This window comes from Coptis chinensis, chromosome 3, assembly GCF_015680905.1.
Source record: "Coptis chinensis isolate HL-2020 chromosome 3, ASM1568090v1, whole genome shotgun sequence".
Classification (NCBI taxonomy): Eukaryota; Viridiplantae; Streptophyta; class Magnoliopsida; order Ranunculales; family Ranunculaceae; genus Coptis; species Coptis chinensis.
This window is the reverse complement of record NC_141458.1, coordinates 92,965,309-93,037,397: the sequence shown is the minus strand read 5'-3', so window position 1 is coordinate 93,037,397 and position 72,089 is coordinate 92,965,309. Positions and strand designations below refer to the sequence as shown.

The window sequence follows — 72,089 nt, the reverse complement described above, 5'->3', positions numbered from 1 at the left end:
ACGAGAACACCTTCTTTTTTTGCACTGGAACCCCCTCTCCTTTAGATCGCTTTCTTTTCTTCGTTGGCCTGCTAGGCATGACCTCATCTACGGGTGGTTTGACCATGATTCCATCAAAAACCCAAACCCATTGTTCTTTACCTCTTATTGGTTTCCACTCTTCTCGATAAGTGTCCATCATAGTTTCTTTTATGTACCAATGCAAGCAATAGTCATATATAGAGAATTTATCATCATCGATTGCCTTCATAGCATGGCTACAAGGAAAACCAACTTGTTGGAAGAAACCACAAGTACATTTCTTATTGAATAGGTCTACAGTGTCAGTACGATCTATACTTACAATAGAGTAAACATACTCAGTTGCCCTCGAAGTTGTGAAAGGACGACTAACATATCTTGAACTGACAATCATATCCTCCGCATATTTGGTCAGTTTGCTCTTAAGCTCTGAAGCCATCGGCCTATAGTCATAGAAGTGTTCGATTATGTTCAACCAAATTTCGTTCAGAAGAGATGTAACATGCATTGCTCACTCTAGCAGTATCATCTTGTTCCAGCTCTCAATGTGATTTGTATAGCAAATACCATACCTTCTCATTGGAGCAAATGCACAGGACCATGACTCTTTTGGAATCTTAACAAGTTTTGCGTACCCCTTCGGATCGCTACAGGATATGTGACTCAGGATTCTAACAAAATTAGTTTTCTCATAAGTTTTAGCTGCCCTCTTCACCCTCCCTTTTGTGTCTTCCTTACTGACATTGTTTGAGATGTGTTGTGCACAAAAGCAATGTGTAGCATTAGGAAGGGTTTTAGGCACAGCTTGAAGAATGCTTTGATGCCTATCAGACATAAGCACAAATTTCTCCTCAATCCCAACGACATGGTCTCTCAACTTTTCAAGAAACCAATCCCAATGTTCATTATTTTCTTTCGGGACTATGGCAACTGCAATTGGGAAAACGTGGCTGTCACCATCAACAGCTAGAGCGGTGAGGATAATTGACTTGTATCTACCTTTCATGAATGTCCCATCAATCATAATCAACTTATGGAGACATCTTTTATAAACACGGACAGTTACCCCATAACATAAGAAAATGCGTTCAAACCTGTGCCCAGGAGATGACGACGTCAATAGCTCGGTGTAACAATCTGGATCAACCCTTTTAAGTTCTTTGCAGTAATTTGGCAACATTTGGTATGACTGAGAGAAGCTTCCCCTTATCTACACGAAAACAAGGCAAACCAATGTAAGTTATCTGTTGCTACATATCCACTCAGTACTTGCTGATTGTTTGATGAAGTTTGATACCTTCTCCATTGCAATTTCTTTGGCTTTCCATGCAACTTTATAAGATACTTTGGTATGGTGTAAGTTCTTCACCTCCAGCTGCAACTGTCTTGGACATAATTCCACGTTGTCCTTCAGTTTCAACTTAATAACTTTGGAGACCCACTTAGCATTTGCTTGTTGATTAGTTAACAGCTTCATCTTGTGGACAAGTGTGTGTTTCTGTCAAGGTTATAATAACCCATATATCAAAAACAGTGGCGGTTTTGCATACATATATATGAAATGTACATCCAACAACCTTACATTTCATCACCACCCTTTCAGGAGCAATATTTGCACGACACAAATCAAACATGTTTGTTATTGCATACGACTTCATGTCTTTGATGAGATCATCTCGAGTAGGGTAGTGTTGTCCAACTTTAGGAAGGATAAACTTCACCTGCAAATGAGCAAGAGTAACATCCAAACCAGTACCTTCAATGGTCTTCGGACTATGGGAAGAGTCGAGATTCTGACATTCTTGATGTAAGTCTTCGGATTTCAAATCAATAAGTGAAACTACCACAGCATCAACCATTCCCTCCAAATCAAAATCAAATTGACTTTGTCGTCCTTCGCCATTCTTAGTAATTGTCATAGGTATGCCCCCCCCCCTAAAAAAAATTCTTCACCATGGTTTGGAATAGACCATCGATCACTATCATCTCTATCCAATACCTGGAGTTCACTATCATCATCATCATCCACGACTCCTTCTTGCCCTACGACACCTTCATCATCAACAGGTCCATCCAATACTATCACATCTTCTTCTTCTATTTTAACATCATGTAGTATTTCAACTTCATCTCCATCACCCACAATCTCATCAATAGTTCCATTGGTGGCAATTCTATATTCGTCAGGAACAACCACTACATCTCCATACGGATTTTGGCTATCAAAGTCATCATAATCAAGTTGATCAAGATCTCCAACACCAGTTTCACCAAAGTCCCTATTGGATTTCGCTACAATATATTAGTGAAGAATATATCAGCAACAAGACTATATGATACTTGAAATATAGAAACCACGTACCTTCAAACAAATCAGGAAGTATAGTTGCTTCTATTCTATCTGAAAAGGTTTTCGGTGAACTTCTCACTTCAGTTGGCACTTCCTCAGGCCAAAAATCTATGTTTCAACCAACACTCAGTAAGTACATATACCATTATCAGCAATATATTCCTTAAGCACATGTGGTCCAACTCTCACCTGCCATGATCTTTTTGAATGTCGACAAACTGTGAGGTTCAGCAACTTCATGAATCTCATCATGTTCCAATTGATGAACACCACTTGTCTGTTGCTCAAGGGGATTATCTGGTGAGCATAACATGGTCAAAAGAACATTCAGTTCATAACTATCAGCAAGCATATCCTTTACTATCACTAAATACAATATAAACAAATAGAATTACGAACCTATTGCTTCGTCCACAAGCTGGGGTTTGGCACAGGTTTTCGTACGAGCTAACATCTTTTCTTTCAAAAAAGTTTGTTTTTGCGAAGAAGGGCCTGTATGAATCTCTTTCCATTCATATGAAATATTTTCATTCATGGCTTCTCTCTGGGAAACACTTATAGGGATCTGTTCTTTAAACAACTGAATAGCTATTTTTTTCTTTTTCATACTCGGTGCACTAGGAGTAGATGTTGTAGCTCTTCGTGGTCCTTGAGAAGGTGGTGTTACAACACACGCTTCCTTGATAACTCAAACTCGCATAGCTTTGGTCGGGTTCTTCTTCTATCTCGTAATCATGTTGGCATAGTCAGTTTGTTCATTGATTCGACAAGGGCACTTGTTCATCAGGTACCGCAAAGAGAAACTCGGACACCTATTCGAACTTACAGTTTCCACAAGACTAATGAATCTTTCATAAGAAATGTCGACATCACACACTCTCAATTTCACCTCACCTCCGACATACTTCATCACCCCATGTTTGTCTGCTTTCATCTCACCATCATAATGAATAAGAACATCAAAGAAAGCACCTGTAAGAGTTCTCACATTGAATATAATATAAAATTTATCGCATTTAATACTGTTATACTTTTATGACAATAATATTCTATAAAAACCTTAATAACAACGAAATAATCAACATGGAAACCCGAGAACCATTGAAAGCTATAATATTTACTTGAAAATAACGATAGAACCTCAACACTACATTGAAACAAAACCCAACAAACCAAACTCTACAGCCCAACATCCAAGACGAGATAGATAAGTTTTTAAAGGGTAAGTTAAAACAAAACCTACCTTTTTTATGTGAATGTGTGATGTTCTCCTCCATTTCAAACAAGAAGGAGGAAGAAAAAACCAAGAAAATCATAAACAAAAGTGGATACTTGTCTAAACTTTTGAAGGTTGGAACAAAAGTGGATATCGAGGTTCATGTTAGGGTACTATTCCCATTTTTATGAAACGAAAATAAGTAATGGGTATAAATAATGTTGCTGATAGTAGTTATGACAATTGCTACATAGTATATCAAACTTAGCTTCGACTACTTCATTTATATTTTTATCCAAATCTGTCGGCGACACATATCATTAGGGTAATCGAACGGCTAATTCGTTGTGGTCAGTCACAATCACCAAGTACACCCAAAGATTGCGTGTACCAGGTAGGTCAGAGAGTGTAGCAATTCCATGTCGGTTTTGTCCCAAAATACAACCAAGGGCAAAATAATCAAAAAAACCTTTGAAAAGTCAAAATGTGTGAGCGTGGTCTAATTGAGAAGGAATTGACATTATCATGGTCTAATTGAAAAATTACCCCTTTTTAGCCTCCTCTATTTACAATTAGAGAATACTAGATTTTGAGGATTTATTAAATATTTTGTGTGCTGAAAAGGCTTTACAAAATGTCTCACACAAATTTTCGAATCAGAATATATTTTTATTGAAAATAAACCAAAATACGTTAATAAGCAGTGATTATGGTGCATAAGTACTTGGAAACTAAGGGATCAAATTGAGATAGCCTCTTCACTTTGTGGTTTAGGATATTAATCCATAATTTTCAAATAGAATTATCTTAAACTTGATCTAGCTTGTATAATAGTTTTCTTAGATTTATTGTGATTTAGCGGCAAATTTTCAAATCAGAATATATATTTATTGAAAATAAACTGAAATACGTTAATGAGCAGCGATTATGGTGTATAAGTACTTAGAAACTAATGGATCAAATTGAGATAACTTATTCACTTTGTAGTTTAGGTTATTAATCTGTCATTTTCAAATAGAATTATCTTAAACTCGATCTAACTTGTATAATGGTTTTCTTAGATTTATAGTGATTTAGCGGCAAATTTTCAAATCAGAATATATTTTTATTGAAAATAAACCGAAATACGTTAATGAGCAGCGATTATGGTGCATAAGTACTTGGAAACTAAGGGATCAAATTGAGATAGCCTCTTCACTTTGTGGTTTAGGATATTAATCCGTAATTTTCAAATGGAAGTATTTTAAACTCAATCTAGCTTGTATAATAGTTTTATTAGATTTATGGTGATTTAGCGGTAAATTATCACCGCTCAGCTTACGTACTAATGTGTACAAATTACTAAAACAGATTGATTGTTTCCATATCTTCAAAGAATACACTACTTTTACTTGAAAATATTTATCATATGAACGTGTCCTACGAACGGGTGCTGTTATATTAAATTATTTTAAAAAATATTAGCAACTATGCATAGCTATGAGATATTAAAATTATATTAATTACTCATTTAAATTTCTTGCACCACTCTCTATAAAAAGGAAGCATCAAACCTTGATAAAACTCATCGACTTCTTTTTATTGTTAGGTTTAACAGTAGAAGTTTGATTGAAGTTTTGTGAGAATGCCCGATGTGGTGAAGATAATATTGAAGCTACTCGAATAGCAAGGCATTCCTAATCACAATAAAAGAATTATGATAAACACTACTTAAAATGCAAAACTATATTTGTCCATATATTTATTCCCCCTACATATAATACAAATATGTTATAGGGTTATTAGTTCAATGCATTTGTATCAAGTTTCTGATTTTCCATTAATTATTCTTTGAGGTTAGTTCAATGCAGTTGCATCAAGTTTCCAATTTCCTGTTAATTATTATTTGAGGTTAGTTCAATGCAATTGCATCCACTTTATGATTTCTCGTTAGTTATTCATTAAGGTTAATTCAGTACAGTTGCATCATATCCAGTTTTCGATGTTTCGTTAATTAGTATTTGAGATTAGTTCATTGCATTTGCATCTAGGTTCCAATTTCCCATTAATTACTCTTTGAGGTTAGTTCAATATATCTGCATCCAATTTCTGATTTTCCGTTAATTATTTTTCTAGGTTAGTTCGATAGTTTAATATTTCTATACAGTTTGCATACATATAAGAGTCTGTTTTTATAAACTCACTTTCATTTTGGGTTCCTAATTACTCGTAATTACTCACGTGAGAATGCTAAAAAATGGACATTTATGCTTTGAGGTCAGTGAGATGCAGTTACATCCGACTTTCGATCTCTAGTGAACTATTTTTTGAGGTTATTTCAATGAATTTGCATCCAATTTCTGATTTCCCGTTAGTTAATCTTAGATTTTAGCTTAATGTAGTTGCATCCAGTTTTTGGTTTTCCGTTAAATATTCTTTGAGGTTAGTTCAATACAGTTGCATCCAATTTCCAATTTTATATTAATTGTTCTTTGAGGTTAATTCAATGCATTTGCATCAAGTTTTCGATTTCCAATTAATTATTTTTTGAGGTTAGTTCAATATAGTTACATCAAATTTATAATTTCCCATTAATTATACATTTAGATTAGTTCAGTGCAGTTTCATCCATTTTTCAATGTTTCGTTAATTAGTCTTTGAGATTAGTTCATTGCATTTGGATCCAGTTTCTGATTTTCCATTAATAACTCTTTAAGGTTAGTTCAATACATATATATCTAGTTTCTGATTATTTATGCTTTGAGGTTAGTTCGATGCAATTATATCCGGTTTCTGATTTCCTGTTAATTATTCTTTGAGATTATTTCAATGCATTTGCATTTAGTTTCCGATTTCCCACCAATTATTCTATGAGGTTAGTTCAATGCAGTTGCATTCGGTTTTGATTTTCTGTTAATTATTTTTTGAGTTTAGTTCAATGTATCTGCATCCAATTTTCGATTTCCCATTAATTATTATCTGAGGTTTGTTTGATGTATTTGAATACCGTTTCCGATTTCCCGTTAAATATTTTTCAAGAATTTGCATCCAATTTCTAATTTCCCGTTAGTTATTATCTGACGTTAGTTTAATGCAATTGCACCCAATTTCCAATTTCTAGTTAATTACTTTTTGAGTTTAGTTTATTGCATTTGCATAAAGTTTCCGATTTCTTGTTAATTACTCTTTGAGCTCAGTTATGTATTTGAATCCAGTTTCTGATTTCCTTTCAATTATCCAATGTGGTGTGTAATACCAACTTTTACTAATCTATTTATAGTGTCCTTGCAAACATGACATAAAAAGTAGATTATGCTTGATTTACTATGTGGGATCATCGAAGATTATCCAGTTCTCGATTTCCAATTAATTATTCTTTAAATTATGCATGACTCACTATGTGGAATCTTCAAAGATTATCTATAAACAGGTGTTGTTATATTAATTATTCTTAGAAATATTTGCAAATATGCAGAACTATTATATATTAATATTATATTGATTACTCAACCAAATTTCTTATAACGTGAAAACCTCACTTTTCATTAAAAAAAAAAGAACTCACCTTTGATAAAACCCTTCAACTTTATTTTATTGTTTAATAATAAAAATTTGATTGAAGTTTTGTGAGATTGTCTAATAAGGTGAAGTTCATATATATTGAAGCTACTTAAATAGCAAGGAATTCCCAATCATACGGAAAGAGATAAGATAAACACCATTTTAAATACAAAACTATATTTATCGAGACATTCCCACAACATATAACCCAACTATATTTTGAGGTTAGTTCAATGCATTTGCATCCAATTTCTAATTTTCCGTTATTTATATTTTGATGTTAGTTCAATGCAGTTGCATCCAATTTCTAATTCATGCTATTTATTTTTTTGAGATAAGTTCAATACAGTTGTATCCAGTTTCTGATTTCTCGTTAATTTTTTTTTTCAATTAGTTCAACACATTTGCATCTAATTTCTAATTTCCTGTTAATTGTTCTTTGAGGTCAGTTCAATGCATTTGCATCTAATTTCTGATTTTCTATTAATTATTCTGTGAGATTAGTTTAATACATTTGCATCCAGTTTCCAATTTCTTGTTTATTATTTAATAAAGTTGCATTTGCTTCTAGTTTCCGATTTTCCGTTAATTATTGTTTGAGGTTAGTTCAATGAATTTGCATCCAGTTTTCGATTTCTAGTTAATTATTTCTTGAGGTTAGTTCAATGCATTTGCATCCAGTTTATTTTTTGAGATTAGTTCAGTGCAGTTGCATCTGGTTTCCGTTTTCCCGTTAATTATTTTTTAAGATTAGTTCCACGTATTTGCATCATGTTTCCAATTTATAATTAATTTTTCTTTGAGGTTAGTTCAATGCAGTTGTATCCAGTGTCCGATTTCTTATTAATTTAATCTTTGAGGGTTAGCTCAATGCATTTGCATCCAGTTTTTGATTTTTCGACAATTATTTTTTTTTCTGTTAGTTTGATGTATTTGCATCCAAGTTTTGATTTTCCGTTAATTATTCTTTGAGGTTAGTTTAATGCAGTTGTATCCATATTCCAATTTTCTATTAATTACTTTTTAAGATTAGTTTAATGCTTGTATTTGCATCCAGTTTTCAATTTCCTGTTAAACATTATTTGAGGTTAGTTCGATGCATTTGCATCCAGTTTTCGGTTCACCATTAATTGTTTTTTGACGTTGGTTTCATTCAGTATTATATATTTTTTAAAATATTTGTCATTATTGCTTTGTCGTTATTTTTTTTTCATTTTCTATTATATATTTTGTGATGTTATTTTTTGTATAATTGTTTTTAACTATGTTTTGAGGCCGTGTTAAGGATATATTCGAAATAAGTCGGTGATTTATCATAGACACTAGAATTGTATGATTTGTAATAATGAATTAGTTTCTACAAATCACCTATTTTTTAGCAATTTTTTTTATTTGATCAAATATATAAAAATTGAAACACTAAAAGTGTTTGATTCATAATAGAAAATTATCTTTTACAAATCATCTATTTTTTAGCAATTTTTTTTATTATAAATATACTCAAACTCTTCAAAGAGATTCTATGTACGTGGGATTGTAGGCTATTAGAAAAGATTATCTTTCATATTAAAGTGCCACATAGAAGAGAAAAAACTAACTCTCATATTAGAGTGTCACATAGGAGAGAGAAAATCCTCCATTAGAGGTCTCTGTTTTAGTATATAGACAAGGTTTTAGACCTGGTTCACAGCCTATAAATTTTTGCCAGGAATTCAATGACGGATAATTATTAGCATAATCTTTTAGAATTGATTTAGCAATTGGAGTTGTATAAAATTTCATTGCGAGATGTTGATTGACTTATTAGAGTTGAGGTTGTATTATGAAACTTCTTAAGATTAAGAGCTCTTGTTGTATTATGAAACTTTTTATGATTTAAGAGTGTCCACATGGCATACCTCTCTCTCAAGAACGCGCCACATAGGAAATAGATAGTCCTGTTTTGTTTTAAGGAACACAAAATTGACTATTTGCATTGTATAAATAAAAGGAGAAAATATTAAAAAACAAGCATAAAACTAAACAGATACCATCTTTTTAATGAGAACTTGTATCCGAATCTACCAACGTTTGGTACAATTAAACTTTACGGGCTAGAACTAAAAAGATTGGTATAATTATAAAACTATCATAAAACTAAACGAACACCATCTTTTGGGCAGCTTGATCAGGCCGCTATCTTTTACTTGTGTTAATTTAGCGTCGGAAGAGTTAGTAATACTTGGCAAATCCCCAGATCGGATGTTCTCCAGACAGACGAGGCTATTGAAATGAGTAGTAGTAATATCGTCCCAGTGGAATTCACAAATTACACTTCGCACTTAGGACTCTAAGGCTGATTCTTGACAACCATGAACCTTAATATTGTCGAAGTTGGAGTTGCAAGCACAAAAGTCATGATTCATTTCATATTTATTATGGTGAAGATTAGTCCAAATCTTTTTTTCTACGTCTTCTAAAGTCCAAATGCTGTAATAATGGCAATCAAGAGAACCAAATATGAGATACAAAGATCCCCTAACACCAACTAACTGGAATCTCATTCCCACTTTCAAATTATAGTACTTTGCAACGTTTGGCATTTCTATTTCCTCTATCTTCTCACTTGCAATGTCCAATGAGAGGATTTGAGATCTATTGACATTCTTAAGACGAAAAACCCAATCCACATCCAACACGATAACGCCATGACAGTGTCAACTTCCTCCAAGATGCCTTTTTGATGCATGTACCACCTAAAGTCAAGACCAAGAGCTTCTGATAATGAGGACCCACTGCGAAGTGCACCGGAAATATCAGTAGGACCACCATCATTAATGACTTTGTAATATTCTTTCTCCCCAGAATCATCAACTTCATCTTCTTCAATATCATCTTCTGTTGGAACGAAATGTGTCATACGATTGAAATATGCCCACATTTTATTCATATAATACTCAAACAACAATCCAGAGTTTCTTATTGTATCATACACTTTAACATCTTCCTGCACAAAATCATCAACTTCTCTCTCTTCATCATCTTCTTCCTCACTAGAATCATCAACTTCCTTATCACTAGCAGTGATGTCTTCATCATCATCATGCCTCCTATACCAAGCCAGAATCTTATATTGGTGCATAGTATCGTCAAAGACTAGTCGAAAATTTTCATAAACCTTCTTTGGGGGACAAGGTATCTTGGTAGAAAAACGAGTAGCCTGGTTGATAATGTGGTATGAATCAGGATAAGTATAGGGGAATTGGAAGGGGACTGGCCGATCCAAGAAATGCGTCTCACCTCCTTAATTCAGATCTGGTTCCACTTATCCTCCTCCATTTCAACCCCCTCTTTTCAATCCTTCACTAAATAACCTCCCTCCTTTTGTTAAAATAACATAATCCTAGTCTAATTTGGGATTCTCACAGACAATTTGCTTCTTTTTCTTACATTTCCATTAAAGAGTGACATTTATCATTTTCTTGTTTTAAGGATGGAGAAAAACAGCGTTTAAAATAATCTCTCCCTCAATGAACTTCGATCTCTCTCTCAATCACTTTTGATTTTTATCTGTAATCAATTTCGATAGGTTTGGTTTAAAACTATATTTCATTTTTCTATAGGAGCTTGGTTTGTTTGAAATATTTGATTTTGAATCTATTAACTAATTTTCTTCGACTATTTTAGATCTTTTTCAATTTCATCTTATTGTTGGGCCTTAATCTCTTCAAATTAATTAAATAGACTTGATGATATCATCTCAACTTGTGGGTTTGAACAAATAGTTCCGTTTTTTTTTTTCTTCTTCTATTTTTTTTCTTCCTTCAATTTTTTAGTGTGCAAATGTATTCTCACTAGAAATTCTACTATGTAGATATATTTTTACATATGAGTTTTTCTATGTAAATTTATTTTTGCATACTCATTTTTCTATATAAATATATTTTTGCATACTCATTTTTCTGTGTAAATTTATTTTTGCATACTTTATATGCAAATTTAATTTTTCAAACTAATTTTGCTATGCAAATCTATTTTTGCATAGTAGTTTTATATGAAAGTTGTTTTTGCATAAGAATCGTACACTACAAAACTGTTTTTGCGTTACGAATTTTACGTTGTGGCTTCTTAATTCATTCGTTGAGGGAAATGCATCTAGCCCTTTTTGGTCAAGGGAAATCATCATCAATTTCTTACTCACAACCTTATTAATCTTTTTAATATAAAAACAAAAAAAAAATTATTTTGAAAAAAAAAATTGAAAGACCTTGTTTGTTTTAAAATCTAGTTTTTGAGAAATTCTGTTGTTTTTTATTTTTAGATTCACTTTAAGTCTTTCGTAAGAAGAGAATTTGCAAGTTGTCTTCCCAAAAACAAAAAGAGAATATGGGCATAATGTGTTTTACTCGCAAGGTTTTATTTCGGAGGCAATTTCATCATTTCAGACAGTTAGTATTGGGGTTTTAAAAAGAGGGGTGTTTTGTGAGTTGATGTGCTTAGCGCATTCCCAATGCAAACAATTTTGAGGGGAAATAGCAACTTGTCACTCTTATAAGTGAAAAAACAATAACCCAATACAAAGGTGATAATGAATGTAGCTTTTCACTAAATTACAATGAGGGTAGTACTACTGAGATAGTTGCTGACTTGTGATCTTCGGACGGAACCTTTTATTCCGTCTGGCATCTATTTTCGGAACCAGCGAGTTTTTTCGACTTTAAAATATGTCCAAATGAAAGGCAAACCATAGAGGACACAAGTTTAACAGCAAGGTTGGGGATGCTACAATACATCTTTTCTGTTCCACCTTCAATGCATATATCTTCACTATATTGAATGCAGTAAATCATTACCTTTTAACTGTGTATCTCTTTCCAAGTTGTCATTACTTCATATATGAAAATTTTCATGGCTAAATACAAATCAACTACAGGACAGAGAAGCTGCAGATTAAGCTAGGATATATGTATATATAATGCGAGTACAATCTGCTGGATAGTGACCAAGTCACTTGGTCACTCTCCCAGTCAAGTAACTTCACAGCCAGTTCTGCTTATCAAGAGGACCGGCATTAAAGTGAAGTGGTCTAGACTTGCTTGGGTAAACTTGCGATCCTCCTGTACCTGGAAGTTCTTTGCAGGTTGTATGTCTGCTCAGGACACACTTATGAGTAGGATACTTGACCAGTCTAATTGCAGCTTTTGGGTTTACAATAACAGAAACTCTGAACACCTGTTCTTCAGTTGCATTACTCTTCTATTGTGTTGCAGGGTGTGAAAACTAAAGCTGGGGTGAGGAAGTTTGGTCTAGTCTTCAGTTTATGAAAGGCATTACCTACTGCAGCAATGTAAGGGGAAGGACTACTACAGTCAGAAGTTAGGACTTAGGAGAGCTGCTCTATGGGCTGAGAGGAACCCCAGGATATTCAGAAACAAAAGCTAAACCCCCTCAACTGGTAAAGGACCTTAAGAGCATGAGAAGAAATACGCAGTGAATAATGGAAAAAGTGCCACACATATAAGTGTATAACAGCATTCTTGGGGATGCCAGAATACTTAACTGCTTTTCCACCATTCAAAGTATCTTTTCACTACTTTTACTAGATCGTTTTACAGATGAAGCTGTCTATGGCTAAATAAAAACCAACAAGATCACCAAGAAGCAGCAGATTAAGGATATAAATTAACACAAAAAAGTCAGACGAAATAGATAGGAACTAGCTAGGACAAGGATGGACATGACTAAGTCAATCATATGAATATACACTAAATGGATAAGCCTTCAATTTAATGTTCTGGATCCCAGAAATGCCATTAGCCTCTGAATCACTTGATATCACTTTTAAATTTGAAGGAAGTTTGAGATGGAAATAACCTTTGAATTTGGGATGACAATTTGATTCCCTAACTACCACTCAAAAATCCAATGACCTTATAGACAATCAAACTGCAACTTGGAAACTTGATCTCATTCACAACCTCTTCATCATAGATGCAGCCTCTTGCATTCTAGTACAACTTGGTCAAAACCAAACATCTAACAAACTTATAATGCTTCCTCAACAAAGTGACTTATTTACAATTAAAGCAGCATACACCTTTTCCTTCTCTGAAAACCAATCTACCAAAATGTCACCTGTAATTCCTCCCACCATATGGAACACTGTTTGAATGATTTATGCACCACATAGAATTAAAATCTACTTTTGGAAGCAATTAAGAAACATTATCCCTACAAAACAACTAGTACACTCGAGACATATTATTCCTTCTCATACTTTCCCAAGATGCAACACTCTATTGAATGTGCTGAACATGTTATTTTGTCAAGTCCTGTTATTTCACCAGTTTAGTTTGCCTCTAATTTCTCTTTGAAAACTGATCTCTGGCATCAATACCATATTAGCAACAATACCAAAAGAAATTTCATCCATACCCTCATTTATCTCTCAACCAATGCATACTTCACTCGGTTTAAGCTAAATCAGCTCACCTTTCAAAACCACAAATTTTTCTCCCAAAAAAAAACTTCTCACTCATGCTTACAGTTCTATCATTCCATATTCCACTCCTGACCACTCAACTTCATTACATATACTCCTCTTAACAACCTTCAACCTTCTAACCACTGCTAGTTCTTTTTCTTATTAAACCAGCGAGATATGGATTCTTCAAAACTAGATGGGCTAACAATCCTCACATTGCAGGTTCCAAACATATTGTCTCCTCATTCCTCAACCATAGAGTAAACTGAAGCCACAGCAATCAAAGAAGGTTTAATCGAAATAGTTTTTGAACTCTTGGGAAGCTCGTATCAAGTCAATAGTTTTTGGACATGTTCTTTCAGGTGAAATGGACAAGCAATACCAAATGCATGATTTAATCGAAATTAATAGTTTCTCTGATGACGAAGGATTATCCCGGAATATCGTGTTGTTCCTTGCACTCACAGTCTCGTAAGGCGACAAATTCCAGATCAGTGTCCCTAGGGAAGTCGTGACCAGCTTTGGCCATAACGTAAACACGTCCTCAAGCTCAAATGTGCAACTACAGTTTTTAGGTGTGACTGTCTTTCTGTAAAAGTAAATTCAAGGTATCTCATCTTCTCCATCATGGTAAAGTTCCCATATTTTGGTAGTATTAGGAGTTGAATGTCTAAGCTTCTACTTTAAGTGTCTTTCATCCAAGAGAAGTTTATCCTAATGCTAATGTGTTAGCCAAATAGAGTTGTGTCAAGCTGCTAGAGTCGTAGGCAATACAGTCCCTTTTAAATGTTCAGTCCTGGACTCCTGGCTGTCCTGCTACAAGCAGAACATGAAGATGTTCTATGAACTTTTTGTGATTACTTATCATATTTTACATCTTTATGATGAAAAATAATTGACATACTTGTATGTATAACCAATGTCATTTACCAAATAACTCAAATAAAAAGGCAAAACACAATGATATGATGACCAATTAGCATATTTTTGAAATCCCAAGAACACGTTCAGCATTATACATAAAAAATATAAAATAAGATCAAATTTACCAACTTACAGAACTGAGACATTGTTAAACCGAAGGTTTAGATTCAAGGCTGACATTATTAAGTCGCTCAAGAGACAAAATAAGTGCTTGGGTACCCAAATTTCCTTCCCCATGAGCCTGAAGTGATAAATAAAGCTGTTGAGCTAAAGCCAAACCAGGTAGAGCAAGACCCATATTTTGACACTCTTTCAAACAAATACCCAAATCCTTAACAAAATGATTCACATAAAACCCAGCCTCAAAATCCCTTCCCAAAATCCTACTTCCATACAAATCCAACGACTTGGAACCCGCCGCCCCAGTGGAAATCGCATTCAAATACAGCCCAACATCCAATCCAGCCTTGTGCGCATACACCATTCCTTCCACTAATCCCACCATTGTCGACGCAATTGTTATTTGATTCGCAAGTTTCGTGAATTGCCCCTTACCTGGTCCACCCATATAATTAACCTTCCCTAGACAACTAAACAAAGGCTCAAGTCTCCTAACCACCAATTCATTGCCACCAGCAAATATCGCGAGTGTACCCTCCTTCGCCCCACGGTCCCCACCGGACACTGGGGCGTCAACAGACGCACAATTCTTAGCGTCGGCAGCCGAGGAAATTTCGACCGCGAGTGACGGGTCACTTGTCGTCATATCGACGAGTATACCGCCCTCGCGAAGCCCGTTAAGGGCGCCCAACGGGCCGATAAGGACGGCCCGGACATCCGATGGGTACCCGACTATGGAGAAAACAACGTCCGATCGGGCTGCCACGTCGGATGGGGAATGGACAAATTGGGCGCCCATATCGATTAATGGTTGGGCTTTGGATTTGGTTCGGGTAAAGATAGTGAGTGGGTAGCCGGCTTTGATGAGATGGGAACACATGGATCGGCCCATAACTCCTGTTCCGATCCAGCCCACTCTAGTGTTTGTTGGATTCATTAAGTCGGTTGTGGTAGACATGGAGCAGCGGATTTTGTTGAAGAAGAGTTGAGTGGTGGTTTGAAGCTTTGTCTGGGTTAGTGAGCGGAGGAGTGTTATAAAAGGAGCTCTCATCTGAAAATTGGGATAACATTTTGAAATCTCGGTACTAATGTCTGACCAAAATGCCAACCATTGAAATCTCGTTCTATCTCGGAAATATATCAGAAATATATCAATCCTTGTCTACAATTTTATAATGGTTGCAAAGGGAGAAAATTATCATAAAATTATCTCCGCGGTTTCTGAATTAAAGAGTACAAAGTTTATGGAAATGACTGCTTGAATTTGTTTAAAGAGTAGTTGGATGCAGTTGCATACGTTTTTGTTATGTAAAACATATCTCTTAATTTTCTGTCACTATATGATTCATTTTGTGTACTTGGAGAAGTTGGATTTAGATTCTGTGAGAAATTTGCATTTAAATTTGATTGAAATTGAATTTTGGAGATAGTAGAAAAGATTGGAATATAGTTTTGGAAGAATTTAAATTTTAAACACCTTTATTCGTTTAAGTATTAAGAAAACAAATAATACATTTTGCGCATTAGAGATGTGTGTACCACCATATTAGTACCCTTACTAATGGATTCCATTGGAGACTTAGTCTTAATCGTAAGTTTATGTGACCAAGCTGCTCATGGACACCTGGATGGCTCACCACCTAGACGACTCACATGTTCAATTGACCACTTGGACGGCTCACGTGTTCAGTTGGACACTTGAACGGCTCATAGGTTAAGTCAGTCACGTGGACGGCTCACAGGTTAAGTTGGTCACATGGATGGCTCACAAGTTTAGTTAGACATCTGGACGGCTCACAGGTTAAGCCGGTCACCCGGATGGCTCACAGGTTCAGTTAACCACCTACGCCGGTCACAAATTCAGTTGACCAGTCTTATCCAGTGAGAGTCCTTGTGTTATAAGAACTCTTATACATCGATAAATATCACTTCTCTTTTACAAAGAACGACGGCCATGAAAACTTGATTCCATAAAACACTCTGGATACATAGGCATCCATTGACATGGTTCAGTCTCTCCTCCACCACAAGCAACACCCCTTACAATTTCATGAGTGTGTTTAGGTGATTTATTGCCCAAATATAATTGGTGCCGTCTTCCACGAATCTCTCTCAATCTTTGTCAATGGCTAATATAACAAGATCTAAAGCGAGCGAGCAAGCAAGAGCACAACCATCCGAGGGAAACAATATACCAAATGTTGAAGTTCGTTTCAATCAAGTTGCATCAAACCAACTGGCTCCACCTTTGCTACTTCAAGTACCATGACAACACACATCTAAATTTCCAAGGTCCCAGGCTCTAGTATCTTTTCCTCATAATGGTACAAATTCACCAGATGCAGATGCAGGTGTAGATCCAGAAAATATGGAGACAAGTGATGAAGACCTGACCCTAGAGGCACTGCGTCACAAGCTCATAAGGGAAAAAGAGCATAACGCGGACTTGCAAAAGCAAATAAATGAAGGGAAGCAAGTACAAACAAATAACAATGATACTGCTTTATCCACTCCATTAAGAACAAAGATCTAGAGAAAACCGCAGTGTATTCCACTGTTTGCAAGGCAATAGCGAAAGATTCCGAACCACTGATGTTGTCCCTGAGATTCAACCAATCAATCAAGGCCAAGAAATATTTCAACAAATTTATTAAGGTGATTGACCTCTCCTGGGAAACAAACAAAAAGTTGTTGTTCTCTACACCACATTTATGTCGATGGTACAGAGAGTCATATCAATCCACAATTGGTAATCTGGTCGTGATACACAAGTTCCATAAATTCGTGCATATGTCAATTGAACGAAACATGGATGCGTGTTTTACTTTCTTTGGGGTCTAGTAAGGCGTGGATGAGAGTTTCATGCTGGACGAATCTATTTGAGGAAGTAAGCAATCTAAAGGATTGATCCAATACTCCCATCTTCCTAGTATGGTATGGTGCTTATGATATTGCACTAAATTCATTAATCTAAAGAAAGGATCCCAGATCTTGAACTCATAAATCACAATCTTGTCATTTTACTTATTGTATTATATGTACATCTAGGACCCCCTAATTAAATATTTGGAAAAGATTCTACTAACCTACACACTCATTCAAGTTACTGTTTCATCTCCTTGTGTTGGTGTACAACCCCATCTATCAATTGTATTAATACTGCAAGGATTATTAGCACTAATTTTCTTGTACATTTATTGATTTTTGTTCCTGACATATATATCATCCATGTACATCAGTAAAGCAAAATCTATATATGTCTTAACCAATGATTTTCATAACTGCATTAAGACTCTTCTAGTCATACATACATGGATTGATACTAAATCAATCATGGGTGTTTGCCACTCATTGGACTTTAGGTCTAATTCTAGATGCTTGTTTCAAAGCATCATTTTTGGCTAGATTATTCTATATATATATATATATATATATATATATATATATATATATATATATATATATATATATATATATATATATTTTTTTTTTTTTTTTTTTATTTTTTTTTCTCTTCTAACATTTTGCAGAGATCAACTCTTTTAAGGATCTCATTCTCATAGTCCCAAACTCCCATTGCATGTAAGAACAACATAAACAAAAAGAGCAATGGAATGTCTCTACATTTATTGGGCCTTAAGACATTCCCTAGTTTTCTTTCACGTGAAAGAGAAACTAGGGAATGTCTTAGGCCTAATAAGGTGCTCTCACACAAGACTCACATATGTTGTCAAAGCAATGGGAGTTTAAGACACCTATAGACATTCCATTGCTCTTTTTGTTTATGCTTGTTGCTTCCAAGAGATTCTTTTGACCTTGTGGAATTTGCTTGAGAATGAGATCCTTAAAAGAGTTGATTGTTTGATGATGGTTAAAGACCAAAAGAATCTTTTCATCGAAAAAACTCTAACGGGCGGAAACTAGATATTCAAGAATTGAGAAAATTGCTCTCACTTTGGTTCACTCTGCAAGACGCCTTAAGTTGTACTTTCAAGGATGATTGGTCAAGGTATACACTAAGTACCCTTTTCGCAAAGTACTCCGGAATGCACAAGAATCAAGTAGACTGGTTGAATGGGACAATTATTTGAGTGCATATAACATTACTTTTGAACCGCGTACTTCATAAAAAGGCCATGTTTTTGCATCTTTAATGTCGAACTTTCCAATCGATGATATGGTCACAGAAATCAATCATGATGAAGACTCATCCACTGAAAAGGCAACAGTTGGGGGCGGCGAGGTCCCACAAACATCTATTACCCTGTCATCAGACGCATAGATAGCCTACACAGACGGATCATATAACGAGTTTGAATTCAAGCTCGAGTGTCTTTTTATTACTCCTGATGATTCAGTGATTAAGCACTCAGTTCGTTTCGATTTCAAAGCATCTAACAATGTAGCGGAATATGAAGCAGTCCTTTATGCCATGCATATTGCTTTAAGATTAAAAGTTTGGAAGCTTCAAATTTTTATAGACTCTCGATTAGTGGCAAGTCAATTTGGAGGCTTTTTTGAAGCACGGGATGATAAGACGGCAGCATATCTAGACTTGATCCATAGACTTGCTCATCAATTTGATGTCATTTCAATCATTCAGAGACCTCGAAATGACATTTGACAACATGCTAACGTCTTAGCATACCTCTCTATATCTGTCGCTATTGATGGCCCAAGACAAGTCATCATTGATTTCCAACAAGATCCAAGTATTAATTTGTCAGTTGAGCAACTCACTGACATTTACATCAACACGTGCTATTTTTTCATTATTTATTCAGAGCCATCACCTTTAAGCGATCATGTTGTGACCAAAAAAAAAAGAAACTATGATGACAATGATGAATAATGTTGCTTAACTAGCTAAATTCTGATTCCTCTCAAGATATAGACATGTTTAACTAAGGGAATGAAATAGAATTAGCCTCAGGAGTTGTTCAAGGCGACCAAGATCTCAACGATTCAACAGAGAGGCCCCGCACTTTTGATTTGCCTATGCTGGTAGCACTAACCAAGGACTGGCGAACTCCATACATTGCCTTTCTGAACAATGACATATTTTCTTCAAACCCCAAACTCACTGAGACTGTCAAGCGAGACGCTTGGAAATTCTTAACGATAACATCGTCCAATGGTGATCCACAGTTGTATAAAAAGATAAATATTTTATCCCCCATGCTTAGATGCCTCACCAAAGCAGAAGACTTACTCATGTTAAAAGAAATTCATGTAAGCATTTGTGGCAATCATGCCGGTAGTTAAAATTTGGCTCATAAAGCAATGACCTAGGGATATTGGTGGCCTTGTAAGCAACTAGCTGCCAATCAAATTTCTCAAACATGTATACCTTGTCAAAAACACTACAACATAGGTGCTCTACCAGCCACCGAATTGCATCAAATTTTTTCTCCATGGTCATTTGCAATGGGGTTTGGACATTATTGGCCCCTTCCCTATCCCGTTCAAGAAGACACATTAAAGGGTGAAGACTTGAGAACTGGCATACGAACTAGCAGACGTCCTCAAACCGACCTACAGTAAAGCTTCGAGAGCTACCACTCTAACAAAAATGTAGACTTAGGGGAGGCTACAAATAACCAACGTAAAGTAGTTGTACAATCTGACATAAAACATTAGTGAATCCCAACAAACCTACACTAACCAGTAAATTAAAGACGCAATCAAAATGTTATTTTTGAAAGAAACTGAAGAAATATCGAGAAATCATAATAAAGTTTAAGTTTTATATACAACTCAAGACTGGGGGCGAGCACTTGTCGAGTACTTACGATTTGGAATTAACACCAATTAACAATAGTTGTGTCATTTATGCTTATGGCTGATAACATAACGAGTCTTGCTACTGGATGGTAAGTATATCATTTTGAAGACAACTACAAAAACCTACAATGACTCAATACTATGTACAGTTATTTCTATGATACCAGCAGAAAAAGTGCACTGACTTCAATAGTCTTCTAACTCATATCATAATTGGGGGTGACGGAGACATGTTAAGAGCTAAATTTGTTCAAACACTAGAGTATTTTTGAAAGTTGGCGTTCATGCGATGATTTTCAGGAACTAACTCTTTATAAACGACAAATAGTTAATCAAAGTCACAGAGTTTGCGTTTGCGATACCAAACTCTGTGCAATCAAAGTCTTGGTTTGCATTTGCAATACCAACTCTATGCAATCAAAGTCACAGAGTTTGCATTTGTGATACCAAACTCGATCTATGTGACCAAAGTCCTGATTTGCGTTTGCGATACCAACTCTAGGCAATCAAAGTTGCAGAGCTTGCGTTTGCGATACCAAACTCTGTGCAATCAAAGTCCTAGTTTGGGTTCACGATACCAACTCTAAGCAATCAAAGTCGCAGAGTTTGCGTTTGCGATACTAAACTCTGTGCAATCATAGTCCTGGTTTGGGTTTGCGATACTAACTCTAGGCAATCAAAGTCCCAGAGTTTGCATTTGCGATACCAAACTCTGTGCAACCAAAGTCTTGGTTTGCGTTTGTGATACGAACTCTAGGCAATCAAAGTCGCAGAGTTTGCATTTGCAATACCAAACTCTTATTTCAGTAACTTTCTTCTTTGCCAAATCGAATAAATTCCATCTGGCAAAGAGGGGGCGAAGTGTGTACCACCATATTAGTACACTTACTAATGGATTTCATTGGGGACTTAGTCTTAATCGTAAGTTTATGTGACCAAGCTGCTCATGGATACCTGGATGGCTTACATGTTCAGTTGGCCACCTAGACGACTCACATGTTCAATTGACCACCTAGACGACTCACATGTTTAGTTAGCCACCTAGACGGCTCACGTGTTCAGTTGGACACTTGGACGACTCACAGGTTAAGTTGGTCAATCACATGGACAGCTCACAAGTTTAGTTAGACATCTAGACGGCTTATAGGTTAAGTCGGTCACCCGGATGGCTCACAGGTTCAATTAAGCACCTAGGCCGGTCACATATTCAATTGACCAATCTTATCCAGTGAGAGTCCTTGTGTTATAAGAACTTTTATACATCTATAAATATCACTTCTCTTTTACAAAGAACGATGGCCATGAAGACTTGATTCCATAAAACACTCTGGATACGTAGGCATCCATTGACATGGTTCAGTCTCTCCTCCACCACAAGCAACACCCCTTACAACTTCATTAGTGTGTTTAGGTGATTTATTGCCCAAACAAGAGACATTCTAGCCTCCATTTCACAAAGGTACAAAGTCCAGTCCAGAACTCACTAGATTTATCTATTAGCCACTTCTACCAAGAAATCAAGCATAACGCACAATTTACAAATGTTTTTACGCCTCTTACTTTCATGAAAATATGAAGTAGAGTATTTGTAATTTTTCTGCGTTTGAGTGTGCATCTTGATGGAAGGCAAGCGAGTACCAACACCAGGTTCACAGTAATTGAGCTTCTGACTACTGCCAAAATCTGCAAGTTTAGAATTTTACCTGTTGAGAACCTGCCATGAGCACTAATTAAGCTTATGAACTGAGTCTGAAACTCTGAATAGAAGAAAAAGAAACAAGACCTGGTTACCACTTGCACCAAGACAATCTTTCTATTATGTGCTAAATGTGTGGGAGCATGGGGTAGTGGGTAATACTTGCTGTAAGTGGGTTGTGGTCATTATGTGTTAGTGGGTAGTTAGTAGTAATTGCAAATTAGTATGCAAGTTTTATAAATAGTTGTAACCATGGACTGAATTAGGGATGAGAAGAATATTATTGTAGTTTGTACTTGTGTGTGGATTAGGAGGTCAAAGGCTCCTCAATAAGCCTTAATATTATGTGTTTTCAATACAATCACTTCAATATTGTATCACTTTCACATAAGAGTTACCTGGCCTAGTCGCCTCACAATCCACAAGAAATAGGCATCTGAGTAGAAATTACCCATTCATTAATAGCAAGAGATGTTCCAGTCTTAGCCAATCTATTTGCAGTAAAGTTGGTTTCCCTGAAAATGAAAGTAATATAATCTTTATGTTCGGAACCTCAAGTATGCAGTTTTACCACCTTGCTTGCAATATCCATGGTACATCTCCACTATTAAAAGCCAATGCAGCAACCTTAGAGTCTGTCTCCACCCATAGGTTTAACCATCCCCTAGATACTGCAATCTCCACCCCTTCAAGAATGGCCATACACTCTGTCCAAAAGCTTGTGCCATTGCCAATGTTCTTCCACACAATAAGCTTGAAAACTACCATATTGTCTCTGTAAGAAATGCCAATTCCAGCCATTCCCGGATTACCCAATGAAGTCTCATCTGTGTTCAACTTCAATATATTTGGTTTCAGAGGAATCCAAATATATTGCTTGATACTTTGGTACTCTCCGTGCTTTAGACCTAACATACCAGAATTTAAGAACAACATCTTCAAACTAGGATCTGTAATTATAAGTACTAGCATCATGCACATTTGATGCACGTGTTAACAATACAAATTTATAGAACAGGGTAGCAAATGGAACCTTAGGAGGAGGTAGGTTTTGTATCTGTGATAGACACAATGTTTCAAAGAAATAGATTATACAAATGTACAATTGTGAAACAACAAAAAGATCAGAGTATGGTGTAAATATGCATATTAGCAAATAGGCATTTGCGGCAAACTAATGTTGGCGATTCATTGCTTTGCGACTAAGCATTCATTTCGAAGTCGATGATAATATAGCCTCTGCCTCTCTCCAACAACTTTGTTTATTTCATCAAAGGTGCTACACCCCATCAAAAAGGACATTATATTGTAATTGGAAAGTTACTTTCACAAAAATAACTTGACCTTTGTTATAGCAGCTGTTAGAGTAGTTTGATAATAAACCACGTAAGGTGGTGTTTTACTGTTTTAGAGAATTAGCTTTATTCCTAAATACTTGAAAACAATAATTGATTTTAACATAGTTGTAGCTTAGCAAGTGTTTTGAATACACTAAATTATTTATGAAGGCAACATTCTAAAAACTACTCGAAACTCTTACTGTAATACAAAAAGTTGACGAAGGCTTTTAGAGTTCTACCCAAGATCAATTCATTAAAGGTGAAACAAACAAAGAATAGGATCTAGAGAAAACAAAGTGGAGCAATTGTAAAAGTATTGTAACAACACAATGGTCTAACACTGGATACATACAACATAAAGATGTATTGTTTCTTACTTTATAGTAGAGTGGTGCTCAAGCTCCTCAAGCAATTTGTCATTGTCATCATCTTAAAGGCAAGCAACAAGCTCTATGTCTTATATATTCTCCTCGGTGGAGTCCAACATTATCAAAAATATCAACTGCATAACCGATTTGTTCATGTTGATTAACTCAATAACACGCAAAATTGTTAGGATAACAAAGTAATTAAGCAACACATACTCTTGGTTTGTCGTAGAGATACTGAAAATTACAGAAAAGAATGGGCAGTACGAAGCTTCGCTTTCTCTACTTTGTCTTGGGAGAAGCGACCTCTTTCTTAAGTGGTGGGGTGGTTGGTTGAGCTGCAATTTGTGGTTGTGCACTGATCTCTTCCCAAACTTCAATCCATGTAATTATGGAATCTGCAAGCTTCTCAAAATAATTGTCGATGGGACCTAGCTTCTCCTTCGCCTGCTTGGACTCTTGGGAGAAGTGACCTCTTTCTTAAGTGGTGGGGTGGTGGGGTGGTGGGCTGAGCTGCAGCTTGTGGTAGTGCACTAATCAATCTCTTCCCAAACTTCAACTCATATATGTAACCATGGAATCTGCAAGCTTCTCAAAATAATTTTCAATGGGACCTAGCTTATCTCAAAATAATTGTCAATGGGACCAGCTAGCTTCTCCTTCACCTGCTTGGACAATTCAATGTAGCATTTTTGTATGATTGTACATTCCTTTGGGAGTACAACAGATTGGAAAAAGGGAATGATTTCTTCTTGCCAATAGATGCCTTTGCACTCTTTCTTTAAGTTCACAAATGAGTTGCTTGCTTTCTTGTGCCAAATGTATGGCAATCCTGTCCTAACACTTAGACTGGTATGCTCACAAATAACCTGCATGCCAATCCAACCGGACATATTTAAAAGGTGAGTAGAAAAAGAAGGGTCTCTTGAGAGCAAAGAGTGGAAATTTCAACTTTGAACCAACTACCAAGTATTTGAAGGACCAAGCGAAGCAAATTCAGTATCTAACTTGAGTAACCTCAAAATGAAAGTTAGCTTTCTACGAAATGATTTTATTCTAAACCTACTGTAACGCTCGTATTTAAAATACGGATTTATTTATTTATTAATTAATTAAATAATTTATTTTTAAAAAAAAATTGGTTGGATTGGACTCGAGACATGTGGGCCTGGTTTTTGGGCCCGAGTCTGTTTTGGGCTTGGGTTTCGGACCCAAGTATATAAACACATTTTTCTAAAGAATAGGGTTTTAAAAATAATAAAAATAATGAAAATGGAGGCAGAGAGAGAAGCTGGTTTGCGGGAGAGGCGGAGCGCGACGGTTCGGACTACGGAGGATTTGTCGGGTTTTAATTCAGGTGAGTAGCTATTTGGCTATTTCACCGGATTTATAGTTTTTCGCATATCGGTATACTGTTTAATGTTTCTGTTTTTACTGTTCATTATATTGTTTTGATTCGACGTCGTGTTGTCGAGTTGTTAAAACTCGAGTGAATTCGGATTTGATATAGACTGTCGAAACTTTGTTAAAATTGGTTAAACTGTCGAAACTCTTACGGGGCTGTTAATGCCGGCTAAAGCCTCAAAGCAGTTAATCTTTCTCTGTATTGAAATACTGTGATACTGTGGTGGTATGGGAATAGTGTGGGTCGATGTTGGTGGAAGTTTGGACGGTGCTGTCGGCACAAATGGCGTCGCCCAGAGACAATAAAAAGAGAGCAAAATCCTGTTGTTTTGATTTAATTTTTGTTGTGATGTTTCGATTTGTGGTGGGTTTGTATTGTTGGAGGTGAGTGGGGGTTTGAGTGAGTGCTGTTGGGGCAGTTTGAAGCTCGGAAAATTCATCCATGGCGGCGACCAGTAACGCCCAGACGTCCTCCAGTAATTTGATTTTTATTGTTTTTGTTGTTTTGTTGTTGATTGAAGATGGATGAATGAATGTTGGGTTGTTGTGGGTTGCTTGATTGATGAATGGGGGTAGTGAGGAGGCGTGAATGTTGATGGAGAGCTTGGAGCAACCATTAATGGCGGTCCGAAATTCTTTACAGATCTAGTTTTGGGTAAATCGAGATTTAAGGATTTGAGATTTTTGGTTTTATTAAAGTGGTAGGGGTTTGTAGGAGGATTAAAATCGGTGGGTTTGATTGGGTGGTCGAGTGGAGGTCGACGGTGGTCGATCCGGTGGTGGCAATTGGAGAAGATGCATTGTTGACCGAATTGGGCCTGGGGCTTGGGCCTGGGCCAAAAGCTCTAATTTTATGTGGGCCGAAATCCAAATTTTCTGTTTGGGCCAACCTTTTATTTGTTTTGTTTGGGCTCTTTTAGTTTAAGTTGTTTTGGACCGGACCACATTAGTTATTTTTGGACCGAACCACTTAACTGTTTTGGGCCAGTTTCTAATATTGCTTGGGCCAGTCCATAAGACTTAAAATAGATCTAAATGGGTCTTCCAACTTTTAGACTTTCGGGTTCTAAGATTTGGGCTTGGCCAGTTGGGTCCGAACCATTACCTTAGCCATGAGCCATGCACTTTGACTTTAGCCATGAACCATGGCTATGACCATGAACCTGTTGAACATGGAAACGACAGTTTGACTTTGACAATGACAGTTTGACTTTGACCATGACATGTCGACTTTGACTTTGACCGTTGACATTGGACTTTGACTTTGACCGTTGACTTTGATCGTTGACCGTTGACATTGGACTTTGCCTTTGACCATGCCAGTTTGACTTTGACCATGACATGTTGACTTTGACTTTGACTTTGACTGTTGACTTTGACCTTTGACCGTTGACTGTGGAATGTTGACTTTTTCCAATTTTTCTCATATTTGATTTTATGGACTATTATAATAATAAAATGTTGTCGAACATTATATAACGTTGTTTGTCACTATCTAATTAGGTTTGACGTGAGTAGTGTGTAAAGCATATATATTGGGCTTTGATTGTGAACTGTGGACTGTTTAATTGTGCTACGTTTTATGTCATATATTATATGGACAACGGTAGTAATAAAATGCTGTGGAAGCTTGTATAAATTTGGTTGTCATTATCTAAGAAAGATTTGACATTGATGTTGTGTATTTTTGACGCGTGACGATATTGAGATGTTATGAGACATTATATTCCTAATACGTTATAATAAAAATGTATGTGATACGTTGAAGCATTGTAACATGATATAATATGCTGGGATATTAATATTAATGCAATATCTTGGAGAAATTTATATAAACGCTCCATTATTATATATGTGAGATGCTACTATGAGGTAGCATAGTATTGGTGAATATTTGCCTACGGGAGTGTGGTGTAGTGCAATAATATATTGGCACGTGAAAGAATGAAATTGGTTATGAGATATAATTAAGATATTTCTAAATATTGTGATTTAGTGCAATAAGGTATTTGACCTGCACGTGATATAATGGAATGTTTATGAGTCATAAATGTATGACACCTGAATAAATTACGTAACGAAAATCCTAGAACCTGACTACCACAACTCATGTGATCTGCCCTGTGTGGGCGTATGTGATATATAAGATGTTGAATATATAAGATGTTGTATATATAAGATGTTGATTGACCCATGTGTTGGGCAATCGTAGCCGAATAGTGGCTTGATTATTCCGTTCGCAAAATAGAACGAGACGCGCGATATTTTATGCCGAATAGTGGCATTACTTATATAATGACTTCCGTGTGAGGATTTACCTGGTGTCGCGGCATCCCGCTCGAGGGTGTTCTACGCACGAGTGGTACATTATATAAGGGGAGGCATGTGGATGTACATGTTCGGCGTTGGGTAGCGATTGTGGTAGCCAGGGAAACTAGGTAAGACATAGATACGACGTGATTTTAGGGACACACAAATAAAACTTTAAATAATATAATTATGGTAATATGTTGGTTATTTGTTTAGTTAGAACATAAGGCGCCTCGATGGAGGAACTACATGCCTTATTTATGATGCATATAGTTTGTGGTGTGGTTAGTGGGAAGTTAAAAACCTCGATGGAGGAACTACCCGCCTAGATTATTGTACTTAAGGATGTTTTATTAGTTGTTAAAAGTTAAGGCCTCGGTGGAGGAACTAAACTGCCGTATGGATTGTGTATATATATGTATATTATATGTTGTATTTTAGGACTACTCACACCAAAGATTAATTGTTTATAATCTTGACCCGATTTGCATGTTTGCTTATCGGTGTGTTCATTCAATGAACATAGTTGATAAGTTTTGACAGGTTTAGTGTTGAAGAAGGTTGGCTGCGGCTTGTGGTTTGCGTTAGCATTGCATTTCAGGATGTATTTTGTTTTCCCTTAAGGTGATATAGATTTTCAGTTTAGACAATGTTTTTGTATTTTCATTTGTAAATTTTTGTAATGGAGATGACTTTTGTTTAAGTTGAAATTTTTACTGGTTTTTAATTATCCGCGTTATTTAAACTGTTTATGGGTTTTTGGGAGTTGAGAGTGCGTCACACCTCGGAGATCGAAGAGTCGGGAACAAATAATGTTTTTCAATTCAATGAAATTCGGGTGTGTGACGATTTGCATCGAGCATTTGGTTAGCTTAGACTTAGGTGAGTCTAGGTGATTCTCGGATCGTGGTTTATGGGTAGTGTTTAAGAAGTATTATTTTCAAAACTATTTCCGCTAGTTGTTTTACTTTTACAAAGAAAAGAAAAGATATATAGAAATAAAGAGAGTCAATATTTTTCTTGATTTGTTTGTACGTGTAATGTGTATATTTATATTAGTTACTTGTGGAGTGCATATGAAATGCTTTTATTTTTTCTTATCATATAAGGAGTGGTTATATGTGTAATATGTTAATTATTAACATATTTGATCAAAATGATGTGTACTGCTATAGTGTGGTTTTGTTGTTGGTGATCATTTTCACGTGGAGTATGGATTAAGTATGATAACCTGTCTGTGAACTTTGTATTTGAGGGTTATGTTTTATTCAAGAAACAATAAGATATTTTATCTATATTGAATGAGTTGTATTATCTGGTGGCTTTGTGACGTACTGAATAAGGAACTAATTGCCTCGGTGTTGGAGGAACTATCTCGCCTCACTCGTACACTTTAATGGATGAATAGTATTTTGAAGTATAAGAGATTAATTTGTTAGATGTGATTAATTATAAATAGGGAAAAAAATAAAAATAAAAATATAATAAAATATACGTGTATTCTTTTTGAGATGTGTATACTTGCGTATACACGTGTATTTTTTTTGAGATGTGTATACTTGCGTATACACGTGTTTTCCTTTTGAGATGTGTATACTTGCGTATACACGCTTTCTTATATTATTGTATATGGATGAACTATTACCGTGTATATATGATGATAATATGATTTCACCAATAAGACATGCATGTGTAGGTTGTTTTCTTAATGCTGCGTTATTAATGATTAATTAAACTAGTCGTGATACTCGGTAGTTGTAAACCATAATTGGATTAATTGTTCTTAATTAATATATTGAACTTTGTTCATGCCGATATAAATTGTTGTTGCTGATATATTAGAAGTGAGTTTATATTATCCTAAAAATTTTAAAATTCTTGTTATACGGTAACAAGTCTTATTTTAATTGTCATTGTATATGGAGATTAATTTTTGAATCTTTTCACCGTTTAAAATAATTAGTAATAATAATAATAGCAATGAGCGTCGAGTATTTATTCTTAATTGTTTTGTTTCAGTCTATGATTTTGATAGATGAATATGAAAAATTATTATTTTTATACGTGCTATATTTGATCAAGTTGCAAGCATGAATTAGGATTCAAGGGTTGTTTTAAATTTAATATTTCTGATAGCATGACTAAAGTAAATATAAAGTTTTATTATAGTATCAATGACATGAGCGATTTTTATTTTAAGTGTATCAGGACACTAAGTTTCTTTTATGCATGATAATGAAATACTCCATAATGTTTTATGCATGGATGAACTTACCTCACATTATTAATTAATTTAGGTAGAATATTATTTTTCGTAGAGACTGCTACGTGTCAAGAAACTATATGCTAAAAAAATATGATATATTTATCTTGTATTTAAGTGACAGTAATAATTTGTTTTAATATAGACAGTTAAACTATAATAGGTTTTGTAATGGCATGAAGATATATATTCGGGTATTATTTAGAAATAATTAATACAAATGTTATCTTGCTTAAAGTTTAATCAACGTCCATTCTTGGGTATGTTCTAAGCTAATAACCAACGTTATTTGTTCGTATAGCTTTACTTCCGAATCTCGGGACAAGATTCTTTTGAGATGTGTATAGCTGTAACGCCCGTATTTAAAATACGAATTTATTTATTTATTAATTAATTAAATAATTTATTTAAAAAAAAAATTGGTTGGATTGGACTCGGGACATGTGGGCCTGGTTTTTGGGCCCGAGTCTGTTTTGGGCTTGGGTTTCGGACCCAAGTATATAAACACATTTTTCTAGAGAATAGGGTTTTAAAAATAATAAAAATAATGAAAATGGAGGCAGAGAGAGAAGTTGGTTTGCTGGAGAGCGACGGTTCGGACTACGGAGGATTCGTCGGGTTTTAAATCAGGTGAGTAGCTATTTGGCTATTTCACCGGATTTATAGTTTTTCGCATATCGGTATACTGTTTAATATTTCTGTTTTTACTGTTCATTATATTGTTTTGATTCGACGTCGTGTTGTCGAGTTGTTAAAACTCGAGTGAATTCGGATTTGATATAGACTGTCGAAACTTTGTTAAAATTGGTTAAACTGTCGAAACTCTTATGGGGCTATTAATGGCGGCTAAAGCCTCAAAGCAGTTAATCTTTCTCTGTATTGAAATACTGTGATACTGTGGTGGTATGGGAATAGTGTGGGTCGATGTTGGTGGAAGTTTGGACGGTGTCTTTGTCGGCCTGAAAAATCGCCGCCAGACAATAAAAAGAGAGCAAAATCCTGTTGTTTTGATTTAATTTTTGTTGTGATGTTTCGATTTGTGGTGGGTTTGTATTATTGGAGGTGAGTGGGGGTTTGAGTGAGTGCTGTTGGGGCAGTTTGAAGCTCGGAAAATTCATCCATGGCGGCGACCCGATGCTTGAGGCGCCCTCCAAGAATTTAATTTTTATTGTTTTGTTGTTTTTTGTTGTTGATTGAAGATGGATGAATGAATGTTGGGTTGTTGTGGGTTGGTTGATTGATGAATGGGGGTAGTGGAGGAGGCGTGAATGTTGATGGAGAGCTTGGAGCGACCATTAATGGCGGTCCAAATTCTTCTGAATCTAGTTTTGGGTAAATCGAGATTTAAGGATTTGAGATTTTTGGTTTTATTAAAGTGGTAGGGGTTTGTAGGAGGATTAAAATCGGTGGGTTTGATTGGGTGGTCGAGTGGAGGTCGACGGTGGTCGATCCGGTGGTGGCAATTGGAGAAGATGCACTGTTGACCGAATTGGGCTCAGGGGCTTGGGCCCCGCCAAAAGCTCTAATTTTATGTGGGCGAAATCCAAATTTTTTCGTTTTGGCCAACCTTTTATTTGTTTTGTTTGGGCTCTTTTAGTTTAAGTTGTTTTGGACCCGGACCACATTAGTTATTTTTGGACCGAACCACTTAACCTTTTGGGCGGTTTCTAATATTGCTTGGGCGATCCATAGGACTTAAAATAGATTTAAATGGGTCTTCCAACTTTTAGACTTTCTCGGGTTAAGATTTGGGCTTGGCGATTGGGTCCGAACCATTACCTTAGCCATGAGCCATGCACTTTGACTTTAGCCATGAACCATGGCTATGACCATGAACCTGTTGAACATGGAAACGACAGTTTGACTTTGACAATGACAGTTTGACTTTGACCATGACATGTCGACTTTGACTTTGACCGTTGACATTGGACTTTGACTTTGACCGTTGACTTTGATCGTTGACCATTGACCATTGACATTGGACTTTGCCTTTGACCATGCCAGTTTGACTTTGACCATGACATGTTGACTTTGACTTTGACTGTTGACTTTGACCTTTGACCGTTGACTGTGGAATGTTGACTTTTTCCAATTTTTCTCATATTTGATTTTATGGACTATTATAATAATAAAATGTTGTCGAACATTATATAACGTTGTTTGTCACTATCTAATTAGGTTTGACGTGAGTAGTGTGTAAAACATATATATTGGGCTTTGATTGTGAACTGTGGACTGTTTAATTGTGCTACGTTTTATGTCGTATATTATATGGACAACGGTAGTAATAAAATGCTGTGGAAGCTTGTATAAATTTGGTTGTCATTATCTAAGAAAGATTTGACATTGATGTTGTGTATTTTTGACGCGTGACGATATTGAGATGTTATGAGACATTATATTCCTAATACGTTATAATAAAAATGTATGTGATACGTTGAAGCATTGTAACATGATATAATATGCTGGGATATTAATATTAATACAATATCTTGGAGAAATTTATATAAACGATCCATTATTATATATGTGAGATGCTACTATGGGGTAGCATAGTATTGGTGAATATTTGCCTACGGGAGTGTGGTGTAGTGCAATAATGTATTGGCACGTGAAAGAATGAAATTGGTTATGAGATATAATTAAGATATTTCTAAATATTGTGGTTTAGTGCAATAAGGTATTTGACCTGCACGTGATATAGTGGAATATTTATGAGTCATAAATGTATGACACCTGAATAAATTACGTAACGAAAATCCTAGAACCTGACTACCACAACTCATGTGATCTGCCCTGTGTGGGCGTATGTGATATATAAGATGTTGAATATATAAGATGTTGTATATATAAGATGTTGATTGACCTATGTGTTGGGCAATCGTAGCCGAATAGTGGCTTGATTATTCCGTTCGCAAAATAGAACGAGACACGCGATATTTTATGCCGAATAGTGGCATTACTTATATAATGGTTTCCGTGTGAGGATTTACCTGGTGTGAGGCATCCCGCTCAGGGTGGTTACGCACGGAGTGGTACATTATATAAGGGGAGGCATGTGGATGTACATGTTAAGTTGGGTAGCGATTATGGTAGCTAGGAAACTAGGTAAGACATAGATCTGACGTGATTTTAGGGGACACAAAAGAAAACCTTAAATAATATAATTATGGTAATATGTTGGTTATTTGTTTAGTTAGAACCTAAAAGGCCTCGATGGAGGAACTACATGCCTTATTTATGATGCATATAGTTTGTGGTGTGGTTAGTGGGAAGTTAAAGGCCTCGAATGGAGGAACTACCTGCCTAGATTATTGTACTTAAGGATGTTGTATTAGTTGTTAAAAGTTAAGGCGCCTCGGTGGAGGAACTAACTGCCGTATGGATTGTGTATATATATGTATATTATATGTTGTATTTTAGGACTACTCACACCAAAGATTGTTTATAATGTCAACCGATTTGCATGTTTGCTTATCGGGTGTTCATTCAATGAACATAGTTGATAAGTTTTGACAGGTTTAGTGTTGAAGAAGGTTGGTCAGCTTGCTTGTGGTTTTAAGTTAGCATTGTATTTCAGGATGTATTTTGTTTTCCCTTAAGGTGATATAGATTTTCAGTCTAGACAATGTTTTTGTATTTTCATTTGTAAATTTTTGTAATGGAGATGACTTTTGTTTAAGTTGAAATTTTTACTGGTTTTTAATTATCCGCATTATTTAAACTGTTTATGGGTTTTTGGGAGTTGAGAGTGCGTCACACCTCGGAGATCGAAGAGTCGGGAACAAATAATATTTTTCCGAATTCTGTCGAAATTTGGGGTGTGACACCTACAGTCAACATCTGTAAAATGACACCATGACTAGCAAAATTGACATTCTTAATTATCCAACAATCAATGTACTCGATTTTAACTAGCTCAACAAAATCTAATTAAACAGAAGCAAACTATACCTTGGCACACGAGCCAACCCAAAGTACATGGCAAGGCCTATGAGCTCCCTGTTGAATCCTAAGTTCATTCCACACATTGGAAACTAAGAAGATCAATACACAATGAGGCAAACATAAAAAGTACCTTTGGGTATTGTCATGACTACATCAACATACCTGTTTGAACTAAGAAGATCAATACACAATGAGGCAAACATAAAAAGTATGTGAGCTTTGGGTTTCACAACTCATTAATCACTGCTAATTGTACTTGGTCTGATCAGTCAACAATTAAAATGAGTATTCTACAGTATTATTAATATGTGTAATCGAAAGAATATGTTTTTCATTGATAAGCAAAAAATGACCTTGACTTGATTTTGAGCTTTTCGTGACTAAAATCACTGCATTACGCAGGGAGTGTTATAAACCACTACAGAAGAAGTAAAATAACATATTCTACTGTCCGAAGAGTAACTTGAACAGTCGGTTAAAAGCAAATTCAAGATAATTTAAAGGCAAATATAATGCAGCAATAATAATTGGATTCTAGTAATAGCACATACCACATATCTCCGTGAAGAGCAACAGAAAAGCTAATAAGACACCATATTGTGCAACAATACATTTCCAGGAGTGTATTAGTAGCCCACTAAACATTATTACAAAGAATCCAACCTTGCCCTTAATATTGAGAACATTGCTATAAGAGATCGGGCTCTGCAATATTCAAGCAATGTATTTCCATTCATCAAAACAATAAACAGTGACAAAAATAAAAAAGAAATATTATATAACATAAAGAAGCATAAGGACATCTGTGTTTATTGAAGCATATTCAACGACTCAAATGAGAACTCAAAAACACTTTAATATATCATACCTACTCGAAGATTGTTTGTTGCCTCTAATCAGGATCGAAGAACAACATATTGGAGTTCATCCACCCAAAAGCTCAGCAACTAAAATCTATTAAGAAACAATCAACCAATCAATAAAAATTTGAGATGTGAAATTGAGAATGATTGGGAGATTTGAGAGAGAGAGAAAGAGATAGAGAGAAAGTGGGGCATATGAAGAGGGAGAAGAGAAGGCGAAAACAACTATTGGTTTCCTTGCAATAAAGTCGGCATTAATCAATCGGATAATAAAGTGTATTAATGGTAATAATTTAAATTCAAAATAAGAGGGAGACGACTGGTTTCCTTGCATTTAAATTCGGAATAAATGGTAATAATTTGGCAATTAATGTGAAGGCTAAGCCGCAAACAATTGAATAGTGGCGTGTAGTTGATTTCCGACTTGAATTTACACATACGTCCTTAAGGTACTATGTAATCTTAAGGGTATAAATGGTAGTAAATTTTGAAATGACCAAGTAGTCCTTCTTAAAGGCATTGAATAATTTGTTTGAATATTTTATCAAGGGTATTTAGTGATAGAAAAAAGGTTGGTTCAATTTAAACGTCCATGTTAATTATGGTGTACTCTACTAATTGAGATTTGACAAGTTACGAGTAATTTTTCACATGTGTGCGAATGTAGTACTTATGAATGGTAAGCTTTTTTCCCTCAAAATAAATCAGATTCCACTACTTCCATATACCAACTAGAGACTCGACATCCTCATATATAAGTGTGTCAGTTACAATTATTCTTTATTATTCTATTATAATCAAATTATTTAAGCGATTTTATTCATTATCAAAACCATATTCTAAAATCTTGGTATAGTTCATGAGATATCTCGAGTTGATCTATAAGTCTAGGTAAATCGTATACTCTGTATTTGAATTAAGAGTCAATTTTCATTGTTACGTTTAGTATATATTTTGTGGAGGTACAATTTAGGCATGACCTTACAATCTCAGATAATAGGGTTTATATAAGATGTTTGACTGAATTCAGGTCGGTGCTCTGAGTTGCCTATGTATCCAGTTCTTTGATGAACTGGAATCAAGTCAGATGTAGTTCATTCTGAGTGCTTGAGTTGGAGATAGAGAGAATGTGACCCCCCCTCCTTTTGAGAATGGAGAAGATGCCTCCTTTTATAGGCGTAGATCCATATTTTGTGTTGTCTTGATGATTGCTTTTACTCCTTCCGTTACGAAGTAATGATCTATCATTAATGATGTTGTTGACTAGCTTGCAGCGGTTATGTTTCCTAGGTCGTTTGGACGACCTGACCTTAGGTCGTATGCACAACCTGCTTGTAGTCTGGACGCGTGGTCCGCCCGAAGTGGTGGTTGAAGTGGAGAATCGTCATAGCCCCTTTCTTTATATCACTGTTTGTAGAATAGTGGTGTAAAGAAAGATAATAAAGGAGACTGCGTGTCTTATTTGGTTGAAAATGGAGATTGCTGCGAATTGAATTTTATGTGTTTGTAGGCTGGATGTCGCTTGTTGCTTAGAGCTTTGTTGTGAGTTGATGTGGTAGGTTGTACGTCGTAGTGCGCAAATCGTAGCTCGTAGTGCGTAGATTGTAAGTTCGTAGTGCGTAGATCATAGTTCGTAGCTCGTAGTGCGTAGTGGGCCTCTTGGTGGCCCCTTTGATCGAGTTGATGTGCTAGGTCGTAGTCGTGGATTGTAGTTCGTAGATTGGATTTAGCTGATAATTAGCCTTTGAGTGGTAATTACAGTTGAATCAAGCTTAACCCTGGCGTTGGTGTTAAGTTGATTTGCCTTTTGGGGGTGTCACTATGGTTCGTTGATAGCTAGCCTTTTGGGGGTGTCACTATGGTTGATAGCTAGCCTTTTGGGGGCGTCACTATGTTTGATAGCTAGCCTTTTAAGGGCGTCACTATGGTTGATAGCTAGCCTTTTGGGGGCGTCACTATGGTTAATAGCTAGCCTTTTGGGGGCGTCACTATGTTTGATAGCTAGCCTTTTAGGGGTGTCACTATGGTTGATTGCTAGCCTTTTTGGGGCGTTACTATGGTTGATAGCTAGCCTTTTGGGGGCGTCACTATGATTGATAGCTAGCCTTTTGGGGGCGACACTATGGTTCGTTGATAGCTAGCCTTTTAGGGATGTCACTATGGTTGATAGCTAGCCTTTTGGGGGAATCACTATGTTTGATAGCTAGCCTTTTGGGGGCGTTATTATGGTTAATAGCTAGCCTTTTGGGGGCGTCACTATAGTTAATAGCTAGCCTTTTGGGGCGTCACTATGGTTGATAGCTAGCCTTTTGGGGGCATCACTATGGTTGTTTCCCGTTGAGCATCCTTGATTGCAATCTGACATCGTAGTGCGTGGTTTGAACTTGATCCTTAGCAGGGCGTCAAGCTGATTCGTTAATAACTAGCCTTTTGGGGGCGTCACTATGGTTGATAGTTAGCCTTGAATTGGCGTAACTGTAGCTAGCCCTAGTTTTAGAGCTTGATTGGCCTATAAAAAATTTGTGCTAACACCAAAGAGTGAGTACAAACTAATGGTAGTAAGTCTGGAGGTGCATAGAGCGTGATAACTGAATTGAACATGTTTAGATGGCAATGACTAGCCCCAGTTCGGAGATGGTAGTTGTGGCTAGCCCCCAGATTGATTGGCTTGCAATAAACTGCAAGGGAGTGAGCTTCCATTTTGCAATTCGATCGACTCACTAGGTTTGTTCTGATAGTTGGAATATTGGTACTTCTTCTAGGTTGTAGACCTGCTCTAACTTGATTTGAGGATGACTTGATCTGAGGATGACCTGAGCTGAAGATGAGCTGATCTGATGATGAGTTGGCTTGAGGACGACCTAAGTTGAAGACGACCTAAGTTGAGGATGAGCTGATCTGAGGACGACCTGGCTGAGTGATGCAGGAGGATCTGAGTCAGATGATGCTGAATTGTCAGATTGCACATTGATGATACTATGGTTGTTAGTGGGAGGCTGCTTGTCCCTGACTTCTGTGGTGAATGGTGACGTCTTGTATGACTGGAGCATCTTCTAAATGATCTGGGCTGTGCTGGCTTTTTGCCTATTTTGTCCAGTCGTTGGGTGAGATCATCAAGGCATTGATTAGTGGTTGTAATGAGGGTTGTGACCGCATTGTTGTCAATGGCGTCTGGAGTCACGTTGTTGGTGTTGGAAGTGGTTTGCTCGCGCATAGCTTGGTTCTCTTGCTGGAGCATGGTGAATGATTCTTAGAGGAACTTGACTTGATCTACCAGAGCTTGTAGTTGTGCTTCCATGGTAGTTATGTTGATTTGAGGACGACCTGGCGGAGGAATTGGGATAAGTTTGGATGCGTTTTGGTATTTTGGCCATAACTTTGGTTACAGTTGTCAGAATCACGCGTGCGACCCCAATTCGGAAAGATCTCGGCGGCTTGTACACTGTCACTAGATATGATGGACGACCTGGCTAAGGATGACCTAGAGATGGACGACCTAGCTAGATGCGTTTTGGTATTTTTCCATAACTTTGGCTATAGTTGTCAGAATAACGCGTGCGGCCCCAATTCGGAAAGATCTCGGCGGTGCCTACACTGTTAGGTGGTACTTGATGGACGACCTAGCTGAGAACGACCTGAGGAGGACGACCTAGCTGAAAACGACCTGCAGAGGATGACCTGGCTGAAAACAACCTGGAGGAGGAGGACCATGCTGAGGACGACCTGGAGGAGGTCTTTGCATGAGATTTGGCTGAGGTTTTGATATAGCTCTGTGTGTTGGTGTGCATTTTTCCTAATTGATATAGGTCCATAGATTGGCATGCTATGCAATTTTTGTTTGAGATTGGTTGAACACCTTAGTTGACCTGGTAAGGAGCAACCTATAAGTTGGCTTCCTGGATCTGTATTGTCACCGATTCGCCGTAAAGGAACATGTGACATGGTGGTAGTTGCTGCCCTCGGGTTGGTACTGGATCGACTGCAAGTGATCTGTAAGTAAAAAGTATATCTTGCAACATAGAAGTGTGCACAGATTATCCGAACTTATCCAAAGATTAAAGATTAGTATAAATGAAGAATAGTTGAATGTAGACTTATCTCTTATAACGCTGACTTTTCGCTTACTGCCATTGATAGTTGAATGGAAGAATGCTGATTGTTCTTCCCTTGTGATTTTACCAAGTTTCATGGGCTTGAGAAAATGGTGTGAATGTTTTTTCTCAAGAAAACGTCCCGACAGACGGCGCCAATGTGGAGGTACAGTTTAGGCATGACTTTACAATCTCGGAGAATAGGGTTTATATAAGATGTTTGACTGAACTCAGGTTGGTGCTCTGAGTTGCCTACGTATCCAGTTCTCTGATGAACTGGAATCAAGTCAGACGTAGTTCATTCTGAGTGCTTGAGTTGGAGATGGAGAGAATGTGACCCCCCCTCCTCTTGAGAATGGAGAAGATGCCTCCTTTTATAGGCGTAGATCCATATTTTGTAATGTCTTGATGATTGCTTTTACTCCTTCCGTTACGAAGTAATGATCTGTCATTAATGATGTTGTTGACTAGCTTGTAGCAGTTACGTTTCCTAGGTCGTTTGGACGACCTGACCTTAGGTCATATGCACGACCTGCTTGTAGTCTAGACATGTGGTCTGCCACGAGTGGTTGAGAGTGGAGGGTACTGACATATTTATAACTAGAAGTAAGATAAACCTCTGATAGTTGTAAGGCAAGTCAGATCATAATTGAGATTCTGAGATATGATATGTTTGGACTCATTTTTCTTGATTACTAGTCAAAAACTCAGGACAAGCAGTATTTGAAGATTTCAATTCTTTCATTCCTACTTCCTACGCACTTAGATGACATTTAGAATGATATTTGATCATAGGAGAATAGGGTTTATAACTGCAATGTTTTTCTTTCGAATAATGGTATATTAACTTATTGTTGCACTAATATGATCATCAAAATCCATTTTTCTGATTCACTTGTTATACAATCTGAAGTACTACCGTCATTCAAACTATATATATATTTCGCTACTCAAAGTGATAGTGTAGCATGAAGAGTAAGGTGAATGAACTGTCACCGGAAAATACTAGGCATTAAACAATCCAAAGGAACGTCAAAGTTGTATGATCATCATAATAATGTGTTATATTTCTACAACATAACGCTTATTTAGTCTAATAACTAATAGATTCCAAAGTAAATTTTGAAACATATTTCCCTACTGGTAATCTGGTATATTGATTTCCACGTTGTGATTTTTATTCAATTCAAACTATATTGTTTTTGTAAGGACTTAAATAATTGCTCAGGTGAAAAATTTCCAAATAACACTAGCAAGTTTGAACCCCACAAGTCCACAACCTGCCCCCTAAGGACGACTGGAGGGGTGCACAACCAGTTGAGTCGTAGGCACAGTACCCCTAAGGCCATTGTTTCAGGCACCAACATGACAATTATTAGGAGTATACTCTGCAGCTTGAACATTCAAATAGTTGTTATTAGTTTCATTATTAACCGCCATAACAGGACTTTTAAGTGTTGAGGAAAATTTTCTTCCAAGATTACCAAACATGAACGACATTCCTGACTGAGAAACAAAGACAAAATTTTAGGGCTTTGAATAGTAATTAACGAGGCTAATTCAAATGCATTGTTTTCATGTTGAGCATAACACGGGTTAAGGATGCACGCTAAGGGATGCAGAGGGCACCCATAATGTTGGCGAGTGTCCTAGCTCCAAGCAGGTGCGCATAAAAATGTACACCAGTGGCAAAGGCACTTGTAATGTGCTTGTGAATCACACGACCAAAATTTAACTCTATGGCTGTGTAAGCAGTGCATATGAGAGACTCACGCATGCCAAAACTCCTTTTCTATCATGGCACTGCTAGTTCCATCATTACTTTCCTCCTCCACAATCCCCCCCTCAGTGGTTCATGCACTATGTATATTGTGGATTTGAAAAATCTGTGATTCGCTCTCATGCCTCGATATTTGTTGTAGTGGTCATATTCGTGACATGAGAAGTTATATGTGGCAAGTGGGCCGGATGCGAAATAGTAAAGAAAGAACATACTGCAGTATATCAGGTCCGCGGAACCCTAATTGCTAGAGGACCAAAGCGACACATGGAGAGGTAGTGGACACAGGATGAAAAGGGAGATCAACGAACCAGATGAAAGGAGAAGTTACAAAAGAGAAAAGGAGTTATAAAGAGGAAGAGAGAGAAAAAGAGAAAAAGGGGGAGGCGAACTACGACATAGCTTGATCCTCCGAGAAGGGCTCGGGGGTACGTAGGCAACCCAAAAGGGTTCAGCTGATCAATAGAAATCAGAGACATGTAATATTAGTGTGTATAAAAGGGGTTAATACAATGGCGCCGTCTGTGGGGAACGAATAGATAAGTGGATAAGTGGAGCAGATGGGTGAAGAAGAGGGAGGCCGTGGATGCTATTTGGGGGTCAACAAAAACCATAAAAAGGTGTCTCCTTTTGCTAATGTTGCCAAACTGATAAGCCATGGTTTGGTATGTGTGTTTAAGTAAGGTGAGCATATGATTAATTCACTTCGAAATGGGGATGATGGAGTCGATGATGGAAATGCCTGATAATTTTATTATACCCATCGTTGTTAAAGCTTGTGCGGGTTTGTTGGAGTTTGAAATGGGAAGAACGATCCATGGGTTTGTTAACAAGTGTGAGAAGAAGATTGGGTCTGAATGTGACGTTTGTTAGCGCTCTTGTTGCTTATGCACAATCGGGATTTCTTTTGACTGGAAAATCTGTTAATGGGTTTGTGATTAGGATGGGATTTAATACTGGTTTGTCTTTGGTTAATTCCTTGTTGAATACGTACGGGCGAAGTCGGGTTCAGAGAAAGTTGTTCGGACTGATGGATGAAAAAGATATTGTTTCATGGAGCTCTATGATTGGTTGCTATACTCATAATGGGAAGACTACTAAAGCAATGGGTCTTTTCAACGAGATGGTTGAGAAGAGAGTAGAATTCAATTTAGTTACTGTAGTCAGTGCTTTACGGGCATAAAATAAGTTCGGAGCATCTCATATTCTCAAGAGTCAAGAAGAGACAAAAGAAGTAGAGTTTGTTTGCATTCATATATGAAACTGTAGAACTGGACAAGCAAAGTGTTATTGAGTTAGTGGCATCTGGAATGGGGCGGCACTCTGGTGTAATACCTGAAGCCACTGTTGGAAAGCTCAGCATGCTTCAAACTTTGGATTTGAGCAATAACAAAATCACGAAGTTTGTCATCGGTTTACGAGTTTGGGTACTAGTCTGAAGTACCTTAACCTCTCGTGTAATCAGATATTTGGGAGTGTTCCAAGCAATATTGGTAATTTTGGTGCTCTTGAGCGTCTTGTTCTTTCCTTCAGCAATTTATACGGTGACATTCCGGCATCCATAAGCTCTCTATTGAGTCTACAACGTCTCTATTGAGAGTTGGCAAAAGGTACACAACTATTAATGCATATTTAAATGTCATGAACCCTCGTGTCCAGAACTTTAAGCGTCGCGGACCCTCGTGTCCAAACAACGCGGGAATGGTAAGGTGATTACAGAAGAAGTGCAGAGACACATACCGCAGCAGGTAACTTGTTATTTTACCATCATGTATATAATAGACAAAAGAATAGTGACTCAGTCGTCAACCAGTGTTGCACTGGGGGCAGACAAGTCTTGTCCCCATCCTTGGTAGAGATATATGTGGGAATAGAGTTGGGGTTGTCCCAAACCTCGTGGCATTCCATGAACCTATTCGATTTATGTGGTCGTGGACCATGAATGAAAACAAGGAGGTTTTCATTCACTATATTCTCATCAAAGAGTTTACTTTTTACATTAAATGTTTATTGCATAATATAGCATTGAGTAAGACTGGGTCGAGCCCCGTACTAGCTATACGGGGAACCTCGGAGTCTACTGGTATCACTATGTAGTGGTGACTTACAGGTCACATTAAGGGCATGATATCTTTGCACCGAGTTATATACATGTACACTATTATTTCTTAATGCCTTGAGAATTTGTCTGCATATATTTACTAGAGGATACTTGGTCTACTCTTGTGTGGGAAGAGATAGAGTTGAGCTGTATCTAAGCCGCAGAAATGGGATGAGCCATTCGTGGACCGCAGTGTCCGAATCAAGCTTGGGGCAAAATGAGCTGCCTCGAAGCCAGAGTAGGGGGGATGAGCCATTCATGGACCGCAGTGTCCGAATCAAGCTTGGGGCAAAATGAGTTGCCTCGAAGCCAGAGCAGGGGGGATGAGCCTTTCGTGGACCATAGTGTCCAAATCAAGCTTGGGGCAAACTGAGCGGCCTCATCAAGCTTCACAGCTGACCAAAGACAGTAGGGGGGATGAGCCCTTCATGGGACTATCGTCCGAAAACAAACTTGGGGCAAACCGAGCGCCCCATAAAGCTTCACAGCTGAACAAAGACAGCGGGGGGGATGAGCCCTTCGTGGACTATACGTCCGAATCAAACTTGGGGGCAAACTGAGCGGCCCCATCAAACTTCACAGCTGATCAAACACAACGGGGGGATGAACCCTTCGCGAACTATACGTCCGAATCAAACTTGGGGGGAAACTGAGCAGCCCCATCAAGCTTCACAGCTGATTAAAGACAGCGGGGGGATGAGCCATTCGCAGACTATACGTCCAAATCAAACTGGGGGGCAAACTGAGCTGCCCCTCAAGATTCACAGGTGACCACAGAGAGCGGGGGGGATGGAGCCCTTCGCGAACATGATGTGGAGTTTTACAGAGTGTTGAGGAGAATGGGATAAGACCCTTACGGAGAGGTTGTGTGTTGCGAATGAGAGCGAAGGGTTGAGATCATTCGCGGATATATTGTTGAGTTCTACAAAAGAGAAATGGAGGGGATGAGCCCTTCGCGAACATGATATGGAGTTTTACAGAGCGCCGAGGAGAAGGGGATGAGATCCTTCATGGGCAATATGTTGAGTTTGAAGAGGGAGAGCGAAAGGGAATAAACCCTCTGTGGGCTTAGTAGTGGGTTATATGAAGAAGAGTTGATAGCTGGGTTGAGACTTTTCATGGGCATGATGATGGATTGTGAAGAGTGAGTGCCAAGGGGAAGAGACCCTTCGCAGAATGGTAGTGGGATGAGTCTTCATGGAATCAACCTGGGGGAAAACTGAGCTACCCCCAACTGCCAGAGACCGCGGATGGATGAGCCCTTCGCACTATCCGACTAGTGTCAGAGGAATACACAAATAAAAAATGGGAGATCAAGTCCTATGGTACCGCAGGTTTGGAAGTCAAGTACGATTACAGGAGAGATCAAGGTCTTCTCGGGTCCACCGTCTTCATCGACGGACCCGAGAGGGGGAATCTGTAGTGGTCATATTCGTGACATGAGAAGTTATATATGGCAAGTGGGTCGGATGCGAAATAGTAAAGAAAGAATATATTGTAGTATATCAGGTTCATGGAACCCTAACTGCCAGAAGACCAGAGCGACACATGGAGAGGTAGTGGACACAGGATGAAAAGGGAGATCAACGAACCAGATGAAAGGAGAAGTTACAAAAGAGAAAAGGAGTTATAAAAAGGAAGAGAGAGAAAGAGAGAGAAAAAGGGGGAGGAGAACTACGGTATAGCTTGATCCTCCGAGAAGGGTTCGGGGGTACGTAGGCAACCCAAAAGGGTTTAGCTGATCAATAGAAATCAGAGACATGTAAGATTAGTGTGTATAAAAGGGGTTAATACATTTGTGTACCTACATGTTTAAGAAACATTTAAAAATATACTGATTATTGAAAATATCGTTAACCGTACCGATTTATAGGATGTAAAATTTTTACCGACTCTGAAATGTGTAAAATTTCACATATATATCGAAATCTTCTGGTCCGAAATTATACATCCGAGTCCATTAAAACTTGACATATTCGAAGCTTCCGAGTATGCTATTTCCAAAAATAACCCATTCTTCATGAAAATAGAAACTATCCCTGACGCGTTATTTCAAATGTTGTCTCCTGATATCTCTCACTCTTCTATGTTTCCTAATTCGAATCAGATTTTTATTCCTCACGCGTTTCCCCTGCTTCGTTATAAGACTTTCCAATTTCGTTGGGTGTGCGTACAACTGAAAACACACTTGAAATAAGTTGGCACAAAACACCTAACGCAATTTTGGTATAGAGAAGAAGAGGATGGGTATAATGTTTCAAGAAAATCAATACTGGAGGAGGGGAAAGATGCTTGGCCATGGTAGTTTCGGCATGGTGCACTTGGCATACACAAATCCAACCAAGAAAACAAGCGGTTTCCCACCTGTTATGGCGGTGAAGTCGACTGCGTATGCTGAGGCAGAAGCGCTTATGAAGGAGAGCGACATATTGATGGAGCTTCAAGGTTGCCCTTACATAATTGGCCACTATAGTGATGATGATAACGTTGAGAATGGGCACGCCTACTTCAATGTGCTTCTCGAATATGCGCCCTTTCCCCTTAGGTACCTTAGGAGATCGAATTAGAGAGTGTTATAGTGATTTTGGCGTAGGGTTACCTGAAGCAGAGGTCAAGTATTTCACTCCGATGATTCTTGAAGGTCTTAAATATATTCATGAACATGAGTATGTCCACCGTGATATCAAACCAGATAATATCCTCCTGGTTTCTTCTTCTTCTGGCTCTTCATTGACTGATATCGTGCCCAAGATAACCGATTTTGGGCTTGCGGAGAGATTAGATAAAGAGGTGAAGAAGGATGATGAACCACTTTTTTTAACGGGTACTGCACCCTACATGGCACCAGAGTCGATTTGTCGTAATGAATACAAGCCTCACTCTGACATATGGGCATTAGGGATTGTTGTTCTTGAGATGCTAACAGGAGAAGATGCCTGGAGTTTTGATGTGGAATATGATTCTGAGGACAGTCTCATGAGTCGAATTGGCTATAGTGACGAACTGCCATCAATACCTAGTAGTCTTTCAACTGAAGCGCGAGATTTTGTGAACAGATGTTTGGTAAAGAACACAACACATAGGTGGAGTGTCGACGAGCTACTCAGTCACCCATTCCTTGCTGTCGACAACAAGAAAGACGGGGCTGAAAAAAAAAGCAGAGGGAAAACAGAACAAGGGGTTATTCTGTCTCCAAGGACCCCTTTGCAGCCTAAGTGGTGGATATCCATTAGTAGTACTAATGCCACGTACAGGGTAGCTGCATCTACTGAGGACTTAAAACTCAAAGATGAAAAGAAGAGAAAGATAACAGATGAGATAAAAGAGGATAATATCGAGAAAGAGGCGGTTGAAGAAGTAAGAAAAGGGGAAGCAGCATTAGGGGAAGTTTTGCGTCCAATGACTCCTTTGGTGCCTAACGACTGGTGGCTTTCCTTTGGTAGTCTTCACGCCATATACAGGCCTAAAGATGCAAGTAAAGACACGCAGTTTGAGGTTGGAAAGCAGAGGAGAATAGCAAATGAAGTCAAAGAGGTTAACTTTGCTACTCTGTCCTTTATCCCATGCTATTGACAACAATAAGGAGGCAAGAAGCTGGGAAAGCATACAAGACCAGAGTGTTTACAGGGAGGCTTGGGCAGCAACAGGAGCTGAGACCGGGTTAAGTATGCAGAAGTAGTTGTGTGTTCCACAACTTTAAATCATCACCAAAAAAACTTGTATTGCCATCTATACAGAAAGCTCCTGACCTTAACATTGCGGCAGCAGATCAGGCAGCAATGTGGTGAAGGAAGACTCGGAAAATAGAGAGAGGATGCTGGTGGAAGGGCAGGCCTTATGGTCGCATAGGTGCAAGATTCCTGATACAGATTATTAATTATAAATTTACTGACATGTAAATTTAAGATAATTCATAGCAATAATTATGTTGAATATGTATAAAAGGAAGAGCTATTTTATAAAGCTACCTTGCATCTGGCTGTAACTCCACACCATGTACTTTCCTTTTAACTGTTAATACAACATTACTGAAGTATTGTGTTGCCTTACTCTTTTAGCTTTATCGATGCTTTTGTATCATGTGAAACCATCTTCTGCCACAACTTTTTTCCCTATGTATTATGTTGTTGTAAGTAAACATCACAGTTTGATTTCCTCTATGTTCAGGAGATGATAACGATGATAGGTAGGTAGTGCCAAGGAAAGGATGACTCTTATTGTGTGAGGCTTGACAACTAGACTTAAAGTTTTTATATAATCGATTCCTTTCTGTTAATCCTTTGCCACCAATCTAGCTTTAAATTTGTCTACTAATCCAGTTGGCCTATACTTGATTCTAAAAACCCACTTATTTCTGACTATATTTTGACTGGATCATAAGGAACTAACTCCTAACTTCTAAGTACCTGTTTATTGTAATGCAGTGATCTCTAATGCCATAGCCTCTCTCCACTTAGGATCCTTTACTGCTTTTGAATAACAAGTTGGTGTTGTAGGTGAATCTTTCATTTGAGATAATACAGCTTGTGGAAGAGGATGAATTGTAGCCTTGGACTTTTGTGGAGGACTATATCTGATGATAGGTTTGTTATGCGACTCTTTGATCTTGTGTGAATTGAAGTTGTTTGAGTTGATGATTGTTAAATGTGAGATGCTGGAAGATTTGAAGGTTGAGTTGGAAGTGATTCAGATGAAGGTGAGGAACTTTGAGTTTGCTGGACTGAGTTTGAATGTGTTGTCACATGAACTGGTTCTGACAAAGGAGTTAGGTGTAGAATTTGCTTATAAAGTTGTATGCAGAGGAGTTGTTTCTGATGTATGATAATTAGAAACAATATGAGAGACGGGAGAGTTTGATGAGACATTACTTGGAGGTGTACAGAAAAAAGGAGAATTAAGATTGAGGAATACAGAGGATAAAATAGGACTAGAAGTACTTGCAGGAGAGCTTGAATTTATATAACTATGAATTTTCAAAGGAAATTCCTTCTCATTAAATACAACTTGTTAATCATTATATCTAAACACCTGTAGCCATGTGTTGAAGACTATATACCCTAGAAACACGCATGAGGTTTCAGCTAAAGAAAACATTAAACATGTACAACCGAAAACTCTAAAAGAATATTTTGGCATATGATTTGAAATGGTGATTTGTTGTGAAGAGACCTCGACGGAAGTCTATTGATGATATAGACAGCAGTGTTAAAAGCTTCCACCCAGAATTGAAATGGAACATGAGAATGAGCAAATGAGCAAGTAAAGTTCTCCCTACTTCTACAATGTGCCTATGCTTCCTTTCTACAATATCATTCTGTTCAGGAGTGTAGGAACAAGAGAAATGATCTCTAATGCCATGTCGAGGCGGAAAATTTCCAAAAATATTACTTGTAAACTCCATTGGTTCTAACAGTCTGTATAGAATGACATAACAAGTTTTGGAGAAAAGGATTTGAAAGACATGAAGACTTTTGAGGGTAAACTGTATACTCTAAGTAAATTGTATAGAGTGTAAAGTGTACACTCTAAGAGAATATCTAGGTGGTGGTAGCATACTCTTCATATTTGAAGAAATTTTTTGAAGAAGTTGGTCGCAAATTTCGACTAATTCTAGGTGGTCGCAAATTTCGACCGCAAATTCACTTTGATCGCCCACCCTGCGACATTAGTAATTGGCGCGACGACATGATCTTAATGGCGCGACATTGATCTTGGCGCCCGATACTAATGGCGTGCTATCAAATACAAAGTCCAAACTTTTATGAAATTGCTTCATTCTCACCCCAATACTCCAAAACTATCTCCACAACTATGGCTTCTTCTTCATCATTGCAAAAAACTAGCCAACATACCGACGTTGCCGAATTAACTCAACAATCCTGTTATTTTGATACACTTGATCAAGAGAGGTGCCAAATTTGCACCTCAAAAAAACACCTTGCGTTATCATGCAAGTATCTGAACAAAATGTGTTCTAAAGCACCACATTGTCAAGGTTATATGCTCATACATAGAAGTTTCAACGAAGATGGTGAAGAAGTCAGATTTTTGAAATGTCCAAATGGTATATGTCCTGGTATGGAATATATATATGGAGACAATTTGTTGATATGCACGTGTTGTGGCGAGGATGATCATTGGTATAGATATTGCCCATATGCACAGGTATCATGCCCAAATGGTTGTGATGGTGTTAGAGAGCTGAAAAAGTTTGCGAACCTTGAAGGAAAAGGTCTTGATCTATTGAAGTGTTTAGTGTGTGGAAAATGTGAGTGGTTAGGTGCTGTAATAGAAAAGGTTAAGAGTGTTAGAGTGTTGTAATGTAAGTGATTAATGTTAATCATTTTATTTTCTATGACTATGTAACTTTTTTTTAATATGAATAAACTTTTATTTTATATAAATATATATTAGTATATATATATATATATATATATATATATATATATATATATATATATATATATATATATATATATATATATATATATATATATATATATAATAGAAATTGATTAACATTGTTTATTGATGATTAAAAATAAATATGCATGTACGAAATTAAATTACAACAATTAATGTCGGTCACCCCTAATGTTCCATAGATGCTCGACAAGGTCGCTTTTAAGTCTATCATGTATAGTCTTTAATTGAACTCGTAGAGTCCCCTCAATATAGTGTTCCTGAGTATGTGGGATCTGTGGTTGCCCTTCTGGATCAGGAATGTACCTCCTCATTTCATAATTTTTATTCTTAGCTCTGATTATCATATTGTGCAATATGATACATGCTCTCATAACAGTACCCATTGTCTCCACATGCCATAATTTGTAAGCTTTTGCCAAAATCCCAAATTTAGATTGCAAAACCCCAAAAGCTCTTTCAATATCTTTCCTTGCAGCTTTTTGCATCGTTACGAACCACTTCGTCTTTAGAGCATTAGGATTTGAAATTGTTTGTATAAATGTCGCATAATCAGGATAGATACCATCAGCTAAATAATAACCCATATTATAGCTATGCTAATTTACATCAAAATAAACAGGTGGAGAAGTATCATTGATCATGTGCTCAAATACCGGCGAGTTGTCCAGCACGTTGTTGTCATTGTGTGACCCTGGCATCCCAAAGAAAGAATGTCATATCCACAATCTTCGATTACAACCTTTCGAGAATAACGAGATGTTTTTCGAATCGACCAATCGTAAGCACATTGCCATCCAGTTGGACAATTATGCCATTCCCAATGCATACAATCAATGCTTCCCAACATACCCGGCCATCCACGTATGGCAGAATGTGCAAGCAAGCGTTTTGTATCTGCAATATTTGGCCTTCGCAAGTAGACTGAACTGTACAATGTTGATAAGTGCATCACAAAAATGCCTCAACGCCTGGTTGCAAGTATCCTCGGAAATGTATAATTGATCGTCCAATTGATCAGCCATCATACCATAACCAAGAATACGCAAAGCTGCAGCCACCTTGATCAGAAGATCTATACCAGGTTTACCAACATTGTTAAATTTATGCTAAAAGTACTTAAAATGAGTCTGAATATCGTTGAAGATGTGAAGAAATAAAGATTTTTTCATACGAAAGCGCCGTTTGAAATCCTCTTTCGGAAAGACAGGACGATCAACGAAGTAGTTGGCTTTCAAGATTTCCAAAGTCAGAGCATAGTTTCTATGTTTCACTTTTCGACCCTTTTTTGAACCACCATGTGGTGCCTTCGAAGCATGTAGTTGTGCTTGTCCAAGTACAACCAAATGGTGCTTCATAAGGGGAATGACATTAACAAATTCTTCATCAAGACTATCTACCGAGTCTTCCGCTGGAGAAGATGAAGAAGAAGACGACGACGATGAAGATTGAAGATTGAAGGGGAAACATCTCATACACTTCATGATCCATTTTTTGGTAATGTGTGTGTGTGTTGTTTGTTAAGGATTGATGTGAAATTGTTAAGTTGTTTGATAAAAATGTTTAAGTTGAGAGTGTATGTAAAATGAAGAAGGAAATGAGTGTAGATATAGTTGGTAGAAATCCGGCCGTTTTTTTCCCGTTGGAGCATGGGACAGTAGGAGTGGCGCGCTGTAGTTGTGGTCAAAGTCAAAAAAATGGGGCGACATTAGTACTGGCGCGCGACATTACTATTGTCGCTCCACATCCGCATCCAAATTGCCAAATTTGCGAACAAGAATGCGAACAGACAGGTTATGCGACCGTGAATGAGACCACCTAGAGATGGAATTCCGAGAAATTCCGAAGTTTTTCTTCAAATATGAAGAAAAATACATGTTATACTACCACCTAGAGATGCTTTAAGTGTCAAAAAACTCTTTCCGTATACCCATAGGTAATAGACTATTAGGGCATCTCCAATAGGGGGTGTAAACTGTATAGAGTGTAAAGTTTACACTCAAAGTGTCGAAAAACTCTTTCCAATAGGAGTGGTATACCGTAGATAATAGACTATTAGTTGATAGAGGAGGTGGGGAATTTCCCATCTCGCTATCGGTTGATAAATAGCTCGGGTGTCACTTTAACCAACGTCCGAACAAAAAAAAATTCGGACGTCACTTTAAGTCACATCCCTTTCTAATTCTAAAGTCATAATTTGAATTTTTTTAACTTGGACGTTTAAGTGACGTCCCAATTTAAATTAAAGAGAGACATCACTTTAAGTGACGTCCGAGTTTAAAATCTAATTTTTTTTACACTTCTCTATTGGAGAATATAAAGTGTGGATATTTATAGGCTATACAATAGTATGCAATTAGAGTTGTAAAATCCTAATGACACCTATGTGGAGCCTAGGTGGAAGTGTAATTTTACACCCCCCATTGGAGATGCCCTTAGTTAATAGAAGTGGTGAGGAATTCCCCATCTCGCTATCAGTTGATAAATAACCAACGTTATTTTAAGTGACGTCCCAATTTAAATTAAAGAAACCATGTACATAGGTGGAGTGTGAGCTTTTGGGCTTTTTGGGCTCAAAAGAAGTGAGAAACTTTTTTATGGGCTGTTTTTTGGGCATGTAGAAAAGGCTTGTTTCGTGCAACTCCGAAGAAACCATAAAACGAACGATGAGGTTATCGGCTTGCCCAACAACTTGGTACAAAACCCAGTAGCAGTAGTTTCATTCTTCTGATCTTGACAGGTTTCAACTCTTTTCTGTATCTCTATATCATTTACTTCCAACCTTATATTAACTAAACTAGTTCACTTGTGTTAAAAACCAAAAGATTATATAAACCAATCACCACATGAACATGTACTCTAACTTGGGTAAGAGTCAAGTGTTTCCACTAGTTTTCAGGGTTTCTTCACAGCCCAGCAAATGCCTTAAACCCATACAGAGGTTCAAGTCTCAGTCTTTCTGCAACGGGGTTTTTCTAAAACCCTCAGAAAGTTTAAGGTGTTTCTCAAATGGGGTTTATGTACTTAAGCCCAGGAATTTATGTTCTGGGGTTTATGGAAAAGATGGAAAGAGTGATGGGTTTAGTAGTAGGACTAGATATTTTTCTAGTAGTGTGGTGAAAAGGAGAAATGTCTCAAATGGGTATTCTCAGAAAGTGTTTCAAGGAGATAGAGGTAGGAAAAGTCTTCCTTGGATTCCAAATGCTTACAAGGATAAGGGAGCAAATGCTTCGAAGAAGGTGGCGAATGGGAATGCTACTCGTTCTTCTTGGGAAGAATCGGCAGACAAGTTTGTTCCGAAAAATGGTATAAGGCGTTCGGAAGAGAAACTGGAGAGTGGGAGCCAGGACCGGTTAGTGGAAATGGTGGAAAACCATAGAAATGGTTCTATAGCAAGAGATGGAAATGATGTTACAGAGGAGGTAGAAGGGGAAGTAAATGATGATCCGAGATGGGATAGGATTAAGACTAGATATAGTAGAATGTCTGATAGGGGAGTTGGGTCTGATAGATCGGAGGTTCGCAGGTGGAATAAGCAGGAAGATTGGGGTAGGAAAACATGGAAAGAGGCTTCGGAGTCAACTGTGCCCAAGATGACCGGCGAAGGTATTTATGGGGTTGGTCCTGTTTTAGCTGCATTATCGTCTAGGAGAAGGGATTTTTATACTATATATGTTCAGGAAGGATTGGACTTGAGTAACAATAACAGGAAAAAGAAGGACAAGAAAGGATTTGAGAAGATCCTCAAAATAGCTGAAAAAATAGGACTTGCAAAAAAGGAAATGTCAAAGCATGATCTCAACATGGTAGTAGATAATCGGCCCCACCAGGGCTTAGTGCTGGATGCTTCACCATTGGAAATTGTAAATGTAAGAGAACTGGACCGAGTGACTGTAAATGGAGAGAAAGGTCCTCTTTGGGTTGCTTTGGATGAGGTTACAGATCCCCAGAATTTAGGTGCTATTATACGGTCTGCGTATTTCTTTGGAGCTGCAGGGGTGGTGTTGTGTGCGAAAAATTCAGCCCCATTGAGTGGTGTTGTGAGCAAAGCTAGTGCAGGCTCTCTTGAGTTGATGGAGCTCATGTCATGCAAGAATATGATGCAGTTCTTATCGTCATCTGCTGAGAATGGATGGCGGGTTCTTGGAGGATCAGTTTCTTCAAGAGCTATTCCCTTGAATGAGGTCCCAGCTGGTGCTCCCACCGTTCTTGTGTTGGGAAGTGAAGGCACAGGGTTGAGGCCTTTGGTAGAGAGGTCTTGCACTGACTTGATAAGAATCCCTGGAAGCATACCTATAGATTCATGTGCAAGGGGCGGTGAAGATGAGAAAGCTGATGAATTGGATCATGGTTCAGGTGAGGAGTTCCGGTCCTTTTTGGCTGTGGAGAGCTTAAACGTTAGCGTTGCTGCAGGAGTCCTTCTTCACCATTTGGTTGGAAACAAAGACAGCTGTGCGGTAGCTGATAAACAAGCAAGTATAGTAACCTGAGACTATTTATTACCGTGAATTGTATCTGAAAATGCTATCTGATATCTCATTTTGAAATTATCATTTGTTTGCCCAACTTGTTATTGCTCTACCAATCTAAATGATTTTTCGTAGGAGTAGCTTCAAAGCCAAAACAGATTCAAATGTCTTCAAAATTATCGTATGTACCGCACATTACTATCCTATAATTTTTGAAAGGGGACAAAGCATACATAAATTGCTGCAGTTGTGTGAACTTCCATACTAGAGGTACATGGATGATTCTCATTAGGATGTTCTTGACTAGCGTGGTACGTATCCTTAGATTTGTACCTGTCGGCATCATACCGTTGCTTTTAAGTCTTATTTATCCTTAAACAGTGTTTGAGAAAAAGTATGAGTGCTTCGAGGCGCAAAGCCACTTAGAGGCTTAAGGCGAGCCTCAAAGGTGTTTGAGGGGTAAGCCTCACTGTCCAAAAATAATGCACTGAAGAAATTCAGAATAATGCAAATGAATAAATCAGGTTTGGAGATACAATATGTGATATGAATAAAGGAGTGAAAACAAACAGTACCTGTGAGGCTATAGCCTCAGTGCGACTTTGGGTATTAGGCTCTGAGGCCAGCCAAGGCGTAAACCTCTAAAGAACACCAGCAAAGTCCTTATTCACGACGACCCTAAAATCAATCTCTACCTCTCAAGTATGGATTGCCTTTGTCGGACTGTCTGGGTGATTTGAGATTCTCACTCGACCCAGTGCAGCCTAGGGAATAACTATGATTGGATTTGTATTTCATGCCATAAAAATTGAATTATTGTGTTTGACCACTTAACAGTAAAAGGTTTACCATGCCCTTCCTGTCGTGGGCTCATGGCTGGGAAGTTACAAAATGAAGACTCCATCCCTCACCCTTATTTTAGTCAGTCTCTCGTTTATGTGGGGAATGTGTATAATGGGCATAGACCCTGACTTTGTCTTCAACTTGAAGGTTATGCACATTATTGCAAACCAACTTCAGGTGCTGCTGGAGTGCTAGTAAGCAAATAGAATTTTTGTCTGGTTTACACATTGACCTGTGCCACTTGTGGGTGATTGTGTACTCTCTGGTCACTGTACTTTCGCGCTGACTGAAAAAGTGAAAAGTGGTTCAATATTTTAAGAGGACTGTTGATATATTCAAGTTATGCATGTTAATTTTGTGCAAGTCCAAGTGAATTACATGCTTGCAGTTTTAAGCAGATCTCCTATCTGCATATTACTCAACATTATCTTCCCCATATATATTTTTTATTATTTTATTTTATTTTATTTTGTTTTGTGATGCATAAGCTAGAGGTTTATTTGTCTTATGAACTAGTGTGGATGTGACATTTAAGTCAGTGTCCCAAGTTTCCCACTTAGTAGTAGCTTGCAGGTAAGCAACATAAGTAATGCTATCAAATTGCTCTGCACATATTTGTTCAGGCAATAGCTTCAGATTGTTTATGCTTATGCCAAAGAAGATTACAGTTGAGGCAGGTACTATGATATCGATTCTCTATTCTTTCATGTACTTCTTGGCCTTCATATCATATACATATTTGTTCAGGCAATAGCTTCAGATTGTTTACGCTTATGCCAAAGAAGATTACACTTGAGGCAGGTACTATGATATCGATTCTCTATTCTTTCATATACTTCTTGGCCTTCATATCATATATATATATATATATATATAGTCTTTCTCTACAAAGTAGCTACTTAAGTTAACTTAAAATAAGTACGTAAGTAAAACTTCACCTAGAAAATGAATTTAATTCTAATTTTTTGTGGATATGATATACTCACCATAATGATCATCTCCACAAAATTTCAGCTCATTTGGAAACCTTTTATATTGGTAAAAAATGATTGCAAAAACTCGACATTTCTGGACCGTTAGATTTCTTTTTAAAGATGACAACAATTTTTATCTATGTTAAAGGTTTCCAAATGAACGGAAATTTTGTGGAGATGATCTTTATGGTGAGTGCTTCATAACCACAAAAAATTAGGTTTGAATTCATTTTCTAGGTGAAGTTTTTACTTGTGTACTTATTTTAAGTTAACTTAAGTAGCTACTTTTTAGAGAAGGACTATATATATACTGTGCTTCAGCTCCTTTTCACCTGTGTGATTACTGATCTTTGAGTAAGGTATTTTCAAAACAATTTAAATTCCTATGTAACCTATTTTAACTTAGTTTGACTGCCAAGGTGTGTTTTATTTCGTTCGTTACTTGATCATCTCAATAGCCTTGTCTTAAAAATATTTTCTTAGTGCTCATAACATACAGATAAGAGTCCGTGCATACTTCTTTCTTTCTCTTTTTGGTTTGCTAAAGATACTGGATTCAGGCATCTTTCTCACTGTTGCAGTAACAAAGTTGTATGTACTGAAGTAATGCAGATTTTCCTTACACATCGATGGACCATCCAATGGGACCAGAACACCACGAGTATGGTCAATAGGAACATACTGTTATTTTATATCAAGTAACTGCATGTGTCTAGCATAGGAATAAAAGAGATTGGAGGATAGTGTACATATGTGTCTTGCGTAAAAACGAATACATTTTCCAATTCTGGTAAGTAGCAATGCACACCAGCCATGTGAGCGAAGGCCCAAATCCAGCTTCTGACAGCTACTTGAGGCAATATCTGGTTTCTGTGTGCGCCACCATATGCTTTACCATGTTTGTGTGTGCGCCTTGTGATTTCTATGTTGCATGAGAAGTGGACCAGGCCATCATCTCAACACTGAATTCAGGTATCTGCTGTTATTATCAATCAGAATGTGTATATGCAATAGCTTGAGCATAGTTAAATCAGTAACGCGTGCAAGTGATTTTTTTGAAATGCTTGTGGGACTTTGTTATTGCGAGTTTGTGACACATTATTTAAACCGTGTATCCTTAATATTCTCTTGGAGTAGGAGGGTGAAGAAGAAGAAGAAGAAGGAGAAGGAGAAGGAGAAGAAGAACGAAAGGTGGCAACAGTTTGGCATTCCTCTGTCAAGATATCAATGACTTGGAACATTCATCTCAGTCTCGGTTGCCACAGGTGGACCTTTTGATATCAAACTTTGAGGTAAATATCTCATCATTTGAGGGTCCTGCTTACCCTGCATCTCTAATGCTATGGAAAAGTGTTGCCTTGATCTCTTGGGTATTTGTATTAGGTGGTGATAGAGCTAATGTTATTCTGTTGTGACTTTGCCGTCTTCTTTTTGTTGCAAATTTAGTAGGCTCCACGGTTTTACTTTTTAACTTGATATTTTCATTCTTAATATCTATCGGACCATTGAGTACCACAAATAAATAGCCAAAATCTACAAACTTTATTTGATCGTTTTACTACAGACTTTTTCTTCTTCTATTTTGCTCAAGACTTTAGGTTTTCTTTTTGCTATTTAATTGTCAATATCTGCCTATGTTTTCCTTACTTTATTTGTGACCGAAGCTTGTTGTTTACTAGTGCACACACTTTTTTAGGTTTCTCTTTAAATGACACGCTAGATTAATTGTGTTCTTACGGTGCACAAGCAGCAGATTAGACGAACTAAATTACTGCAAGGATGATATGTACACCTTATCTGAAACTTTTTAGCACATCGTATGTGCCTTCTGATTACTATCAATTGTAGGTCAGAAGTTTAGTTCTTCACAACCCTCAAGATGTATAAATGCACTGAATAATATAAATTAGTACCTAAAAATGCGATGGACTTTGTTTTTTGTCAAAATGTATTACATAGAAGTTTTTGTGAGTGGAAGTGTAAAATTTTGTTAAGATCATCTCAATTTGAGAATACTGTTAGGTGGAAATTGAGCCTCAACTGGTGGCGCATTACGATGTTTGTTTGTTATGGAGTAAAAACCAAACTTGGGGTAAAGATAATGTACACGGATGTACAATGGTATGGGACTATGGGTGAAAACAAGGGGGTTGAATTATATGGAACGAAGAGTCATGGAGTTTAGGGTTTGGATTTAATTTTCCACTCTGCAGCATAGCGTCTAAATACATAGTATGTTAAGGACAAAGAACAAAAATGGCAAAATCAATTTGTATGTATAGGGGAGAGGTAACGTAGATTTGTCAGAGTAAAGCATGTCACCTTTTAATTTTCTGACCTAAGGCAGGTCATTCTATGCATGAGGCACACGGCATTCCCTAGGTACTCCAGCGTATCTCTAGAGTTTTGTAAACACGTGCCAGAAGCTCACCTCCTAGTGTCAGAAATTACATATATTGGTCAATTTCATGGGAAGTCATTGGCACACCAGCATGGAAGCATGTGTCAAAACATGTATACCTGTGATGGAGGCATGGGGCATGTCGAAGAAATATAAGCACATGCTGGAGCTACTGATGTTGGCGTCTGCCAGCCTATTTAATTAATCAGGGCGGATTGGAAGGAAAACCAAACTTTTGTGAGAAGATATCTTACTGCTGAGATTGAATGATGGAAGGGGATATCGTGGTGTTCACCTGATCACCTCAACAAATAAATTGTGATTACAGATGGTTGAAAACAATTGATATCGTTTTAATCTGTGTGAGCATTTGTTATTTTTTAATGGGTGCTTATTTATGTATTTGTGGTTTCAAATGGAAGTTCTAAGTTACATCTTGTCCCCCTGGTTTTCTCATGAGCAGTGTGTTATGCTCCAGCTTGTTCTGTACTCTGTCGTATTTACAGTTTATGCTAACTGAGGTTTGATCCTGATTGGTTATTCTTATTTGCAGGATAACATTGATACCAAGGTTATTGTAGCTGGGCTTTCAACAACATGTAGCCAGAAAATTCATAATCAGTTAGTATGTAAAGTGCCCATACCTCCTTGTCTGTCTTTTTTATTTTAATATATGCAAAAAGGAGGACCTGGTTTTTCTGGTAAACCGTTCAATTAATTCATGAAATTTTCGTGTCATTTTACAGTGGGAAATGTAATATGATACGTGACCGTTTTTTCCTCTTCTAAAGTGGGATTATTAGCACCTAATTCTAGTAGAAGCAATCTTACTAGCAATGATGTTAAATTTATTGGCTTATGCATGAGCCCTTTATTGACATGGGCACTTTTACACTTGTTTGGTAATGGTGTCCAAAAGATAGTACGTTTTGTTTCTTTAGTTTCTTTTCAATAAATAGAACTTTTATTGATTGCAAGAAAATACTACTGATATTTTACAAGAGGGTGAGGGAAGAGACTTAATGACAAAGTTTAAGTAACATTGACACTATATGTCTTGATGTGGGAAATGAGTATGAAATGCCCAACATGGCATCTTCAAAGCACTTGGATGTGGGCACAGGGCTGTGTTAATACTATGATGTTTTAAGATGCTTCTAATTATATTTCACACATTCTCCTTTCTTCGTGTCTCTTCTTATATATATGTAACTAAAGGAAGGATTGAAATTTTCGGTTTCCTCTCTCTCCATGTTTCTTTTTCTTCCTCTGCTTAATTTAGGGTTAGAGAATCTAACCTCCAATCATCTGCATCAGCGCGTGTTAGTGTATAGGACACTTGTTTCTCGGACCAATGGATTATTTTTTGAAAATAGGAAATGTCGATGTTACATTGGATAGAGTAAAAAAAAGAACAATGGACAAAGACAAATGTTTGTTTTTAACTCCCTACTAAAGAGCCCATCTGAAGTACAAACTCCTCAAAATATGACCTCTCCTAGTTCATTATTTGATAGCAGCTTTGACAGCTATAACCAGAGTCGCCGGTTTCTTAAGATCAGGTTAATCAGAGTCTTCCATGAAACCCAGAATACATGCACAGTTTGGGCCCAAAGCTGCTTCCTCTTCCCTTTCTGGACTTGCTAATGTTTCAAATAATTTACACAGATATTCTTATGATAAAAGTATGACGTGGACTATAAGATTGGGGATCTCACTTTATGTGTAAAATATATATAAAAAAGAGATACATTTATTTAATAGTATATCATACAGATACTTTCAAAAAGAGAAAGAAAATTTGATATATTGCATAGGATATATTTAATATTGCAGGAATCAAATTATTAATTGGTAGTATTGCACAAGACTGTGAACATTTGGAGTTTGATGCTTTTATGGAACCCATACGCCACCTAGAGTTACCGAGCAAAAAAAAACAAAATAAGACACAACCTAGAGTTCGCTCCTCATTCTATGCCTCTTAAAAAGACCAATTTATCTGGGAGAGTTCACAAACTGAATAGACAATGTAGAGGTGCATTGATCTGATCATATGGGTTCCATTCGATAAAATGTTACTGTTATAGTTGCTTTGTAGTTACTCTTTAAATTTTATTTAGATCATAGGTCTCTTTTGTAATGATTGATTGGCAGATAGATAATGTTTTTCATCGCCGTATTGCTTTTAACAGATTGGTGTGGAGAAGATGCATAAAGACACCAAGTATGTGTTTTCTCGATGAAGATGTTAGGCTGCATCCTGGAACCGTTGGTGCCCTTATGGCTGAGATGGAAAAAAATCCTGATGTATGGGTTTGATACTTTATTTGTTATACTTGTATTGCACTACTTTGTCGTGTGACTCCTGTCTTTTCCTAGAATTGAGACCTTGTTTCGTGTAGGACTGGATTAGTTACCCCTTACCATGCCATGAATCATATCAGGGTTTACATATAAGAGAAAGTGGGGATAGGAGACAAACTTGAGAAATTTAGTTTTGGTTATGTATGTGTTGTGTTCTCTCAAACTCGACTTCCACTTTCTTTTATATAGATTAACTAGTGATACAAGGGTTAATCCTGATTATATGTGAATCAAATGTGCATTATATATAGATTAACTAGTGATACAAGGGTTACTCCTGATTATATGTGAATCAAACGTGCATTATCTTAACATCTCATCTGTCATACTTATCTCGTTATATCCTCGAAAGTTCTGGTTTGTTTCCTCATTAAATATCTGCATATATTACATTTTAAGTAAAAAAGCTTTTTAAAGTGTTAGTTGAAATCTAATATGTTTTTCCCTCAAATTACGTCTTTTCCCTCATATACTAGAATGCCTTTAAAAGTAATATTACTTACACTGTAATGTGTTTTTTTATCGAATATTAGAAAAATAATTACATATTAACTTATCTTACTTTAATAGGCTTTGTAGCATGACGTGTTTTTCCACATAACATGATCTTATTGCGTAAAAATAGATACCCAGCTTAATAAGTTGAAGAACAGCATGGGTAGCTAACTAGCTATACATGCATCCATTTCTTGCATATAAGAGGATCACATTCTTTTCCTCAGACTGAATTTTCCTGCACATCTCATCCTAGATCGTTGTACTTTTAACTTTATAAGTGACTATTATTGACTTTATAAGGACATTTCAACCAGTAAGAATGAAGTTAGTAATTATTGGTTTCCATAATTATTAGTGTTTCTCTGCAAATATATGATATGACTCATTTTTAGGCCAATTGTTCCCTTTTTTTATTTGGAACTGTAATTTTGTGCAGATATTTATTCAAACTGGGTATCCTCTTGATTTGCCTTCTGGAAGTTTAGGAAGTTACTGCATTTACGAATATCATATGGTATATTGGTATGTCACTATAACCTTATCTACATCTTTACTGACCTTTAATTGGGAACATCTACTGTTTCTTTTGATGTGTGCTTGTTCCATTTTCTGTAAAAAGCATTGCTTGGAATTTTTTTTGATAAGGAGGATGGAGAAAATGACGGGTTATCTTTTACTCAAAGTTTAATTAATCTTACCCAGAAACTCAGTGCTATGGCCACAGAATATTAGCTTTTGATGGAACTACTGCTCTTTAGTCTCTTATGTAACTTTCCTCTTTTCCAATTTATTTATGTCGAAACTCACGCAAAGTTGAGCATTTTTTGTATCTTGTACTCATGGGGGAGCTGTAAGATCTGGGTCGTGCCATTCCTTGTTCCTTGTTGCTGACCAGTTATTCAATTAAGCACTAAACATCATATAATATGATTAATCTTACAATGTGGGTCTAGTGTTTGCCATGCTAACTTCCCGTTTTCTCTTATTAATTTGTTCTGCACTTCTCATAGTATTGGATTATATTTTCAGCCTTGCTCAATGGGATTTGCTACCGGTGGAAGAACATTCTTTTTGTGGGGAGGATGCATGATGGTAAGATCTCTCTTCTCTTTTTAGTTCCATCTTCGTATCTAAGTAAAAGTATACCGATTGTTAATTGTTCATACTCTTTTTTGTCTCTGTTTTCAGATGCATGCTGATGATTTCAGAAATGAGGTAACTGAACTTCGAGATGGTGGATATTCCGATGATATGACCCTTGCAGCATTAGCGGGTATGTTTTCGACTGGTAAGCTGAATGAGTATTCGTGACCAGTGGGTATCTCTTAAGCAGTACAAGCTAGTTAATTTTTTTTGGGGGGGGGGGGGGCGAAAGATCCATTTAACACTATTCAGCATCTTCCAGTTTAACAGTGAAGTTTAAAATGCAATTAAAAGTCCAGGATCTATCTCGTCTTAGGGATTGAATTTAGTTTTAGATCCACAAGCTGTTGTCACTCAGACAAAAAGGAGGGTGGGTGTCGGATGCAATGTCTCATCATCGTGAGCTCAAAACATCGTAGGCTTTAAGTCCAGTAGAAATCTTAGTTTGAATTCTCTAGCTAGCTGTTGGAATTAGGAAACACTTTTTATCCTTTGAATGAATTATATTCATAACTTGGTGCTTTGTTCAGATTTATAAGCAAACAGTATAATTTTTTTTCTAATATAAAGAAAAAACCTCATTTTTGCCCAATACTCCTGGTATATTTAGTTCCACACATTTTTTTTTTGTTTTCTCATATATGCTCTGTTTTTCTTACGTTTACAATAAAAATGCATAGTCAAATATGCTACTTTGGTACAAGTCGGTGGCTGAATCTTGGGCATTTGTCAAAATAGACATTCCATTGAACTGGAATATCGCCTTGCCAAACCTAGACCGTGTCATCCCATTCCTTAAAATATCTCCATATATCACGATATTTTGCTCTATGCTGAAAAAGTTAGTATATCACTATATTGTAAAATTGGTGTACTCAATATTTCTAAGGTTGCTAAATGATAGTTGACATACTACGTAGCAAACATGGTTAGTGTTTTTAACTAGCATGCCTATAAAAGACAAGTACGAGATAACTGATTTTAATTGGGAAAGGGGCAGATTATGACGTAAGACATTATGCAAGTTTGGAGGATCATTCTGTTCCCTGAATATTATAGTGGAATAAATTAAGTCTCCAAATACCAGTAGCTTTGTTACCCACCATGCTTTGTGCCTCCTTTGATTTTTGTGTTCTAAAGGTAAAGGCTTCAACGTCCGGGATACACATTCAAACATGGGTGGGCAACAGGGCTTCTTCCACTTTGTTCTCCATTTCTTGCCACGGTGGAACGCTTCTCTTCTGTGGAGTTTGCTAATACAGCCACATTTGTTCTACAATAACAATCTGGCACTTGTGAACGTCATTGGTTTTAGCCGTCATTGTGTCATGTCTTTTCTAGGCAACCTTTGTTTCTCTTCATCCTCACCCGTCTCTTTTTTCTTTCCAGTAGTTACAACGTTGTTTTTGAAATCCTTAAGTTGTCTTGTGCCCAACATTGGAAGGCTTGGCCAGTAGGCCTGTGAACCCCTTGACCCCCCTTGACCGGTTTTTAACAAATTATATTACTTTAGTGAAAATTGATTAGCAGAATAGGGAATCAGCACTATCCTTGCTTCTCTCAACTAAATATTCTGTATGTATATACTCCCTGGACCCTGATAAGTGGTGCAATCCCCCATTTGCAGGGGCGCATAAGAGGCTCATTACATCACCGCCAGTTGCTGTCTTTCCCCACCTCCTTGCAAGTGATCTTAGTTTCTCAAGGTTTGTATTGTGACATTTTCCAGTTTGGGTTTCCTCTAAATTATTTAGCACCTGCTATGCCTATGTTATTGGTACCTTGTTTTGGTCTTATGTAGGTATTGGAATTACCTGAGGAAGCAAACATTTGTTCTGGAATCATACATATCAAGAGTTAACTGGATAATGAACCATGCATTATTTACAGTGCACTTCTATCTATCCTGGGGATTTGTTGCGCCATATGTTATGGCAGTGATTCACATTGCAGCAGTACTTAAAGTAGGTTTAAAAGAAAATCCATCAGGCGAAACAACCATTACTTCTGGTGGTGAGCACATTTCTTTCCTTTTTTAGGTAGGTTCTATTTTGTTGGCAATATGTGCGAAGGATACTTGTTCAGGATACTACCATGTATCAGACTTATACACCTACATTTTTTATTGGTAAGAGTCTACTAGGCTCCTTAGTACTCCCCCCTCTCACTGATTACGCCTATTATCGATAAATATCTACCTAGATATATTATTGTTTAGCAATCAAAATTAGTAAGAACGTTAGTACTGACTTACCTTCTGACGGAGAAACAGGTGACAACAGAAAATATATTAATAAGAGGATATTAACAAGAGGATATTAGCATGGAGTCTTAGATGAACCAAAGTAAGAAACTAAAAAAGAAAGGGTACTGGAGTTGGATGGTTTCCAACTTGAATTTTAAAAGTGCCCCTAGAAAAGGACAAAAAGTACATCAACGAGAGGATAAAAATAAATGAAAAAAGTCAAATAGCTGCAAAAAATTGTTTCTACAGCTTAGCCGGCTTGGTTACTGGGATATATTTGCTAGTTTCCTAGTTTGACATTGCCCTTGTTTTGGTTAGTGTTTCGCCGTTTCGGTCTTGGAATATCTACATGACCTTGGTCAACAATGAAAAGCTAATAATCTTGAGCTCGATTTCCAGTTCCATACTGCTAGCCGCTTTGGACAAGTAGAGACAGGGATGTTTTATGAGTTGTAAATAAAAGCTAATCTGGGAGAAAAGAGGTGTGACTATGAAAACCATGGTAAGATTTAATGTCGATGATGCTTAATTTATCTTTTATTATCTTTGTTAGGCTTGGTGCTAGCAGGTTGCTTGTCTCTGTGTACTGTTGTTGAGCTTGTTTCAATGTGGAACTTAACAAGAGTGGAAATTCATCTCTGCAACATGCTTTCTCCAGAGGAACCCCATATGTCTCTTGATTCTTATGATTGGAAACTTGTAAGTTTCAGAAGTTCCCTGGCTACGTGTCAAATTGTTGAAATTTAATTGTTTCTTGTATTTGTAATGCATGGTCATATTTGAAATTTATCCGGAAAAGAATGTAATAATATTTTCATCTGTTTGGTTTGGTGTAGATAAAGTAATAAAACTAATGTATCATGACTGATATTACTTTTGCAGGTTTTTATTTCTATGCTCGTTGACAATTTCTTATACCCAATCTCTGCAATACGTTCACATTTCTCAGTGTATTGACTGGTCAGGTATACAATACCACTTGAGAAATGGAAAGATAAGCCAGGTCTGCTATTCTTTCTGTACATGTGCTTTTTCTCTACATAAGTTATTTTAGTGTTCGTTCAAAAAAAGGTGTAATGTCATGATTTCCATCACATCGAGTAACATATTACCACTAAAATTAGACTACTTGTGCCTAATTTTAGCCAAATAGAATGAAACGGTTGAGAGGGGGTGGGGGGATGGCTCTTCTAGACTTTATTTTATTTTATTTTTTCCAGGTAGATGAAGATTTTAACTTCCTACACTAGGTGGGGCCATGAATACTGGGTTGTGGAAATGGCCCATGCCTGTCAAGTTGTGCCAGCATTTCCGAGTACCATGGGAAAGAGACTTGAAACTGAGAACTTCCTCGAGTTGTAGTTTATAGTCTAAACTTGCTGCACTGGGTGTTGGTTACGCTAGACATCCTGTTATGGATAAACAGTTCTGCTACTTAAGAACAATCGTGCTTAAGGCATTTAGGGCAGCAATTAGTCTACTTTCTATTATGACTTCATGGCCATGTCTTTTTGTTGATAAAGAACATGTAGGATAACTGCTTCTGCGCATGAGTCATTTCTTTATACAGATTGAAAGAAAAGAGGAAAGTGGTTCAAAGTATTCCGACTTAGCAGCAAAGCACCTGTATGGAAAAAGGGGTGCCGCACCAAAAGTTTCATTCCTCAAATTTTTGACGAGAAGTAATTGGCAGTGGCACCAACCCAAGAAATTTTATAGCTGATAAATTATTTCATCCCTCATCACCTTGATTTTTTTCTTTTTAATGTAGTGCTATCTTCCACATTTTTACATTAAACTTAATTGTTCAGCTTCAATCCAAATATGCTGGGTTGATATCATTGTTCAGTTTCAACCCATATTTTTTGGGTTGATTTTGTAGTGTTATTATTTTGTTACATATACTAAATTATTCAATTGAAATTTTTTTCTTTGACAATCAAGTTTTCTTCCTGTTCTTTCATACCTTCTGCTTGCTGTGAGCTCAGATTTAGTGAGCTAAGCAGCCTCATCAAACAAAATTATTTCTTTAATGACCAGTAAATAAAATTAGTACAGGTGAAGAATTCCTAACTTCAAGTTACTGCGATTGCCATATTTCTTCTCAGAGCATATATGATTCATAATTGATCTTTAGTGAAGTATCCCATAATTAATCCCTTTTTCTGCATTAAGTTAATCCAAATTGATAGAATCCATATTTCATAGACCCCTTTCTATAAAAGAAACGGTTATTTAGTTAGAAATTATAATGCATTTGGCATGTCTAGATATGCGTTTGGCATGCTAATAAGATTACTTGTGCCAAAGGTAACCTCAATGGAAAATAACCAAGTTTTGCTGACCTCCCAAACCTTTTGTTAGGTAGAAAGCAGCAGACCTTCACTAGCAAATACAATTATTTTGAACATTCCATTTGCAAATTCCAAGATACCTTCTCAGTTGAATCAACTTGTTTTCCAATTTCCACCCCAGGATACTTTTAGCTCTTGTTATGTACTTATTATGTGTTAGAACTTAAAACTTAGAACTCTGCACTCCCGATGATCTGATTTATGATGGATACATGAGGCTGCAAAAGGTGTAAGCACATCGTATCAAATCGTTGTCCACGTAGGAGTACCAAATGGCTGGTGTACTGGTGTCCCTGGTAAATCTCTTTCACAAAGCTCTAAAGCCAAACTCAAAGACTCGTGAAGAGTCTGTTTCTAAGTACATGTGGTTCCTAAATCAATTCAGAAAATTCGGAATCTTTACAACGAATCATACTTTATACTAGAAAAGTTGTAATGAGCTTGTCAAGTTCGAAGACATTATTAAGGCTGTCAATGGCCAGTCCCAGGTCTACAACATTGTACTCTATCCGACCCATTTGTAAGAGATTTTAGAAACAAACTCAGGTGAAGTTATTCCAATCCAAAGTAAATAATATGCAAATGTTTTCAATTGATAATCAAGTAATATAACAATTTGCAATTCTGTTGCAGTAGATAACAGGTCAATTAAGGTACCATGGTTTAAAGTGAAAATCGTGAACAGGAGACGGTACATTCACTCCGTTGTGCCTACTAGACTCCTTGCGAAAATCTGGAAATCCTGAGTGAAATTATACCAGAGTATACACATGATACTTTTGTAGTAAACTCTACTATTATATTTCATTGAGACAGAGGTCCATAAATATATCTGGTTTTCCTTTCTACAAAAGCTGGCAAGCCAGAGATTAGAACACAAATCCATACATTCATTACAGAGGAAACCATCAAAGGTTGTAAGCTACAATTAGTAGAGGCCAAAACAGCAACCAAAATATAAAATGCAAGACCCAAACCATGTACCATCAATTTAAAAGATCTTCCATGGAAAATATTTGTTCAGTAACAGAATCAAAGTGGAGTTTTTCCTTGCTTCCCATTACCAACTGCAGAAAATCAAAACAATCAATCATAAGGTAGTTACTCCAAGAAAGAACAGCCTTTAATGAAATGTTTAGTCGCAAACAAACTCACGACATAAAGAAGAAAGTTCACAACTCTTCAACACACGCAGCCTCTTAACGGTGGATGCAAACATACTGCAAAACACAGTTAAGAAAATGAGTCATGGAATGAGTATCAATGGAATTAAGAACTATAATACGTAGTTTCTTACCAGAGGCATTAATGAAAGGGCAACACCATTGAGATTTTTATAATTTACTTGTGAAAGAGGCATGCATTTGTTTCAGATCTTGGGTATGGGGTGGTTAAATATATATAGGATAAGACAAAGAAATCTCGACAGTTGCATAAAATTTTCATGAAGATAAATCCAATTCGATTATTTTGTACTATTAAAGGTCGATCTAGATAATTAAATCAGCCAAATTTATTGGATGGAAATGACATTTGTACAACATAGAGACAAGGGATTAGACGATTCAATTTTGATCAAAGAGAGACACAACGAGATGAAAGATAAATATATTACTATATCAAACAGGTGAAGGTGACCATTGTTCTTGGATCTTGAGTTTTGACATTGGACTATGGCATGTCTAAGACTCTAAGCACAAAACAAGTACAAACAAAAACTTGATCAATAGTTGAATAATAGGAATATGGAGTGAAACCCAATCAAATTAAAGATACATGCAAATACACATTATTATACAGGTCTTTTGGAAGGCTCTGCTATCAAGTAATGGAACATAACATGGAATAAAATAAACATTAAAGAACCAGATAATTAGTAGTAGAAAGATGCTTACTTCCATGGGACATCCCCAACCAGCATCCTGTCTCCTTCATTATCCTCATAAACTAAAGTATATTCCCCACTTCCGTCTAATAAGCCTGTAATTTCCTTAACATCTTCCACTTTGTTAAGATTTCCAGTAACAGGAGAATCTTTTTGAGCTAAACAAACACATAAAAAGAAACTGATTAGAATTAAATAACATTTATAAGCTTAACTTTTTAAGTAAAGCAATACATCATCAAAACAAAAAAAACAAAACCCAAAATACCACATCAAAGGAAGAGAATCCACTAAGATCTCGAACAAATCATTTACAATTGTAGCAAAGCAATTAATGTAAATAAAATTTAATTATGTCGATGTCATCTCAAATATTAAGTCCATGTGATTATTTACATCTGAAAAATGTTAAGTATACCTGCAAGAAGGCCCCTGAAGAGCTCATCCACAGCAGATGACAGTTTTTCATAGCTATCATTGGCTTTAAGATCCACTTTTCTTCCAATGGGGACTCCATCCATGTTAATCTTAACAAACAGACTTCTGCTGCAACTTTCCTTCTTTGTGATAATATCCTTAGGTGGTGGATTCCCATTCTGTGAGTGCAGAACTTGTTTTGAAGAGTTGTTGCTAGCAAGATTCTTCCTAAATGAACGCACTGGAGGCCACCCCACCACTGGAGGAGCACTTCTACATTTTGTTTTCAAAGAAAAAACCAAATCTTAAATAGTGCTCACAATTAAAGCATAGAAAACCAAGTTCACCCCCAACCAAAACTTAAAAGCTTGCAATAGAAAACGTTATAGAATATTAATCCACGGTTCAAACTTCAAAGACATGAAAAACTATCACCCAAGAAACTAGAACAGGACCTCGTGACCAAGAGATCAATCTATTCTATAAATGGAAAATAAAGAAGGATAAACCCCAAATTGCCATATCAAATATCTTAGACAATGAATGAAAGCGCAATAACATTAATCCTAGAACAGTGAAAAAAGCTGATAATGTTTCATAAAGGAAAACTGAAAGATAAAATAAAGAAAACCAAAGTCTTCAAACTTCAAAGATAAAGAAAAGGTAAAGTACCTTTTCTGAGAGCTGTTGTTAACAGCTGTATTTGCAGGAATAGTTGCAGAAGGTTGAGAACATGCCTTCTTCTCTGCTTGACTTTGCTGCAACTCCCCTACTACCCCTTTTGTGCAACAAGTTTTTGAAGATTCCATTGCTTTAACAGATAGATTTTGTGGAACAGATGGATACTGATGAAGGTAAGATGAGTTCATAATCTGTTGCTGAGTATTCACCTGGAAACCCAAAGGTGTAGCAGTAGGACAAGTTACAGGACTAGTGCTCCATGGAGACGAGAAAATAGCCCCATCATTGTTTATCAACCAAGTATTGTTCTTGTTGTAAGTTTTAGAAGCATAACACCCATATGAAAGAGAAGACTCATCTCTTTCATCTTCCCCTGGTGGACCTAGCCTTAACTCAAGCTTTTTCTCTTCTGCAACTCCCAACTTCTCTTCATCATTATTCTTAAACAACCACTCTCTATCCTTGTGTATCAAATCCAGTAACTTAGGACATACTTCTTTGTTTCTGCTTGAACTCCCCTCCATTTCTTTTCCAACAAAGAATCCAACTTTCACTGTTACAAACAAAACAAAGATAAATGGAGAACGCCCAAGTTAACAAAACTTCATTAAACTACACAACAGAGATAAATAAATAAAGAACACCCAAAGCAAGTACCTTGCTTTATCTTTAAAAACTAACTTCTCCACTTCTACAAGGAACTGTTCACACACTTGAATCTTATCAACTCATTAATATCTTTAAACCAAAAGAAAAATATATTTGCCCAAACTAGAAACCCCAACAAAAAATGCAACAGCTAAAAAAAGCCTCTCAAAAGAGAAATAAAAAAACACTAGTCTCTGACCAACTCTAGAGTTGAAAAAGAGACAAAAGACAGTGATGCCTGCTTTCTCTCTTGTTTTGTGCGAATTACAAAGTGTTCAGTGTTCTCTCTTTCTAGACCCTCTATAGAGTGCTCAGAAAATATATATATAAACTGAAGAGATTCCTTCCTTTACTAGAAACGGTATTTTAGAGCATTGTTCACGCAACCTAGTGACGCCTTGTATAGTTCTATACTTCTATCACATTTGTTGTTGTTTTTCTGATACTAGAAACGTGAACTGCTTGCTGCTCACCTCTTTATATGTAGCTAAAGAAAGCAACACCTCTATCTTCTTTTATATATATATATATATATATGTGTGTGTGTGTGTGCCACAGTTTTATTTCATAATCACTGTATTAGTAGTGGTTTAGTGATCAATGATGAATGTTTAGAAAGAGTGATTAGTGTGGGAGTTCAAAATATGTTGGGGACTTTTTTTATTGTGTACAATCTAGTAGTACAGAATATTGTAAGTTTGGTTGGGAGCACATGTCACATGATATGTTGTTTCAGATATATGTTGTATTTTTTTTTTGGTACCGAAACATTTATTTATTGACCATTCCCGTGGGAATATGAGAAGTTTATAACATCCATTAATTGCCTAACTTGTAACAAATGTTTGGGGATTTTTGGAGACATTTGCCCAACTTGACATGTGAGTTTTGGCAGTTACCGAAAAAAAATATAAATATAAATATAAATATAAAAAAAATGGACGAAAAAATGTGCTTTCCAGCCATTAATTTAGAGAATAGTTTTTTCATGGAATATTTTTGTTTAGGTTTTGATTGAATGAGGAAACTTGTACGTGTTAGGTCCATTATGCGGCTTCATTGATCGTTTCTTGTGCGAAAAGAGAGAAATTCCATACTTTGTTGTCCCGTCCATGTTGTCTTTATATCATTTCGTGAATTCTTGTCATTTTATTCCAATTTTACTTTGTTAAAGACACATACAAGTGATCTATGATGTACGATCTATTCTAGGAAAAAGAAGTAAAGTTCATGAGTTTTACTAATTAATATATGAATGAAGGAAATTAATTAGGTACAGTATACATATATCTTATTAGGAATTTCTTACGATACTGTTTGATTTTCACATTTTTTATTAGGAATATTTATGTATCTTCCTAATGTATTATTTTAAAGTGTCAAATTTCTATAAACATCTTTATCAAAAAAAAATTCTACAAACATTTTCTTTAGTTGTGTGCATTCGTTATATCTGTTGGCATTTGTATTAGATTGAGAATTTTGCTTAGTATATGTTCTGAAAATGGTACTTAAGCTAATAAAAGGACGAGAGTATTTAGACTTGGACATGTTCTTTGAACAAAATAATAAGTACATGGGAATAATAAGACTAATGGAAAATTGAGGTAGTTTGCCTACTTGCCTAACAGTTAACAAGGGAGGAGCATAGATTTTTAATTTTGTGTTTAAGTTGGGATTAACAATTAGTTTAGTAAAGATAAGTAAGTGGCTGAGTGTGCAAGAAAGAGAGAATGGAGAAGATCTGCATGATTCAAATTGTGCAGGTGCAGGGCTTGTCCCTTGTGAAATGAAAACATGCAGATCCCATGATCATGTCTGCTCCTCTCTCTCTTTCATATCTCTTCTTTCCCTTTTTTATGTACCTGCCATTCAGATTCCTTTAGATGTTCCCTTAACCAAATCGTGCAACATAATCAAATTGATGTTTCAGGTCTTAAATGCCCTCATTTTAAACTTTTCTTGACTAACCTTTAAAATTATATATATATGTGTCAGGTTAATGACAAAATGTACTCTTAATGGGTGGCAATACCGTCATTTGGCTTGTCAAACTATGCAAATATACTCCGTTCACTCTGCAGCCTTCTGACTATCTGAAGTGGACTTTTCTCTCTTTAACTAAAGTTACCCTAACCATGGTTAGATAAGGACTATAT

The 72,089-nt window shown here is 36.9% G+C and overlaps 4 protein-coding genes, 1 long non-coding RNA gene and 1 pseudogene across 7 annotated transcripts; 3 read left to right on the top strand and 3 right to left on the bottom strand.

Annotated features, from left to right (window-relative positions):
• Window positions 1–14,556: 14,556 nt before the first annotated feature.
• On the bottom strand, window positions 14,557–15,696 carry LOC147511705 (6-phosphogluconate dehydrogenase family protein). The gene has a single exon (XM_086603379.1). The coding sequence runs from the start codon at window positions 15,683–15,685 to the stop codon at window positions 14,663–14,665; it is 1,023 nt and encodes a 340-aa protein (XP_086459505.1). The 5' UTR covers window positions 15,686–15,696; the 3' UTR covers window positions 14,557–14,662.
• A 6,544-nt stretch (window positions 15,697–22,240) lies between these two features.
• LOC147511703 (uncharacterized) lies at window positions 22,241–47,407 on the bottom strand. Of its 2 annotated transcripts, XR_015219489.1 has the most exons (5): window positions 46,332–47,407; window positions 34,616–34,701; window positions 33,754–34,452; window positions 23,832–24,691; window positions 22,241–23,022 (listed from the first exon to the last, which is right to left on the bottom strand). It is a non-coding gene; the product is annotated as an uncharacterized LOC147511703 (long non-coding RNA). The 2 variants fall into 2 exon arrangements; XR_015219488.1 differs by lacking the exon at window positions 22,241–23,022 and having other exon boundaries at window positions 23,639–24,691.
• On the top strand, window positions 44,543–46,633 carry LOC147511704 (mitogen-activated protein kinase kinase kinase 20-like). Its single transcript, XM_086603378.1, has one exon. It carries the CDS (start codon window positions 45,058–45,060, stop codon window positions 46,153–46,155), a length of 1,098 nt encoding a protein of 365 aa, XP_086459504.1. The 5' UTR covers window positions 44,543–45,057; the 3' UTR covers window positions 46,156–46,633.
• Window positions 47,408–51,635: 4,228 nt separating the features above from the next.
• LOC147511702 (tRNA/rRNA methyltransferase (SpoU) family protein) lies at window positions 51,636–53,571 on the top strand. Its single transcript, XM_086603377.1, has one exon. It carries the CDS (start codon window positions 51,852–51,854, stop codon window positions 53,493–53,495), a length of 1,644 nt encoding a protein of 547 aa, XP_086459503.1. The 5' UTR covers window positions 51,636–51,851; the 3' UTR covers window positions 53,496–53,571.
• Window positions 53,572–54,428: 857 nt separating this feature from the next.
• On the top strand, window positions 54,429–65,884 carry LOC147511701 (uncharacterized; annotated as a pseudogene). Its single transcript, XR_015216053.1, has 15 exons — window positions 54,429–54,494; window positions 54,941–54,994; window positions 55,065–55,118; window positions 55,791–55,882; window positions 56,439–56,583; window positions 58,246–58,317; window positions 59,888–60,002; window positions 60,994–61,071; window positions 61,587–61,649; window positions 61,746–61,830; window positions 63,328–63,406; window positions 63,502–63,713; window positions 64,499–64,644; window positions 64,828–64,948; window positions 65,516–65,884. The product of XR_015216053.1 is annotated as an uncharacterized LOC147511701 (transcript).
• Window positions 65,885–67,076: 1,192 nt separating this feature from the next.
• LOC147511700 (auxin-responsive protein IAA18-like) lies at window positions 67,077–70,561 on the bottom strand. Its single transcript, XM_086603376.1, has 6 exons — window positions 69,940–70,561; window positions 69,274–69,835; window positions 68,603–68,874; window positions 68,195–68,342; window positions 67,455–67,519; window positions 67,077–67,366 (listed from the first exon to the last, which is right to left on the bottom strand). Exons 2-6 carry the CDS (start codon window positions 69,804–69,806, stop codon window positions 67,332–67,334), a joined length of 1,053 nt encoding a protein of 350 aa, XP_086459502.1. The 5' UTR covers window positions 69,807–69,835; window positions 69,940–70,561; the 3' UTR covers window positions 67,077–67,331.
• Between the last annotated feature and the right edge of the window lie 1,528 nt (window positions 70,562–72,089).

Excerpts from the sequence above, each read along its gene's own strand:
- LOC147511700 (XM_086603376.1), bottom strand. The coding sequence starts at position 69,806 with ATGGAGGGGAGTTCAAGCAGAAACAAAGAAGTATGTCCTAAGTTACTG. Across the intron at positions 68,875-69,273 it reads AACAACAGCTCTCAGAAAAG|AAGTGCTCCTCCAGTGGTGG; the intron begins GTACTTTACCTT and ends AACAAAATGTAG. Across the intron at positions 67,520-68,194 it reads GTTGGGGATGTCCCATGGAA|TATGTTTGCATCCACCGTTA; the intron begins GTAAGCATCTTT and ends TGTGTTTTGCAG.
- LOC147511705 (XM_086603379.1), bottom strand. The coding sequence starts at position 15,685 with ATGAGAGCTCCTTTTATAACACTCCTCCGCTCACTAACCCAGACAAAG.
- LOC147511702 (XM_086603377.1), top strand. The coding sequence starts at position 51,852 with ATGAACATGTACTCTAACTTGGGTAAGAGTCAAGTGTTTCCACTAGTT.
- LOC147511704 (XM_086603378.1), top strand. The coding sequence starts at position 45,058 with ATGATGATAACGTTGAGAATGGGCACGCCTACTTCAATGTGCTTCTCG.